The sequence below is a fragment of the Pongo abelii genome, chromosome 14 (assembly GCF_028885655.2).
Source record: "Pongo abelii isolate AG06213 chromosome 14, NHGRI_mPonAbe1-v2.0_pri, whole genome shotgun sequence".
In the NCBI taxonomy this organism is placed as follows: domain Eukaryota; kingdom Metazoa; phylum Chordata; class Mammalia; order Primates; family Hominidae; genus Pongo; species Pongo abelii.
Window position 1 is genome coordinate 86,964,225 of NC_071999.2, and position 72,089 is coordinate 87,036,313.

Consider the following 72,089-nt stretch of genomic DNA (forward strand, 5'->3'; position numbering starts at 1 on the left):
GGTTTCACCATGTTGGTCAGGCTGGTCTCAAACTCCTGACCTCAGGAGATCCACCTACCTCGGCCTTCCAAAGCACTGGGATTGCAGGGGTGAGCCACCGCACCCGGCCTCATTTTTAAATTCTTTAATCATTGCTGTATAAGTTTTTATTATAAACTAATAGTGAGAAAACTGCCAGGTGCAGTGGCTCACGCCTGTAATCCTAGCACTTTGGGAGGCCGAGGTGAGTGGATCACCTGAGGTCAGGAGTTTGAGACCAGCCTGGCCAACGTGGTGAAACTCCATCTCTACCAAAAATTAGCAGGGTGTGGTCGTGGGTGCCTACAATCCCAGCTACTCAGGAGGGTGAGGCAGGAGAATTGCTTGAACTCGGGAGGCAGAGGTTGCAGTGAGCAGAGATCATGCCACTGCATTCCAGCCTGGGCAACAGAGCAAAACTCTGTCCCCACCAAAAAAAAAATTATAAATAAAAATAAAATATTAGGGAGAAAGCTGTTCAAAAGAGGAATAGCCCACTTCTAATAGCCACATATAACATGCAAAATTGGAACACTCCAAAGGATGATCTTATGAGTTGGATGGGTGAGGGGTAAGGAAGGGTCACTGATAAACAGGACCAAAGCCTTCATAAAAGGTCCTTAGTGAAATCATAAAGCAGCTTACAGAGGTGGGTGGGTGGCATAAATAGAAGAGGTCAATAAAATAGAGCACCTAGGAGTTTAGTGTGCTCATTTGGGGGAAGCAATATATTAAATCATCATCAGCTGCAGTGTAGAGGAACAAGAAATAGTTAAGTATTAATTTCACAAATACTGGATAAAAGTATTCACATATATAGTTAGTGTAAAATATATATATTGCTCTTTCCTTCTCTCAAATGTTTAGAAGGTTCTTTGGGCATCCTGCTTGGCACCTGGGTGTTTGCCTTTCACATTTGTGTGTTGAGTGCCTCTGTGCAATGGAAGAAGTTTAAAGAGGCTACATTGATTTTTGTTAGTAAGATTCTCTTTTTTTCTCTCCAAATCCACCAATTGCTTCTAATTTCACTTACATGAAGTCTAAAGCCTCGAAATACCTAGAAAGATCTGGTCTCTGTGAGTGATCTCGCTCACCTCATTTCTTGCTGCTTTTCTTCTCACCTACTGCATTACAACAAATAGTCTCCTTGCCACTCCTGGAGAAATGGAAGGCCTTCTGCTGCCTTGGAACCTTTTCATTTACTGCTCCCTTCACCTGAAATTATTCTCCTCAGATACATCAGTCACTAAATTGTTTATTTCCTACAGGTCATTAATGTAATACTACCTTATGGGTCAAGCCTTCTCCAGCCACACTATCTAAAAACTGCTATCTTCACTTCTCTGTTACTACTCCATTCCCATATTTAATTTTCTAACACCTAGAGCAATATAATTTACTCTATGTTTTACTAACCAAAATTCCTATTTGCCCTTCTCTTGCATTAAATTTTAAGCTCCATTAGGATATACAATTTCCCTTGTTAGTGTTCACTGGTAATCTTGAGCACTGAGCAAAGTGCAGTTCATATAATTGATGCTTGATAAATAATTATTTTTTAAAATAGTGATACATGAGTGGAATGTTTATAATTACTAATATTTTAGCACATATTATATATGACTTTTTTATTCTAAGTGTATCGCAAGGTAACTCATGGAATTATCACAACGACTCTATAAGGTAGATATTATTGTCCCTATTTTATAAATAAGGAAACTTACATAGTAATAATTTCAAAAACTTTCTCAGGGTTAAAATAGCTAGTATGTAATGAAAGCTAATTTGTAATACAGAGTAGAAGTAAAGGGGAGTCATCTTAAGATTGAACTTTTTAGGCATAAGAGAAAAAAGATAAATTCTAGGGACCCATGCTGTGATCTGAGAGACTTTGAGAGGTAGGTGTAAGATATTGACATGTTTTTAGGTTTGTTTTCTTTGATATATGATATGGAAATAATGTTACTGCCTCTATAAATATTGCAGCAAAATTTACATAAATTTAAATCTATTTGACTCGTATTTATGACTTTGTTGAAAATAAGATTTAGCTTACAATTTATTTGGGTTATATGTAAATATAATCTTTATTAAATGTAAGGGGTCAGGCTGTAGTAGGTGGGCCATTGCTCAAAACATTTCAATAAGGGTGCAGAGCAGGATGTATAACTTAAGAGCTTCATTAATTCATTTGAAGCTTGGATCTGTAAAATAAAATCTATGGTCAAACTTTATAATTTTATGAAAGAAAGATATATATGTCCATATTAGTATATTATAATTTATATTGTAATTTGTATTATAAAAATTATATTAGGTCTTGTCTCACGTTATTTAACATACTTTATGCATATGGCATTTTATATTAAGCACAAGTATAAATTTACATTACTTCATAGTGTCACTGTAAAGTTAAAATCCTAGAATTGCCTTTCCAAATCTATCTTGTGCCATGAAAATACAGAATGAACTATTGACTATTCTTCTGCTGCAGAATATTCAGAAGATTTCATTTTAAATATGAAAAACACATGCATCAGTTGACATTTGTAATTAATTTTATCTTCAAATGTCAATAAACTAAATTAACAAAGAGTAGTATCATGACAAGTAAAGTTATAATCATTTATCAATATTTTTAATTCTACATTTAGGATGGAAATATTAAAGATTTTTGAACAAATTCTTTTATCTTTTCTTGTAATTTCTCTTCCCTTGAACACAACCAAGACTAAAGCTTTAAAACTTTCATTTTACTTTGATTTCTAAGATTCAAACTTCATTTCTACAGAGATAGAAATTGCAAGTTTGGCTGGTAGCTAGTAACCAGGTGTTAGCTATTCACTTTTTTGTTTCTGCCAAAAAGCTAGAAGCAATAAAATGAAATGTCTGTTTTCAGGGGAGAACTTATAAATTCAATCACAGGTAACACTATCAAATTGAAAATCTATTTTTAAAAACTCAAATATCTATGGTAATATTTTGGTAATATAACTTCCTGTTGCACACACATCAGACATTTTCAGACTTCCTATTCTGTGTTTGATGTTACATTAAAAGACATGGCTCAAATAAGGATATTTTTTAAAATTAAATATAAAAAGTCAATTTTAAAAATTGGTTTATTTGAAAGAAATTTTGTGTAGTGTATGAAAAGGTAATTGTTCTGTTAAACACTTAAAAGATTTTGTGGTTTAATATTTCAAATAGTCTTGTTTCATAATTCTCAAATATCAGTTACTCTTAGGGTATCACTATCAGAGGTCAGAAGATGATCTGTAGACACAGTGGGATGTCTTGTAACAAATCAATTGCTAAAAACAGATAATTTAAATCACAGCATGTTGAATTATGATCTCTGTCCTTACAGGTTTTGAGTTACAAGTGCAAACAACAATTGATATCTTTTAATAACTCTTCATACAATAATGCCCTATTTTTAAATAACTGTACCTATGTAAGGCTAAGTAGCAGGATGAGTTATACATAGTAATTATTTCAATACATATCTCATATTTGAATTTGGCTAATTTTTGGCTATGCAACCTAATTTATTGTTATCAATAATTATTCACAATCATTATATCAATTATTAGAGAAAAAATTAAGGTACTTTAATTTATAGGACTTGCCATTTGAACTCTACTTCCAAGTTATCATCAACTGCCAATGGTACTTGGTAATTAGAATATAGTTGCTTTCTTTCCCATCAAACCAATCCCATCAAAACTATATCTGACTATGTTAAATGGATTTCTTCATGAAGAAATAAAAATCAGAGTGATTTTCCTTTGACTCTAGTTTGGGTCTGTGTACAACACTATCAATGATATCAGTCAATAAACAATGACTAAACTGCAAAAATACCTGCTAAACAACTAAAGACTAAAACCACCTAAGGACTGAAATAGATTTCACTACAGTTGAAAATGACAGAAGCTAAGAAATTGCATACTCTTTCCAGAAAATAAAATACTAGAATGAAATCTAGAGTAAGTGTGAGCCTGGATCCATTATTAATATACCCATCGAAGGGCTTCATTGGGCTCTGGTATTTTAGCTATTTCCTTTCTCTAGCTCATATAAATAATATTGTTTTCTTCTGTGGCTTTAGTGAGAACACCAAGGTGTTACAATAGCATGCATGTGCATCTAGCATTGACTACTTCCTATTCCAGACCTAAATTTGTCACAGCCAGCTGGGCTATTTCATTGAATATCCAAAGGCAATATTGAAAGTAACATATATAAAACTGCATTAATTAACTAGTCTCACAAGTAGTTCTCCTTCTGAGTTATCTTTCTTGATGTTGCTAATATTTTATTACTGTTGCATAACGTGGAAACATCTGAATAATATCTGCCTGTCCTCTCCCAAACTCCTTATAGACACTTATAGTGACTCCTTATAGTCACAAATCCTATTCATTAGCTCATGCTTACATTATCTTAATGCAAATGACAACTTCTTTCAGAAGATATAGAATGCTGGAGAATGTAGCAAACTGAGTCATTAATCCTCAATTGTATCTGGAAATAAAATGGTTCTGGAAAACATTAACAGAAGAAAGGTAGCAGTTATTCAGGCAACCTATTTATTCCCCATTTTCATTCCCACCTTCTCCCTCAGCAGAAATACACCTACACACACATCACATGCACATAAACATCTACATACACACACATATCCACCCTCACATAGGCACATAAACTGACAATCCAAAAGAGAACTATTCTAGAGATGTTTTATACTCATAAATTTAACAAATATGAGTATCTCTCTTATTCCAGGCATTGTCCTGACACAAGGAATATGAGCTTTTGATAAAACAACAGTGATTCTACCATCATGAAGCTTATTTCCTTCATGGTATGCTAGGCAAAACAAAATTTAAAAGGCAAATAATAAATGATAGTTTTCAAGTTGTAACATGTTCTTTGGATAAAGCACACATGGGAAGAGATAGATAATGATATAGAAGGAAGATGGTTTCTTTTACAATTTTTCAGAAGTGACAATTAAGATAAAACTTGAAAGGTAAAAAGAAATAATATAAGCAAAGAGGGTGAAAGAAGCATTCCATGCAAAACTGCAAATATGCCCAAAGCTCCTACCATAGGAATGAGCTTGTCATGTTCATAAATAAATAAATAAATAAATAAATAAATAAATAAATAAATAAGCTGAAATAAAACTAGGTGATATGGTTTGGGTCTGTGTCCCCACCCAAATCTCAAATTCAATTGCAGTCCCCAGGGTTGGAGGTAGGGCCTCATGGGAGGTGACTGAATCATGGTGGAGGGTTCTCATGAATGGGTTAACACCATCTCCTTGGTACTGCTCTTGTAATAGTAAGTGAGTTATCATAAGCTCTGGTTGTTTAAAAGTGTGTGGCACCTCCCCACTCTTTCTCTCTTCCTCGCACTCTGGCACGTAATATGTACCTGCTTTCCCTTCAACTTCCATAATTGTAAGTTTCCAGAGGCTTCCCCACAAGCAGAAGCTACCATGCTTTCTGTACAGTCTGCAAAACCATGAGACAATTAAATCTATTTTCTCTATAAATTATCCATTCTCAGGTATTTCTTTTTAGCAGTGCAAGAATGGACTAATACAAAATATTGGTACTGAGAAGTGGGGCATTGCTAGAAAGATATGTGAAAATGAGGAACAGCATTAGAATTGGGCAACTGGCAGAGTGTGGAATGATTTGGAGGGGTCAAAAAAGACGGGAAGATGAGGAAAACTTTGGAATTTCCTAGAGACTTGTTGAATGATTGTGACCAAATTCTGACAGTGATTTGAAAAGTGAAGTCCAGGCTGAGGAATTCTCAGGTGGAGAAGAGAAGCATATTGGGAACTGGAACAAAAGTCACTTCTGTTATGCATTAGCAAAGAGCTTGGTTGGATTGTGGTCCTGCCCTATGGATCTGTGAAACTTTGAACTTGAGAATGATGATTTAGAGTATCTGGCTGTATTAGTGTGTTTTCATGCTGCTAATAAAGACATACTCAAGACTGAGTAATTTATATTATAAAGAAAAGAGTTTAAATTGATTCACAGTTCCACATGGCTAGGGAGGTCTCACAATCATGGCAGAAAGTGAATGAGAAGCAAAGTCACATCTCACATGGTGGCAGGTAAGAGAGCTTATGGTGGGGAGCTCCCATTTATAAAACCATCAGATCTCATGAGACTTATTCACTACCATGAGAACAGTATGGGGGAAACTGCCCCATTATTCAACTGTCTCCACCTGGCCCCACCCTTGACACATGGAGATTATTACAATTCAAGGTAAGATTTGGGTGGGGACACAGAGCCAAACCATATCATTCCACTCCTGGCCCCTCTCAAATCTCATGTCCTCACATTTCAAAATCAATCATGTCCTTCTAATTGTCTCCCAAAGTCTTAACTCATTCCAGCATTACACCAAAAGTCCAAGTCCAAAGTCTCATCTGAGACAAGGCAAGTCCCTTCCACCTATGAGTCTGTAAATGCAAAGGCAAGTTAGTTATTTCCTAGATACAGTGGGACTACAGGCATTGGGGAAATACATCCATTCCAAATGGGATAATTGGTCAGAATGAAGGGGCTGCAGGTCCCATGTGAGACTGAAATCCAGTGGGACAGCCAAAACTTAAAATTCTAAAATGATCTCTTTTGACTTCATGTCTCACATCCAGGTTATGCCGATGCAAGAGGTGGACTCTCATGGCCTTGGGCAGCACCACCTCTGTGGTTTTGCAGGGTATAGCCTCCCTCCCAGCTGCTTTCACTGGCTGGCATTGAGTGTCTGTAGCTTTTTCAGGTGCACAGTGCAAGCTGTCAGTGGATCTACCATTTTGGTGTCTGGAGGATGGTGGCCCCCTTCTCACAGCTCCACTAGGCAGTGCCCCAGTAGGGATATTTTGTGGGGGCTCCAACCTCACATTTCCCTTCTGCATTGCCCTAGAAGGGGTTCTACTTGAGGGTTCCACCCCTGAAGCAAACTTCTGCCTGGACATCCAGGCATTTCCATACATTTTCTGATATCCCAAACCTCAGTACTTGACTTCTGTGCATCTGCAGACTCAACACCATGTGTAAGCCTCCAAGGCTTTGGGCTTGCACCCTCTGAAGCCATGGCCTGAGCTACACATTATTCCCTTTTAGCCATGGTTGGGATGCAGAGCACCAAATCCTGAGATTGCACACAGCAGGGTGGGCCTGGCCCTGGCCCAGTAAACATTTTTTCCTACTAGGCCTCTAAGCCTGTGATAGGGAGCCTACCATGAAGACTTCTGACATGCCCTGGAGACATTTTCTTCATTGTCTAGGTGATTAACATTTGGCTCCTCGTTGCTTATGCAAATTTCAGCCTGTTTGAATTTCTCCTCAGAAAATGGGTTTTTCTTTTCTATTGCATTGTCAGCCTGCAAATTTTCCAAAGTTTTATGCTCTGCTTCCCTTTTAAACATAAGTTCGAATTACAAACCATATCTTTGTGAATACACAAAACTGAATGTTTTTAAGAGCACTCAAGTCACCTCTTGAATGCTTCAATGCTTAGAAATTTCTTCTGCCAGATGCCCTAAATCATCTCCCTCAAGTTCCAAGTTCCACAGACATCTAGTGCAGGGGTAAAATGCTGCCAGTCTCTTTGCTAAAGGATAGCAAGAGTTACCTTTATTCCAGTTCCTAACAAGTTCCTCATCTCCATCTGAGGCCATCTCAGGCTGGATTTCATTGTCTATATCACTCTCAGCATTTTGGTCAAAGCCATTCAACAAGTGTCTAGGAAGTTCCAAACTTTCCCACATTTTCCTGTCTTCTTCTGAGCCTCTCAAACTGTTCCAGCCTCTGCCTGTCACCCAGTTCCAAAGTCACTTACACATTTTCAGGTATCTTTACAGCAGCACCCCACTACCTGGTACCAATTTACTGTATTGGTCCATTCTCATGCTGCCAATAAAGATATCCAAACCTGGGTAATTTATAAAGAAAAGAAATTTAATTGGCTCACAGTTCTGCAGAGTTGGAGAGTCCTCAGGAAACTTACAATTATGGTGGAAGGGCAAACAAACACATTCTTCTTCTCATGGTGGCAGGAAGGGGAAGTGCCGAGCAGAGGGAAAAGCCCCTTCTAAAACCATCAGATCTCATAGGAACTCACTCACTATCACAAAAATAGCAGGAGGGTAACTGTCCCCATGATTCAATTACCTCTTACTGGGTCCCTCCACGACACATGGGGATTATGGGAACTGCAATTCAAGATGAGATTTGGATAGGGAGACACAGCCAAACCATATCAAAGTCTCTAGGAAGTTCCAAACTTTCCCACATCTTTCCATCTTCTTCTGAGCTCTCCAAACTGTTCCAACCTCTGCCTTTTAGCCAGTTCCAAAAACACTTCCACATTTTCAGGATCTTTACAGCAGTGCCCCACTACCTGGTACCAATTTACTGTATTAGTCTGTTCTCATTCTGCTATGAAGAAATAGCCAAGACTGAGTAATTTATAAAGGAAAGATATTTAATTGATTCACAGTTCAGCATGGCTGTGGAGGCCTCAGGAAACTTACAATCCTGGCTAAAGGCACCTCTTCGCAGGGTGACAGGAGAGAGAATGAGTGTCAAGTGAAGGGGGAAGCCCCTTATAAAACCATCAGATCTTGTGAGAACTCACTCGCTATAATGAGAACAGCATGGGGGGAACCACCACCACGATTCAATTATCTCCACTAGGTCCCACCCTTGACATGTGGGGATTATTACAATTCGAGGTGAGATTTGGGTGTGGACACAGATCCAAACCATACACTGGAGATTGTTTACAGGGGTGTATGTGTGTTTGTGTGTGTGTGTGAATGCCTAAGGGAAGACAGTTGGTGTATGTATCCACATTAGTTTGCTAGGGTTGCAATAACAAATACCAGGAACTGTGTCTGAACAAATATTTATTTTCTCAAAGCTCTGGAGGATAGATGTCTAAGTCAAAGTGCTATCAGGGTTGATTTTAATTCTAAGGACATCTTCCTTGGCTTGTAGATGGCTGTTTTCTTCCTATGTTTTCATATGGTCTTCCCTGTGTATGTATCTGTATCCAAGTCTCCTCTTATAACAACACCAACCATATCACATTAGGGCCTACCTATATGGCCCCACTTTACATTAGTTAACTTTTTAAGGTAATATACCTTTAATATACCTCATATATTCAAATATAGTCAAATTGAGGTGTTAGAGGTTGGGACATCAATGTATCAATTTTAGAGGGGCAAAATTTAGCCTAAACAGCATGTACTGGATATGTACACGTTATGTAGATAAGTATAAGTGTTTATGTGTGTGTGCTGTTTGTTTGTATGTGGAAGGAAATAGGTATATTTGTGTATGTGTATGTATGTATGATTAGGTACATGCATGTGTATGCTTGGGTGTGATTTGTACATGTATGCACATATGGCAACTTGGAATGGCAAAAGTTGAGATTGGAGGGACATGTAGAATTTCTGTGATATAACTCAGGAACCTATAGTTTTAAAGAGTTCTCAAATTGATTCTTATACACAATGGTTTGGGGCACACTAAGATTTAGAGAACAAGTAGAGGACAAACCTTTGATATAAGATAGGAGTTGTGGAACCTTTTCCATTACAAGGGAGAGTAGGGGAAAATGCATAAAGGATGCATAGGCTTTTGTATTTGGCGGTAGTAAGAAGGTGCCTCATCTGCTGGCTTCCATTTTCAAAGTGAATTAGGCAATGATGTTATCAGACATGAGTGAAAAAAGAGGAGGAATATAGATAGGAAAATTTTTAGAATGGAGGATAAAATAGTAAGCAGATAGTATTTGAGGGAGTATGAAAGCAAATATAACTGAAAAATATATGACAGTTGCTGTGAAATAACTGATGTCAATTTATATCATAAATTTATAAATGAAACCAATAGACATTTATGTCTTTTTCTCCAGCAAATTTCAGAAGAAGAGGCTATGAGTGTTAGAATTCAAAAAGTTTGGGGTCTTATAGGGTGAATAAAAAGAAATGAAAGATAAAGATGGTGGGGAGGATATTTACAAAAAAAGGAATAATAATAATGGGCTGGGGAATTTCTACCAGAAAAGATGACATTGAAGCCAAGCTGATTTGGGGATTAATTTTGCAGTCTCTCTCTTCACAGCTGTGGTACCTTGCTGCCACGATTTTCAGAAATGGTGTTAGCTGACATGATTATCTGGTCATGTGTCTCTAGGTTTTTCCCAGACTTCCCAAGAATTATTGGTCTTTGTAGCACTATGAACTACTCCCAGACTTCACAGTGTTTCCCTCTGGAATATGTTATGTACTGTATGGCACTGCATTTTTTTTCAGTGTAGTACACACACACACACACACACACAGACACACACATTAAGCTAATATTCATAACTGTAGATGGCAATGTGACTAAAAGAAAATACATACATATAAAGGGAAGTTGAATATAAGCTAGCAAAAAAAATAATCACATGGACTTAACATTAGGCTTATTACTATGATCTGGGCACTGTAAAAAAGCCCTATAAATTTTGAAGTAATATTTTTATCCTTATGTTTTTCAGATAAGGCCATGAATAATTAGAGTTGAATCAATTTGTCCAAGATTACATCCGTAGCAAATGGTAGCTGAAATTTAAATCTTATCTATCTACTTTAAAAATCTAGATTTTAAAAATCATTATATTCGACTATTTCCTGGTACCATTCACATATACCCTAAAACAATATAAATATAACTTCCATATTTATATAGTGCTGCTTCACAATTTCTCTATATTATGCTCTGTACACATAAATTTAATGTGTTTCACTCCCAGAAATAAATCATTCCTTTAAGAAATGTTCATAAAAAGTTAATATTTTCCTAGCTTGCTTCCTCCGAGTACAAGAATCAGATAAGCTTTTCCTTGTTCATATATTGGCTTAGAATAATTCGTTTTGGGGGATTTTGATTGAGAAATTTATTATTAAAGAGGAGATTACTCCACCATGACTGATAATATCCTATGGAATGGAAATTACATATAATTTATGATATAGGTAATTATTTTATTGTTTACATACGATACTCAGTGGGACTCGTGCATAATGTAATTCTTTCTATGCAAACAACTTGTTGAGGATCCTCATCTTGATCTGTGTACTTACTTATCCAATCTAGAATTCTCCAATTTCTTATTTTCTATGTGTTCTATACTTAATTTTCTTTGTAGTCATTTTATTATATTATAATTCACAGTACATTCTCAGAAAAATTTCTGCTTACTTTTCCTTAGGGAAAGCAAATCCAAGACATTTTCTGTTTATAATGTACACAAATCCAGTCTTAAATAATGATATTTGAAGATTTGGCAGTTTGCTTCCTTTTTATACAGCAATCAAATTACTGACCTTTTGCCAGTAATTTGTTAGCTACAGAATTATTTTCCCCTACTTATTTTTAAAAGTTGGCTCTATGTTTGTTATTTTGAAAAAATAAATAAAAATAATTGCCGCTCTGGCTGAATAAAAATGGCACAATGCTCTACCTTTCATTCTCCTCTTCCTCACCCCACTTTCCCCCACTCCTCCTTCACTTCTTTCTTCTTTACCATGTTATATGCATTCTCTGATGGCTTAAAAATTATTTGGTGTAGTGCTTCAATCAGGATCCCATCTGAGAAGCGGAATCACAGCAACATTAGGGATATATGTAACACATAGCAAATAATTGCCTTATATAACTGTGGGGTTGACTAAGCAATTCCGGTCTTCAGCTTAGGCAGTCAGGGAGGGAAGTTGAACAGGCTAGACCCCCACATATTCTGAAAGGTGACCATGGGCAACAGTCAGAAGAGAAGATTCAGGGCTGGGGCCCAGGGGTTGGGGCAATTACAATGCCAGGGGCTATTCAGAGTCTTTCCTTCAGGCAAGGCCTAAGACCTTTTGAATTGAACTTCCAACTGCTTATGTCAGTTCCCTCCTCCCCCTGCCTCCAGCATAGTCCTCCTTTTGACTAACTTGAAATCACTAATTAGGGACTACACAAACATCTGTAAAATTGCTTCACAACAGCACCTAGATTTGTGTTTGATGAATAATTGGGAGAAGGAGTGTGTGTGCTACAAAATGGCCACTACTCTTTCTTGTCCTTCATCTCTCCTTAAAGAATGTCTCTTCTAGGCCAGGCACGGGGGCTCATGCCTGTAATCCAAGCACTTTGGGAGGCCGAGGCGGGCAGATCAACAAGGTCAGGAGATCGAGACCATCTTGGCTAACGCGGTGAAACCCCACGTCTACTAAAAATACAAAAAATTAGCCGGGCATGGTGGCGGGCGCCTGTAGTCCCAGCTACTCAGGAAGCTGAGTCAGGAGAATGGCGAGAACCCGAGAGGCGGAGCTTGCAGTGAGCCGAGATCGTGCCACTGCACTCCAGCCTGGGCCACAGAGTGAGACTCCATTTCAAAAAAACAAAAACAAAAACAAACAAACAAAAAAAAACAGGAGTTCTTATAGCCTATCCTAACAGGAATCATACTAGAAAGAACATTCTGGGGACTGTAGTTCAGCCTAGGCAAGATGCCATATTAAAAAGCTATTGCAGCTCGAATATATCAACTTAGCTAAGCTGAGCTATAGAATAGTCCCCAAATTCTTTTTTTTTTAAAGAAGATATTGATTTGGAATAGTGCAATGGTTCAAAGATATATAAGTAGCTTCTATTAATATTTACTTAGGAAGTAACAAGTAAGCATTGGCAGACACTGTGAGTTCAACATAGACTGTCTCTTCTCTTCTGTCTCACGACTGCCTTGCTCCTCCCATCCTACACTGTTTTGCATGTAACTACTGCCAAAAGGCCTGGTTTTACTTAGCCAGTGAGAAGTAAGAAAAATTATTTTAGAACGTTCCTAGGAATATCGTTGCGTCGCCTGTTTCATTTAACCCTGGCTTTCCTGTTTATTCTTCTCTTAAACACAAGCATAAAAGCAGAAGTTGGAAGAGCTTGCATGTTTTCATCATGGAAAGTTAATAATCAGAGATTTCATTTCCGGCATGCTGAGGTATGGAACCTCCTTCTTATCTGAAAATAGCAAAGCATATCTACAATTAGTATAGTCAGGATTCCTATTATTGCTGATAAACACCTATTTATCTGTATCGTATACATAATTTTAGCTATAAATCTTCCCCTTGAAAATATTTAAGAGAATTATCCTCACCAATGTGCACATAAACATATGTGCAAAGTTGCTTATGGAAAAATCAATAGCTTATAATAGCAAACATGGAAACCAGGCTACATATCTTTATATATTAAAAATGGATAAATTAAGTTATATTTAAAATATAGAATCATGTAACCATAGGTGAATAAAGGTTAAGTAATGCATAGTGTGGTAATAACTTGTGAATAGGTGAGCCAGGATGCAACAACGAAATTCTCCTTAATTGATTATCTAGTTGTTTAATTCCTGTGTTGTCTATCTTTGTCTGAAGGCAAAATACTTGAGCTATTAGAAAAAAATTGAAACACTCTATTCAAATAATTGTTTTCCTGTGTTAAATTTCAAAGTCATCCACCTTTATAATTCATGGTCTTAGCATCCACAATCACCTGGTTTTATATTCATAAAAATAGAAATATTTTATAATAAATTATTAAGTAGAAAAAGATGATAAAACTGTGATTTATACAAACTTATTTTACCGTAACAACATATTCATACAATGTACATATGTATTATTTATAAATATATTCACTTTATGCATATATGAGGTACATATTGTTTATCTCTTATTCTATTTTTTAAAAATAAGTGTGTAAAGTTAAAATTCTGTTGAATTTTCTTTTGAAATTTAATATGTTAAAGTCATGTTTTATGTTTATACTTGCATAAAACTTTTGCATGAAGGAAGGTATTCAAATAATATTTTTAAAAAACTAAGAGGAATGAATAATTCTTGTAGACTGAGTTAATGTTAACAGTTTCTGAGAAAATATTTTAGAAATAAACCTCAAAAAAACTATAGTCTTAAGTTTACAAACTAATGAGAGATGATTACTAAAAGTAATCTTGAATACTTAACATGAATTTGTTTATCTTTTCGGAAGCCTACTTAAAACTCACTTTATGATAATGAGTACAATGCATACAATAAGTATGCAATTTATTGTAATTGGTATTTTAGATTTTTCAAAATGTCTGGCATTTGTTTCTAAATGAATGATATCTAACTACTGTTTTACATTCTCTAAAGAACTTGGATTAATAACTCTTTTACTAAAAGTTTCTCCATACGAACTTTGTCAGTGAAACTATCATTTTTCTCTTTCTTCATAAGAAAGCCCACTCACTCCAACCATTTATTCTATACCATTGTTTTCCCAACTTTAGTTTTCTCAGTGGATATTTTAACCCTAATTTGCTAAGGTATCTCTGAATAGCTGACATACACAACTGAACCCAGCACTTCTACAAAGTCTCTCTTCTGTATTTCTGTAATATCTTAGCATAATACTTTAGTACTTACATGTTTACAGGTCTTCTTCCCTCCATTACAATAAGAAACCAAAGAGCAAACATTGCACTCTAATCGACACTATAGGAGAAACTCCTGGTACATAGTAGGACTTTATAAATATTTCACAAATTATTTCTAAAATAAATGACATTTTAATATAAGAAAACACTTTATTTTATATGTTATTTTTCATTAGGTTGGAAAGTACAATTTCTTTCAGCAAGAAAATGTGTGGCACATACCAACATTATTTATGTTTACCCCACCTTTATTTCTGACCAGAATACCTTCAGCCACTTCTTTCCTACCAAAGTTCATTATCACGTAGGCATTCTTTCACTGGCATGCACCATAGCCAAATTACCACTTCTCAACTATATATATTATTTTGAAAAATGTCTTTCTTTTAATCATTACTGTCAATTCATAACATTGCAATGATACCTATTAAATCATAATCATGTCTCTATGTCAGAATTTCCGGAACACTTTGTGATTTTAATTAGGAGCAGTATTATACAAATCATCATAGGCAAATCAGCAACAAACAAAAGAAACACGATTGCTCTTCTGTGTCAACATCCCCATGATATCACTTCTGAGAAATATTTTCTTATACATGCTTGCTTACTTACCTTCCCAATTATCTGTTTCACTTGTAATAGAGCATTGGGCTCTCTCCTGTTCAAATACAAATTTGATTTAGTTGATGATTTTAATAAATTATATGTGTGGTTTGGTTTGATTTGGTTTTCTTATGAGGTGAGATATTTTTGCTAAAGAAGCAACAAAATTCTTCTCAGGGATATCAATATACTATGTAGTTGTTCAATTACTTTGTCATCCATTTTGCCCAGGGGCAAAATGCTTCAACTATTAGAAAAAAATTGAAATACTATGCCCAGGTAATTATTTTCTTCCCTTAAATTTCAAAGTCATCCAAGATATATTCCACATAAAACTCATGAGAATTTTCACCAGATGTTTGATGATTCCTTTGGTAAGATAATGTTGTACATAAATCACTTTTATCTGGTATACTGTGAATCTTCAAATTCTATTGTGATTTCTTTTTTATTGAAATGGTAATGGTATTCCTTTTATTTGATTATCCTATTGATTCTTTGTATAATTAAAAAAATTAATAGAATGCAAACAGAATCAACTGCAAACATGAAAAACCATGGTTTTCTACTGATATTCTAATCTTAGCTAGTTTTAGACCTTGAGCTCACCAGTTAAAGGGAATGTTGTGTCGCTTGAGCATAGATTCTGCAGTGTCACTGAAAGAATATAAAATGAGCATTCCTCAAATCCTTTTCCTAAAAATACCTTCAGTCATTTGCCAACATAAAAGTTATGAGGATTGTTGGATACAGGGTGTGATCTGACACTTATAATCTAACATGTCATCATGATCCTTCAGTTAGAGTAATTCCATAAAGAACCAGTGATCAATGAAATCTTGATTCAAGTTCGTCTCACAGTCATAGAATAGCGTAAAGGTCATAGATAAACCCTTAGGTTATTCCTCGTACTTGACAACAAAATTAGGTTGGTTACACCAAACAGCTGGCAGTACACTTACAAGTTTCCCTAATCTGTAGTGTAAGAACTTTTTTGGTAGCAAAGAACAAGTGGCAGTTCTTGAGAATTTCTCCTGTTGCTCTGTCAGCTACAACTGTAAATCAGAAGTCATGCTATATATCCTTGGTAAAATATTAGAGATGATCAACACCCTCAGATACATAAAGGAGATAGGGTTTATTGTCCCACTGTATCTGCTTTTATCTTATGTTTGTGATTCCTGAGGGGAAAAGATGGAGTATAGTAGATTATTCTGCATTATCTTAAATTTGACCAAGTGGCAGGATCAATTCCATTTGTTTTGCCAATGTGGCATCTTTATTGGAACAGATCCATACAGTCTCTGGAGAATGTTATGCAGCTTTTCATCTAGAGAATGCATTTTTTTTCAAACCCCATTAGTAAATAGGATCAAAATCAATTTGCTTTTATGAGGGAAGAATAGCTATGCTTTATCATTTTCTTGCCTAAGCTATATCAATGTTCCTCCAGGTCACTGTCAACCTTGATCATCTTGACACAAAGAGCATCTTGCTAATACCATACACGCTGTCACACAGACAGTGCTACACAAATAGAATGGTGGGATGGCCTATGAAAGGCCTAACTAAGTTTGCAGCTTTGGGATCAATTTATGTGGGATTGAGCCATTATCCCCTAGGAGGCATATATGCTTTGGTCAGATGCCAATATAGGTTACTTTGTCTCTAATATCTGGAATATCCATGTCTGGAAACAGAGGGTCAGCCCCTGTCACTCACTCTCAGTAGCCTACTTGCCAATTTTATGCTTCTTGTTCTCTCTCTCTCTATATATATAGAACATATATATATGTGTGTGTGTGTATATATATGTGTATATATACATATACATATGGAGAGAGAGAGAAAGAGAGACAGCTGTCACCAGGCTGGATTGCAGTGGCACAATCTTGGCTCACTGCAACCTCTGCCTCCTGGGTTCAAGCCATTCTTCTGCCTCAGCCTCCCAAGTAACTGGGATTACAGGCATGCCCCACCAATATTAGGACCCCTTAGAGATCCAATATTAGGTCTTCTTAGAGATTTTTCTTCTTGAGTTTGGGGCTGGAGGGTTCACACTGTCAAGGAAAACAAGAAGTGTTACAATGAACAGGAATCTGTGACTGTCATTTAGCCACTTTGACTTGTTATTCCTGTGGATCAACAGGCATGGAAAGGAGTTAGTATACTATCAGTGACAATTGACACTGATTACCATCAGAAGCTGGGGATGCTGATACAAATGAGTTAGGGAGGAGTATGCCTAAAACCTGTGACATTCACTGTGGCAAATCTTGTTGTTTTGTTGTTGTTGTTGTTGTTTTTGAGATGGAGTCTCACTCTGTTGCCCAGGCTGGAGTGCAGTGGTGGGATCTCTGCTCACTGCAACCTCCGCCTCCCAGGTTCAAGCAATTCTCCTGCCTCAGCCTCCCGAGTAGCTGGGACTACAGTCACCTGCCACCACGCTCAGCTAGTTTTTGTATTTTTAGTAGAGATGGGGTTTCACCATGTTGGCCAGGATGGTCTCAATCTCTTGACCTCATGATCCACCCCCCTCGGCCTCCCAAAGTGCTGGGATTACAGGTGTGAGCCACCGTGTCCAGCCTCAAATCTTGTTTTTTAATACTAGTAATAACTGTGAATGGGCAATTGCACCAAATTTAAACTAACCAAAACAATTAAAGGATAAAGGCCTGGTTTGCCCCTACCAGGCAAGCAACCTGGACCAACTGAAGTGCTGAATGAGGGTGAAGGAGTTCTAGAACAGATGGTTGAGGAGAAAAATGATGGAATACCTATTATGGAACATGGATGTGAGACATGATGTCAAACGAAATCATTTTGGAACTTTAAGGTTTAATATCTGCCCTATTGGATTTCAGACTTGCATGGGTACTCTAGCCCCTTTGTTTTGGGCAATTTCTCTCATTTGGAGTGGGTGTATTTGCGCAATGCCTGTACCCTTATTGTATCTTGGACATTTGAGTTAATGCTGGAATGAGTTGAAACTTTGGGGGACTGTTGGAAAGGCATAATTGTGTTTCAAAATGTAAGGACACGAAATTTGGGAGGGGTCAGAGGCAGAATAATATGGTTTGTCTGTGTCACCACCCAAATCTCATCCTGAATTATAGTTCCCATAATCACACATGTGGTGGGAGGGACCCAGTGGGCGGTAATTGATACTCTCATGATAGTAAGTAAATTCTCATGAAAGCTGATGGTTTTATAAGGGGCTTCCCCCCAGCTCAGCTCTCATTTTTCTCCCTCCTGCTGCCACGTGAAGAAGGACGTGTTTGCTTCCCCTTCTGCCATAATTGTAAGTTTCCTAAGGCCTCCTCAGCCACGCTGAACTGTGAGTCAATTAAACCTCATTCCTTTATAAATTACCCAGTCCAGTGTATGACTTTATTATTAGCTGTATGAGAACAAACTAATAAAATTGGCTACAGCAGTGGGAACTATAACTTATGGAAAGAGACTCTGAGATTAAATGTATTTGCATTTAGGGTCTCAGAAAAGTCATGTAGACTGGGTTTTCACAACAACGGAGGCCCATGTTGTAGAACTGGATATTGGAAGAGAATAAGAATAATTTGGTCTTATCAGTGTAGAATATATCACTTACTCTTAGATACCACTTCATGTTCTCTTGCACTGGGACACAGCATATTGTGTCATCCTTGCTGCCATAGAGAATGGCCTCCTGTGTGCACAACCATCACATTTTGTCTCTTGCCCATGCTGTATACCATTCAGCTGCAATGCTAGGTTTTGTCTTCGGCACAGAGTCCTAAGATGCCGTCAAATTTGCATTGCGCTCATGTGTGTGCAACCAAAAGTGTAGGTTAATATCTCATAGGGAAAAGTCTTTGATCAATGTAATACTGGAAGCAAAAGATAAATTATTTCTCCTTTCTTCATGTGGAGGAATTTCTAGAAATTAATATAGTTTCCCAGATAAGATTTCTGAGAAGCCAAGTAATAAATTATACAACATAAAAAATGGTAGCTAATTCAATATGCACCTCCAAAATTTTTCTCCTTTCTCAGTCTCATTACCTTTTTAAATCAATACCGTATTCTTGGGTTTGTACCTCTTCATCAAATATTAACGCACGACGTTTTTCTCATATTATATTTCCTAGGACACCCATGCCAAGACAAATGTAAATAAGTGGACCAGTTCTCTTACTGAGTAAATATCTATCTTACATATGTTTTTAGACAAATTTTGGATACCCTTACTCTCTGCCTCCTTTTCCTCTTTCTAAGTTACTTAATGTAACTACACCCCTAGCTATCCTATTTGTAAAAATTCCATCTATTCTTTAAGGCCCTAAAAGATTCCTGTTCTAATTGTTTTAACTACTATTTCATAAGGTTTTCCAAGATGTAATTTTTAAATATTATAAAATGTGTTAATATTCTACCTTTCTATCTATATTTTAAGTTTATTCATGCCAAAGATTGTGTCTATTTCATCTTTCTAGTACTCGTCACACCTATTACAGTCTTTTAAAAATGCAGTATAAATGTTTACTTTGATGGTAATTTATGTTTTCTTCTCTGTGTTATTTTTTTTTCCTCTCTCTACATCTCCTTTTAATAAGCAACCAGGACTCTGATGCTCTCATACCTCACAAGTGTTAATGTTTCAAGGTTTAAAGCTTTTGTACAAACTACCTTCCTACATTTTTCTTCTTAAATTCTCATTTTGTGGGACATTAGTCACAAAAAAACTGAGTTTTTTTGGAACACCTTTTAGAATAGCAGCTGAGAGGCTGGTTTTCTGCCTTAAATGTTTTTTCTTGAAAGATTATTGAGATCAGATGGTTTTGCTGCTATAACTGACTCATGCACTGCTGGGTATTTGCATCCTCAAAGGGCAGTAAGGTCTCAGAGGGGGAATGGTTACATAATGCATCCAGGAATACTGGACATTAAGCTTCAGGGATAATGTAATCCATCAAAAATTTTGTGCTTTAATTGCCTCACTGAAGCAGTACCTTCTGAATTATTATACAGGCCTCAGGGGGGGCAAAGCAGATCGAATAATGAGTAATATTAAGTTTTCCAGCAAGCATACAAAACTGCAGTTCAAAGTGAAGTTTTATTAGATTAAATAAAAAATTATAATTTAAAATTTCTTTTATCCCCTAGCTTGTGGACTAGGACTCATGGCCATCAGACTCAAAATAAGCAATGAATTGAATTGGTCATACATCCCAGATATCTGAGTGAACAGTCATTCTCCTGCCTTTTTTTTTTTTTCCTCCCTTTAGGCTATTCTCTTTAGCAGCATTAACTAAATATTTGTTTGCTCCTAGGCTCTGGGTAACATGAAGTCTTTTCAGTCATACCTTTAAACACCAAGATCTTCTTTCTCCTTAAAATGTGCATTTACTTTTACCCTTGAGTTTTCTATTATTTTCCTATCTGGCTGGGTCATGTAAGTCTATTTGTCATAGCTATAAATCAAATCTTGATTAGTTAAGACCATTTTCCAGCCTCCACATTCCCTATGAATAGGACTTTAAAAGCCAGTCAAAACTAATCATGTAGTTTTTTAAATTATTTTTCCTGTTTTAATCACTTCTCTTTATTGGTTATTTAACTTTCCCAGTCTCTTATTTTTCAGTACCAGTATAATTACTTCTTAGAGCATATAAAACCAGATGGCTAATGTGGACACAGAGAATGCTTTTAATTTACCAGCATTTACAAGATTTCATTCAAGATAATACAACAAATATTTTAGTTGATACATTTTATTTTAATTCATTGTTTTGAAATAGGTATTTTTGTTTTGTTTTGTTTTTCTCCTTTTAAGACAGAATGTATTATTAGTCTCTGGGATTTGCTCTAAGTATTTATTATTTAAGTTTTGAAATTGAAAGAATCAAAAAGTAAAGTCTTTTTTTGAGACTGAAAATTGGAAATCAATGTGATTTTAAGCTTTCATTGTTTATATGGAAACACTGTATTGCCAAAATACTGACAAGTCCATTTCTATCAGGAATTTTGATTCTTATTAAAATTATAAACTATTAGTTTGATATTTCTACTGGTTTTTTAAAATCTGTGTTCATATATGTTAAATATATTTTAAAGTTTTTGAGAACTCGGGCTATGAGGGTGATGTCAGGTCTCAGGAGGTATGCAAGTTTATGTGTCATCATTGGGAAAGACAAAAACTAGCATCATGCAAGAATTTGTGTCAGTTATCTCTTTCTGCATGACATATTACCCTAAAATTTTGCAGCTTAAAGTAAAACACATTTATAATATCATAGTTTCTGTGTATCAGGAATGTGGACAAACCTTAGCTGACTGAATATCTGTGTCTCAAGTTCTCATACAGGCTTGTGGTTAAACTTGCAGCCAGGGCTACAGTCTCTCCTGAACACTTAGCTAGGACAGGATCCACCTCCAGGACTTACTTATATGATTTTTTAGTATTGAGTTCTTGTGAACTGTTAGACTGAGGGCCTCCTTCTCTCTCTGGCTATTGGACAAAAGCCTTTTACAGTCCTTGCCACAAGGGCCTGTCTATAGGTCAGCTCAGAATATGGCAGTTGGCTTCCCCTGAAGAAAGTGTGTGTGAGAAAGAGAAAAGGCACTAAGAAGTATAGTCTTTGTGTAGCTAATCTCATTAGGAACATCCCAAACTTCTGGCACGTTTCATTCATTAGAAGTGAGTTAATAAATCCAGCCCATACTCAAGGAGAAAGGATTACAATGAGGCAAGGATCATTGAAAGTAGTCATAGAGGTGCCTACACGTAACTATTGGTCAGCTCTTGTGAATAAAATGCAACATCACAAATAATAAAATAAAATTAAAGCAAGAAAGGTGCATATTTTTAAAAATAATATGATATTACTTAACCTCCAGACACAGCACTTTCTCAACTACAAATTCTTGCTATCTTGTGAGAACAAATTCTTGCTATCTGGAGTTAGGAAAACATAAGTGAAAAGAATATAAGTGCTGGAAATATTTGACATTTACAAAACTTGTGAAGTGAAATGTGTGTATTGTGAAGTCGTGGTTCAATTTGACTATGCCATCTTTAAAGGGAGATTAAAAACCTACCTCTGACATATTTGTATATCTGGTATTCTATGATCTGTTCCCATACAGATTCAATAGCAAAATAATGGCCCTATCTGCATTGTTATTTTTAGGTTTAAAAATTGTTTATCCTTTGCTAATTAACCATTGAAATACAGCTCCTGGAGACTGTAAATAATTATAAACATTTTTAACAAATACCATCGCAAATTTCACATAAGAGATGTTCACAAACTTTGCTGAGTGATTTACCGAAGCGATGCCCAGTGGAGTTTCTTAGCATGGATCTTCTAATACTTCAATTTATCTCAATGAAACTTTTCATGTAAAAGAATTATTATAAGCTTTTTTCTCTATAATAAAATGAAGTCATATTTAGGTTTTTCTGATTTTCCTATAGTTAAATAGTTATTTATTCTGTGGAAAATTTGGGGCTACAGCCTGATTATGAATGATGATTTGAACATAAAACTAGCTAAATAAATATTTTTTCTGAACCATTAGACAGCTTCCAACTATTTAAATGAATGTTGATGCATTTAGAATCAGGAAAACAAATATTTTTTAAAATTATTATACTCATTATGTTATAAGAGCATACACTCAAATCTAGGCAATAATACCATAGCCAAATTATCTCTGCCCTAAAATGTTTGGTCTCTGTCTCTTACATGATTTTGTTAATTGGTATTTGCTCTGTGCCCAGAATCTCCAAGTTCTGTTATTTTCTGTGTAAATGAGCTGTGGTGAATTAGGTGGTTTTCGTCTTTGGTAGCCCTTTATCTGTCTGCATTCACAGAGACATGAGTAGTCTCTTAAAAGATGTTTGAATATCTTTACTAAGGCCAAAGTAAACATCGTTTTACATTTATTTATCAATATTAACTGAATAGAATTTTAACAAATATTGACAACACTGGGGATTTTTTGGTATCTGAATGCAATTATTTTGGCATAGGCATTTTTTCTTTGGTTTAAACACTATAAATTTGTTTAGAACTAGCATAAAATCATAATAGAAAATATAATGAGATTTCACTATAAAATCATCATCTATAATATGCTTGTTGTCAGGAAACGATTTTCAGTAATGTTCATATTGCTTAACCTGGGAGCATATCTTTTTTATCACATATATTTTACCCTTTCATTTGGGGAGGAAGAGATCTTGAAGACCCTGCACCTTGTCCTTAGGCTAACTTAAGGATATGGCATAAACACTAAATTATTTGCTTCCTACACTCATTGCCCAGCCATTCATCTTTTCTTCTCCCCTACTGACCTTCAGGACCATTAATGCTTCAAGATGTTATGTGAGTTATGAGTTTCTAATTTATGTTCAGTGAACTCAATATATTCTAAGAAAAGAGGAGTAATCAATGTGACTCATTCTTTGTAAAATTTCAAAACAGCATAAGAAAACCCATTCAAGAACAAACAAAATATTGCCAACGTTTTCCGAAATATCAAAAACTTGGGATGACTAAGACTTCTTTCTGTACATGTCATATTTGCTCTTTTATTGACTTACCTATCAATACCCATGGCAGCTGGAAGTCACTCAGTTTAGATTAAAAGATAAAATTGGTGGCCGGGCGCGGTGGCTCACGCCTATAATCCCAGCATTTTGGGAGGCCGAGGCGGGTGGATCTCGAGGTCAGGAGATGGAGACCATCCTGCCTAACACGGTGAAACCCCGTCTCTACTAAAAATACAAAAAAAAAAAAAAAAAAGTTAGCCGGGCGTGGTGGCGGGCGCCTGTAGTCCCAGCTACTCAGGAGGCTGAGGCAGGAGAATGGCGTGAACCTGGGAGGCGGAGCTTGCAGTGAGCCGAGATCGTGCTACTGCACTCCAGCCTGGGTGACAGAGCGAGACTCCGTCTCAAGAAAAAAAAAAAAAAAGATAAAATTGGTGAGAAAAAAAAAAAAAAAAACCCATCTACTGCACAGGCACCTTTGAAGAAGCTGGGGTTTCCGTTGTGAATGCAAACCAACAAATCCAGCCTTCAGAATTCTCTGGCAGTTTGTTTTCAGTGTTTATGAAAACACTGAAAACTCTGGATAACATGAAGTCTTTTCAGCCATACCCTTTAAACACCAAGATCTTTTTTCTCCCTTAAAATGTGCATTTACTTCTACCCTTGAATTTTCTATTATCTTCATATCTGGCTGGGTCATGTAAGTCTGTTTGTCATAGCTATAAATCAAATCTTGGTTAGTTAAGACCATTTTCCAGCCTCCACATTCCCTATGAATACGACCTTAAAAGCCAGCCTTCAGAATTCTCTGGCAGTTTGTTTTCAGTGTTTATGTATATTCTGATGACATAATTGCTGCCAGCCTTCCTCTCCACAGCACAGACAAAACTTTCAGACTTTACTTATTCCTATTCTTAGATAATCTTAAGAAATATTCTTTGGTCTTCCGTCAGGATAAAATGTCAAAAACATCTCTACATTAACTTTTAATAGGTGCTGCCTCATGAGAATACTTACATTTCAGGATAACATATCAGGAGTTGGGCGAGTGGGCTAAAGCATGTGCATTACAAGGCAAAATGGCGAGTTGAACTGGTATATACCCTTCCACTAGGAACACTCACTGGTAAACACTCACTTCGGTAAACACAGTAAACATGCGGCCCCTCCCAAGTGCTGGAGGCCACTGAACTTGCAGACAGCCTGACAGCCCACTCTTGCTCACTAAAGCTTGCCTTGGTCTCTCACTCTGCCTTATGCCCCTTGGACAAATTCTTTCCTTTCAGGAGGCAGGAATCAAGTTGCTGCAGATCTGTATGGATTTGCCACTGCAAACATACTTTGGTAGTGATATTAAGAAAATATTTTTATAAAAAATTGTCTTCTAATGATAGACATTCAAAATATAATTGGCTTGGGAGAGGTGCCACTCAATTTACATTAGAAATGTGACCACCAAATTCTTTATTTCTAAACTACATATTTTATATGTACATAGGAGTGAATGAAGCAATTTAACACTAAAGACAGGCTTTGAGGTTGCCTTCAATATATTTCTGAAAATCAATCTGCACTCTGACATTTCAAAATTCATTTTTTGCATTGCAATAAAGTTTCATCTATAATTCTTAAGAACCTGGTCTCTGGGTTTGGAGTATATCCTGGGTTTGCTATTGTCTCAAGGATTTGGCAAGCTGCCTTCTCCTTCCTGTGATTGTTGTCTACTGAGCTCCAATTTTCTGTTTCCTTTCACCCAGAGTGAAGTATTAGCCTTTGTATGAGTAAGATTCTACTCTTGCTTTACACTTTTGAGAGAGACTGTAGTGAGATCCCCTCATCTAGCAGTTGTCTCTCAAGATTCTTTCTGAAATGGTGTGGTTGAGAAGCAGTGTGCTACAGGAGTATTGCATTTTACTCCTGGTGGTGGTCATCCTAGCCTTCTCCCAAGAATGTCATTAGAAAAGGATCTCAGCTAGCCATGCAGAGGCCATGAGCAGCCTCGCCAATCCTCTCTACTTGCCTCTCTGGATCACAGAAGAATGCGGTCATTTTTATTCTATGTGACATGATATGCTTCACTAGTGATGCCTGATCACTAGTCCATGAGTCCTACATCATCCTACAGCCTTTCTCCTTGAATCCTGCAATCAGCAACACTTTTGCAGGCTTCTGATTAGCATATGAAAATCTGTTTGTGGTTATATGCTATGAATATCTACCTTTCGAAGCAGACAATCCACCTAGGGCCTTAGGATCTGAGATTTTATTATGCTATGTGAAATATTTTGTCTAGTTAAGATACATATATTAATTCTGTAATATTTTTAAATTTTAAAAATATATATGTTAAATTTTGAATATATATATATATATATATACACACACACACACACACACGTATTTCCTTAACAACAAGATGTAAGTGGTTGATAGCTGATGTTCCCAACCAAAGACTGGATGATGGGCAAATAGTGTAGTTGAAAGAACTTTAGAGTTAGACATAAGTCATTAATATAAAGTTCCTTTGGGCAAATTATTTAAACCATCTGAGTTTTAGTTTTGTTATCTATAAATCCAAAATAATTATTTTTCACAAAGTTGTTAAATAAGTTGATGCATGTAAAAAAAAGCACAGTGGAAGAACCCATTTGAGAGATAAACTTGTTTGTCCATATTTTCTTCCAAACCCTCTAGATTATTTTCATGGTAATTTCAGTGGATAGACTGCTGGGCACCACATAGGGTGCAATATTTTAATCATTATTAAGCACAAAATTCAGGTTACAACACCCAGAAGGGATGCTCAACTACTCAGCTGCCTTTTGCCTTAGTGTTTATTTTACTGATGAAGTTTTCTCTTCTTTTTTTCTCTCTTTTCCTGGATGAATTTTTTAAATTCCCTTTCTCTTTTTTTTTTTTTCCATTTTTAGTTTTCTCTTTCACTTCTCAAGAAATAACTTCTTATTCTGTATCACTCACACCAAACACTGACATTTGGGAATCCCAGACCTTATCTGTCTCTTTTCTAGTTCCTTCCACACATTCTAAAACAAGTCCAGATCTATGTACTTGTAAGTAACAGATGCTTCATTTGTTTATTTCCTCCCTCCACCCTTATATTTGATTTCTTGTTTGAGGAAAAATGACCATCTAGACAGGCCATGAAAAGTGTCTGCGCTTGCCTGTTTTGTTACTTGGTAAATAATGTTTTGGAAGATCTGTACCCTACCCTACCTTACAAAAAGCATAAAGTTCTGGTGGACAGACCTTATTTTAGTTCTTAACAACTTCATGTGTATAAAAAAAGTTTTCAAAATGTAAATGTAAATTGCTACAAGATCATCGTTAATATCTTCTGGTGACTAGTTTAAAACTATCTTTTGGGTAGGTGACAGTTTACTATATTCTGCATCTAAGAAACTTTTTCTCATAATTTGACTTCAGAAACATGTTTCCATAATTAAACTACTCCAGATCATTTGTGTTTAATTCTTCTGAGAGCTTGGATTAACAGTCTTCTATAAAAACAAAGTAAAACAAAGATAAAAACAAAAAACTTATCCTTAAGGTTTAATGGAAGATCAATCTTATTTTGATTGTTTTTTTAAACACCTGCTTTCTGTATTTTAGTAATCTTTATAAAAAATTAAGGATTAAGAAAATTAATCATTATTATTGCTCTGTAGTGAGTCACATGCACACAAATATCACATTTTAAAACACTTAATGAATTAACTTTCCTAATTTCAAACCAGAAGGCAAAAAGAATGTCTGATACTCTTGGTGCTATGTATTTGGAAGGTGCCCTTGGTGCTATTGTAAATGCTTGATAGACTTAACATTGTGTAAGTATGAAGTACACTGAGTGTTGCCTTTTTCTTAAATTCAAATGAAACCATTTTAAATAGATAATCCGCTATGTGACCAAATGAATGATATGGAGACAAATAAAACGTTGAAATAGAAGGTAGTTCATATATTTCACACAGTAATAATAGCGTTTGTAAATTTATTGCAGGCAATATTTATCCTAACCCCTGCATCAATTTTTTAGCAATGAAGTTTGTGAGTTACATGAATATTATAACATGTAATACTAGTAAATTTGATATACAGCATGAAAATGTCTCTGAACCCAATGGAGTAAGAATGTGATTCATAAAGTAGCACTCCATCAAAAGGACAATTGCCTTCCAGCAAAGGCTGGGCGAATTTCGTCACATCTATTAGAAAAGAGTTCAGGTAATCACAAGGTAATGGTTGATTTTTAAACAGTTCTCTCTGGCCTACTTTAAATTACTGGAGGAATAAGAAACTTCTGACTTGTGATATATTTAAACATTGAGCTTTATCATGCTTTTTGGAAATAGTTTTTTCGGCATTCTTTTAAAAATCTATAGTAGTTTTAAAGAGGAACATACTCTAATGAAATATGTTAATACATGTAAGGTGATTTCTGAGCTAATTTACATTAAATGAAAGTATAAATAATTTATTTGTGCCCTGAAATAAAATTGGTATGGGTAGCTTCTCTATTATATAATCAGCTTTATTATATAGTTTTAGACTCTAGTAAGCCATTGTGGACTAGTCAAAAAATACAGGTATTAATCCACATTAGTTACTCAAGAAATCATTACTGGACTGGAAAGACAAATGGATGTATGGTTTATTAAATAGATGGATCACTGGATAAATTGAGTGGTGAATAGAAAAACGAATAAACAGCTGGGCACGGTAGCTCACACCTGTAATCCCAGCACTTTGGGAGGCCAAGGCGGGTGGATCTCGAGGTCAGGAGATCGAGACCATTCTGGCTAACATGGTGAAAGCCTGTCTTTATTAAAAATACAAAAAATTAGCCAGGCATGGTGGTGGGTGCCTGTAGTTCTAGCTACTCAGGAGGCTGACGCAGGAGAATGGTGTGAACCTGGGAGGCGGAGCTTGCAGTGAGCCGAGATCGTGCCACTGCACTCCAGCCCGGGCAACAGAGAGAGACTCTGTCTCAAAAAAAAAAAAAAAAAAAAAAAAAAGAGAGAGAGAGAGGGAGAAAGAAAAACGAATAACCTAGTAACTAGTTAGGTTTTACTTTTTAAAAACTAGTAAGATAAATAGTCAATACTCAAAGTTTTGTTTAAAGTCTAGGGATCTGGAAGACTTTTTTTGAGAATATGTGAATTTTTGTTTCCTATTATTAGTGTATAAATAGTGAGAACTTGCAAAACGCTACTAAAATTTTTATTAATATCATTAAGAAGATAGCTTTATCACAAACAAAAATACCTAAGCAAGAAAAAGATTGTGATAACACACCCCTTTCTTAAAAATATTTTCTTCTGTTGGTTAATTCTAAGAATTTATCTGATTTCTAGTTCTCCAGAATTAGTACTGTGACAAGGATTTCAATACTCCTGGTTTCTTTGTGGTATAATTCCAAAACATGCCAATATAAAAGAAGTGAACCTGAGAAAAGAAAAAAGCAGAAGCCAATAAAGGAGGTGTGACCCACTAAGTTTCCCCTGTGGACAACTGGAACTCAATGCTACTGCAAACTCTGCCAACCAATATGAAGAACAGTCATCAGATTTAGATCACCAAACAGCAAAGAAGCTTGGATATCTACGCACCAACCTCATGATATAGTTATTGAGGGCTGTTCTCAGAAGGGAACATTTATCCCATAGAACTTTATTCCTCTTATTTGTGCAGCAGACACCTGTGGCCAGAGAGAATCCTTACATAGGGTTAGTTCTAAGTACTGTGATTTGGAATCTGGACAGAAATGCACGGAAATGAGTGATGTGGGGATCTTGGTGGGGCAGAGATGGTAGCTGTCACATCACACTCCTTTCTCATTTGAAAATTGAGACATGCCATTGTATACGGTGAAGATCATTTATTCATTAGACAAGTATCTACTAAATATGGGCCATGTGCCCCTCCTCTCAGTTAAGATCTGGAAATAAAGTGGAGATGGAAGGCAAACAAGTTTTTTCTTTTTTTCTCCATTTAATTTATAGTATAGTAGGCAAGATAAACAAAAACAGAATTTCAAAAGTAGTACTACTTTACAAATGTGATAAGTGCTAGGAAGAAGTAGATGGTTTTATGAAAGATTGTATGTTCTCTTTTTTTTGAGACAGGCTCTCACTCCTGTCACCCAGGCTGGTGTGCAGTGGCTCGGTCCCGGCTCACTGCAGCCTTTACCTCCTGGGCTCAGGTGATCCTCCCTCCTCAGCCCCCTGAGTAGCTGGGACTACAAGTATGCAACACCACACTCGGTTAATTTGTTGTAGTTTTTGTAGAGATGGGGTTTCGTCATGTTGCTTAGCCTAGTCTCAAACTCTTGGGCTCAAGTGATCCACCCACCTCAGTCTCCCAAATCGCTAGGATTACAGGTGTGAGCCACCATGCAGGGCCCATGTATGTTCTTAATAACTGAAAATCTGTGCTAGTGTTCTTCAGCCATCAAATAAATAAAATATTCTACAAAATAGTAAAATGTAAATCATCAATATCATACGTTGATTTTTCATGTTTTCTACTCCTTAGCAACTAACTTATTATTATCTTATTTCTTTATTTAGGAAGCACGTTTTCCTTCTCATCAAGCCACCAGCTCTTTGACAATGGCTCTCATTTGGGGACGAAGCAAAGCAGATACTGAAAATCAAAAGAATGTTGAGAAGAGAATAGTTGTCATGGAAAGAGCTCTGACCCCTAATTCAGCTGAGGCTACCAGAGAAGGAGAGTCCCTGCCTCTTTTTTATCAGGCACTTAGAAAGTCACTTATGGTGAATACTAGCAATGTAGTTTGCTTGTACATAAATTTCCTACCAAAATGTACGAATTTTATACCATTTGGCATTCTTTGTTTCAATGAATGAATCTCAAACTTTACTCTTTTATTTGTCTGATTACATGCCTATGACACCAAATCTGTGAAATCCTGTAAGGCAGAAAAAAAATGTCTTCACATATCTATACTTTAAGATACCAATACTCAACTGGCATATGGCAGGGCACAACACGTATTTGATGACTAAATGAAAAGAATATAAAATATCACCTAGCTATACACCAATAATCTGAGACATAATTATCATATCTGAGATGTGTGTGATTTTTTTTTTTGAGATGGAGTTTTGCTCTGTTGCCCAGGCTGGAGTGCAATGGCACAATCTCAGCTCACTGCAACCTCTGCCTCCCAGGTTCAAGCAATTCTCCTTTCTCAGCCTCCCAAGTAGCCGGGATTACAGGTGCATGTCACCATGCCTGGCTAATTTTTGTATTTTTAGTAGATATGGGGTTTCACCATGTAGGCCAGGCTTCAACTCCTGACCACAGGTGATCTGTCTGCCTTGGCCTCCCCAAGTGCTGGGATTACAGGATTGAGCCGCCGTATTATACATGTTGTTATATATTAACACAACATCACGTTTTAATCTTACCAAAGAAACTTAATGAAACACGGAAGCTGTTTTTATTTCCAATTCAAACATGAGTTAAGTAAAACACATAAAGTTAATTGAGTTGGCAGAGAAAAAAGATAGTAAGTGACATAATTCAGATTTGAACTTCATTCATGATGAGCCTAAATTCAGTGTTGTTTCAATGTGACTGAGCTATCAGCACCTCACTTAGACTACGTTAAGGAGTCCATTCATTTTAACCATGGCCAATGATTTACTTAGCAGAATTTTATATAAATAGTATTACAGAGTTTGTGAAAGTATAATCCCAACAATTATGCAGTTCTCAATCTTCAGTAGCATCTAACTGTACATACTCTGTGAGAAATTTCACATTATATTTACTGTACTTAAAGTACAACTGGCTCCATTTGTTTATTAATGCAGGAAAAAGTGCCTTTTTATAGATTTTTTAATAACAGATTAAAAATAAAGTGCTCTCTATTTTAGCTTTTTAAAGTTTTGATGGAAACTTTTCTCTAATTGCAATCAGTATTAAAAATTTGTTCTGAGTTATAAGAATGAATATAGAAATTCACCTATTGCGTATTGATGCCATGGCAAGAAAATTTATCCTAATCTTTCCTCTTCTCGTTGGATATTGTTAAGAGGTCCATACAAAATTATATTTAAGAGGTAATAAAATCAAAGTATAGAGAGTTTAGTTGACTTATACATATATGTGTGTGTGTGAATCGGCCTTCTTAAAATTTCTATGTCACAAATCTAAAAAGAGTCCTTTAAACCCTGCCTTATAAATAATTATATGATAACAATTGTATAAAGTTTAAGTTGAATGCTATCAGACGTCAAAGAGAAGTGGTTCTCCAGGAAAAAATAAGAAAAAAACAATTATCAAACAAGTATCTTGACTTCTGGATGTAGGCACTATAACTGAATTTTACAATCTGAGTTGATACAGACATCGGTCTTTATTGAGTTGTGATTTTCACTTCAGACAATAAAAATGTATTACCTTTTCTATAATTTTTACCCAGGGTAATCTTGCTTTAAATGTGTTTCTTAGTTGCCAAGGCAACCAGCATTCCTTACCTTGCCATTTACACTTATTTTGAACACTTATTGTAGTTTTTTGGTCCTTTTTCTTTAAACAATGGCCTAACAAATATGTGCAATATCTGCAAAAGTTATTAAAGATGATAATTTCAAAAATTATCCTGACTCAGTAGTAATTTCATCTTTATTAATGGTATTGTTCATCACAGTCACCTCGTATTTCACTTACCAAGTAAAGGTTACTAAAAGAAGAAATAAATGTATGGTTATAGTAGAATAATTGCAAACAATCATCCACCTGTCTAGATTGACTTAACATATTAGCTGAAAATAAATATGTATATCTATTAAATAAAAAGTAATACTGATTAAAGTACCTCAAGTCTGGCTGTATTTTAGAAGCCTTCTTTAAAAGGTATAAAGAAAATGAACTAGATAATTTATTAATATTTTCTCTTAACATCTAAAATTGTGTGCATGTGGGTCTCACTAGTGAATACTACCATAGGATAAAATACAGTTAAAAACAAGAGGTGAGAAATTAAATATATATTTTGTATGTGTTATAACTCTAAACATACACACACAATTTGTTAGAGATCAAATTGTTATTAGTGATTTCATTATGCTTATTTTAAAGAAAAATATAAAGTTAAGAGTGAAACTTAATTGAAAATATTTAGAGATTTTTGGTCAAAAATACATTATTGATAATAACTGTATTTCCTCAGCTATTTGTCATAGGAGAAAGAGAATTGATTAGCTTGAGTTAAATACATTGTTGAACAATAATGTATTTAATGTTTCAGTGTTTGGGGCTATAAATTTGTAGGATAACAGCTCAGAAAGAGATTTTTCTCTCTTCATATCCATCGTTGAAGCAGAGCTCAAGTAAATATACAGTCAATATAATACAAAGGTCAATGAATATAAGTACTATGGGTTTACTCTACATTAAATGTCATGGACATTATGTATGTGTGGATGGCTTTTGGAGATCAGATTGTATTCAGAGGATAGCATATAAAATAAACTTGGGAGAATAAATGAGAAAATAAGAAGAACAGATCATTTTTGTGAAAGAGAATATGAAACCAGATATAACCAGACATAAAAATTGAGTATTTCAGTACAAAGAGGAGTAGATTATATGATTAATGATGATAATCTCCTTTGTTATTGAAAATGTTTAATGCTAATATGAAAAAGTTGTTCATAGTTTGAAGTGAAATAGCCACTGAAAGATGAATCAAGATAGCCATTTTTCTTTAAGTGACTAACCATAATTTGAATAAGTATAGAAATAATTTAATTTTTAAGACTTATTACAAAAATAAGGAAAAAATTAAGTAATTTTAAGATTCAAAGAAAACATATTATAAAAAGTTTTACCATAAAAAGAGTACAAACCCAAGTGAGGCAGCATATTGGGAATTGAGATTGTTAACATATCATTAAGCGTTTTTTTTTTTTTTTTTTTTAGTATTCCATTTATTGCCAGGAACAATTATTGGCTTTCTCCCGCAGTCTCACTAGAAATACTTACAAATTTCATATTGTACTTCAAGATGTTTGTATGCCTTCATTCTTATGATATTAGAAGAAACTCATAATCAACTCTCAGATACTGGAGCCCAGAAGACAGAAATGCTCAAGAACACTTAAGTGAATGCTCCTCATTTCATTTACTGTCTCACACATCATCTAAGTAAGATCACAAATCTCTCCTACAAAGAGAAAAATAATGAATTTGTTTACTCTTTACAAAAGCAGGACAGGTCTCAGTGTGACATTGAAAATCTCCTTAGGTAAAAGATAAAGATCCAGAAAATTATGAGACTTTGAGGGGCCAAATTATTATTGGATGTCTAATATCACATGTGGCTGTTTTTATATTGATGAACCTAACATATAAATTATGTTCTACATATTATTCATAGGACTTTTTTAATACATGGTTATACATTATTGATTAAACATTCTAATGTATTTACTTAAGAAGACAAAGTTTAATTGCTTAGTTTCTTTTTTCCCGAGGTTCACTGAGGCATAACTAACAAATAAAAATTGTATATATTTAAGGTGTACAATGGAATATTTTGAGATATGTATACATTGTGAAATGATTACCACGATCAAGCTAGTTAACATATCACTTTACACAGTTACCATTTTGTATGTGTGACAATACTTAGGATCTACTTTTTCAGCAAATTTCAAGTATACAAGATACAATTTTTAACTATAGTCATCATGATGGGCATTAGGTATCCATAATTTATTCATTTTACAACTGCAAGTTTGTCCCTCTGACTGACATTTCCCCATTTACCCCAACCTCCTACCACCAGTAATCATCCATCCATCTATTCTTTGCTCCCATGAGTTCAACTTTTTAGATTCCACATGTAAGTGAGATCATGTAGTACTTGTCTTTCTGTGTCCCTTCCAATTCTTATCTGTTTTCCTGTGTAAAGTAATTTTTTTAGACGATTTTATAATCTGTTCTGTTTCAAGGCTTTCTTTTGTCCTTTGTTTTCTGCAGTTTGAATATGATATTCTTCAGTATAGATTTTTAGGGTATTTGTTTTGTTTGAGGTTTCCGAATCTGTGGTTTGGTTTCTGAATCTGTGGTTTGGTTTCTTCTGTTAGTTTCGGACTATTCTCTGCCATTATTATTTCAAATATTCCTTCTAATTTTTCTCTTTCTTCGCCTTCTGGTATTCCAATTATATGTATTATGTGTACCTTGAGAAGTTGTTCCACAGTTCTTGAATATTCTGTTCTACTTTTCTCATCTTTTCTCTATGAATTTCAGTTTGAGACGTGTCTATTGACATCTTGAAGCTTGCTGACTTTCCCATGGCTATTTCCAGTCTACCAATGAGCCCATCAGAAATATTTTTAAATTCTCTGTAGTAGTATTTTTTATTTCTAGTGTTTTTCTTTTGATAATTTTTTGGTGTTTTCATCTGTCTGCTTACTTTAGCCATCTGTCCTGCTTGCTGTTTACATTTTTACATTAGAATTCTTATCATATAATTCATAGTAATTTCTATTTCCCTGTCTGATAATTACAAAAGCTGTGTTGTATTTGAGTCAAGTTTGATGCTTGCTTTGTCTTTTCAAACTATGTTTTTGTTTGTTGGCTGGGTCTATCTATATCTATCATCTATGTATCTGTCATCTATCTATCTATCTATCTATCTATCTATCTATCTATCTGTGTATCTATCTATCTGCATCTTAACACACCTCACTTTAGGCTGCAGTCTGAATGTTTTTGTTCCCAACAATTTATATGGTGCAGTCCTAACCTTCAAGGTGGTGGTATTAGGAGGTAGGGCATTTTAGGAAGTGATTAGGTCAGTGAGGTCCGAACACTCACGAATGGGATAAGTGAAATGAGCGGAATTAGAGTTCTTATAAAATAAGCCCTAGAGAGCTCATTTGTCCTTCCACCATATTAAGGACACAGCTAGAAGGTGACAACTATGAGCCAGAAAGCCACCCTCACCAGACACCAAACCTGCTAGTGCCTTGATCTTGGACTTCCCAACCTCTCTAGAACTGTGAGAAATAAATTTCTGTTGTGTATAATCTACCTAGTTTATGGTATTTTGTTTTAGAAGCCCAGACTAAGACACCTTCTATTTTGTTGTTGTTGTTGAAAACTAGACGTAATATGAACCAAAATAAATATACCTTTAGTATGAGGTTTTATGTTCACTTGGGAAGGAGTTGGGCTATGTTGAATATTTGCTGTGGCAATAGGTGTCAGAGTTTCAAATTCTTTTAGTGTCCTTCTTTTTATTCTGTTGTCTTTGGGTTTTACTTAAAGAAAACAATCAACCACCAAAACAAAAAATCCTTCTTATATGTGTGCCTTGCAGCTCGTTCAGCTATAACCCACTATTATTACACTGGAGCCCTATATACGTGGTGGCAACGTGTGGGTGAGGGGTAGAAATCGACAACATTGTAATTAAAACTCAATGTTTTAGTAGGTCTTTGTTCTTGGCTTGACTTTCACACATTTTCTTAGCTCCCACCTCCCCCTCACCTTTTCTGAGGCAGTTGGGCTAATATAGCTAGAGTTGTAAAATTGCCCTTCTCATGGCTATTAGAGTTGTAAAATTGACCTTCTCCTGGGTAAGATAGAGCTCTGATAAAGTCTTTTTCCCTGCAGAGTGGGCCTTTGTTTTACAGAAAGATCTGAATGTTTTTGAAAATAGTTACTTTTCCCCTGAACTTCCAGAACACAGGATTTTTTCTTTTCTATTCACTATCAGAACCTATGAGTTCCTATGGGTAAATTTCACAAAATTGTGGAGGACCATCCAAAAGGAAGGCCTCTAGAACTTTGCTTATCTCATGCTAATCCACATCCGGCCTCAGAAATTCACCAAAGTTATAGTTACCATGTTGTTCCCAGACCGAGTGGGTGGGTGTCCGGCTGCTGGTTCTCACAGACCAACAACGAGATGCAGACTGACTGGGAAGGAAGGCAGCTTATTTCTGCAAACTGTTACAAGGAAGAGCTCGGAGTAACTCACCAGACCAACTCAAAATTACAAGTTATCTAGTGCTTATATACATTTAATACACCTACAAGCTGAAAGCCAAAGTGTTTCACTCTATCTATTCTTTATCTAGGGTCTGGGGTCTAAACAATTTCTGCAGAGCCTTGGAAAAAGTATTTAATTTAAAGTGGATCCTGGTACAAGGTGTACAAGAACATCTCAATTGTTTTAATTAAACTCTAAAGTCTGAGAAAGCCCAGGCGGGGTCTTAAATGGACTTGGTTTTATATTCTAGCCTTTGTACTAAGGCACTGGTTTCCCCAGTTCTTTAATGTTTAACTTATGTATTCATCAGAGTTATAGCAAGGTGTTGGTGAAAGTTTACTCCTCTGTTTGGAAATGGAGACCTGGTCTGCCACATGTTTTGGTAAAAAATGGAGGTTTTGATCAAAAGTAGACTGTATATACACGGTAGTCCCTTATGATTAAAATGAGGCTGAAAAATTCCTATGGCATAGCGGCACTGTAGCCATCATACTATGGTAGTGCAATGCATTACTCGTGTGTTTGTGCTGGCACTAGTGTAAGCAAACCTCTTGGGCTGCCAGTTGTATAAAAATATCACACATGTAATTATGTACAGTACATAAAACGGGATAATGAAAATAAACTCTTAGTTTCTGTATTTTCTGTAATATACTTCTTGTCATTATTGTAGAGTGTACTCCTACTAGTACTAAAATAATTAATTGTACAATAGCCTCAGGCAAGTACTTCAGGAGTTGCTCCAAAAGTTATTTTTGTTATTACAAGAGATGATGCACTTATCTCAGTCATTAAATGAAATATGACTGCACTTGTTTAGGCCTACCAGTTTATGGCCCCAGTGGCTTCAGCCCCAGGTAAGCAGATCTTTGATATGACTGTCTACATTCACCTGTCTCCAGATTTTGGAGTGGTGGTTTACCCTGGGAATCACAACTCTCATGAGTCAAAGAAAATTATTGATTTTCAGTTTGTGCAACATTTTTTTTTCTATGTAAAGACAGGAGTGGCTGTATGCAAGGTATTTTCACATTGGAACTGGAACTAGTAGTTGTAGACAGATGTTTAAATTCAAAAATAACTCAACGTTTTATTTTTCAATTCACTTTGTATTTTATGTGATTATGCTATCTGTGTCAGCTAAGCTTCAAATCTGCGTATAATTGGATTTGTCTGAGGAACGGATAAGGGGACTAAGGAGAAGAGTTTTCCGTTTTGCCAAAAGTAGAGAAGAGGAGAGGAAACGATGGAGAAGCAGGCCTGATGACTGAACTCTCCTATCCCATGGAGGACTGGCTGAGACCTATTGAGGAGTGGATGAATTTATTTTTCTAAGAAGAAGAAACTCTGATAATAGAGTTGGTGCTTAGACTCAGGTGACAATATGCAAAAAAGAAAAAATGAGGGAGTGAGCTCTTCGGTTATTTTAGTCATGTGGAGTCACTTTAGTACTTGGATAACAGATTTGGAAACATGAAAAAGATTGCACTCTGGTGTGTTGATTTCATACTCACAAGAAGAATCAGAAACACTGGTGGAAGCCAAGGCATTTATGTAGCATCTTCATCAGAGTTCAGCAATTAACAGGTTCAGAATAGGAAAAAGGGAAATGGCCATAGCAAAGTAATTATTGCTGGCAATGTTTTTAAGCACATGCGTAACATTCCCTGAAGACCAACAGAACATTCCCTGGAGACTAACAGAAATAAACAGCTCAATGCGGGGCTCATTTTCCGTAAAAGCAAGTGAGATGGGACACAACAAAATTTATGTTATAACTTTTACTCTGACTTAAAATACTCACAGGATGGCACAACTTGAGAAAATTTAAATTACACATTTAAAACCCTTTCTCAAATTAACCTCTACATAAAATCCAGTTTTACCTTGACGTGTGTATATTAAAGTCTGAGTCAAAAAATGAAATGCATTAGATTATCCTTAAATGAAACAGCTGTTTATGATACTGTTCTTAATTTCTTTGCTAGTTACAAAGATATGTTACTAATTATAACTGCAAACTAAAAAATTTTAATATAAAACAGCTAATATTACTTTAAAAATACTATAACACTTGTCTTCTGAAACAATTTAATTTCATATTGAGAGCTAAGTGACATTTTTATTTTCTAAGTTTCTAATCTTAAGAAAGGAAAACAATTAGAATAAACGTGGATACATAATTGATTCTGCCAGGCTAGACGGGGAAAAAAATATTTTTGTCAAAAATGTCAAAAATATTTTTCCCTGTTGTTATTAATTACAAAGCCCTAATTAAATAATACCCTGAGAACTCTAAATCAATGACAGATGACTTTGTCCTTTAGAAGGAGCAGATGGGAAGATGTCAGTATAAATTTGAATTATATTAGGTTAAAGGTATAAACATTATTATCATAAAAATGATGTGTCAAAACACATTTTAAATAATTTTTTTAATACAATTTGTCACTCTTGCCTTTTTTTAACCCTTTGACCAACATCTCCCCATTTACCTCCAATCCAAGCTTCTGGCAACCTCTGCTCTACTCTCTGCTTCCATGAGTCTGGCTTTATTAAATTCCATATATAGGTGAGACTGCGTCTGGAATTGGTGGGTTCTTGGTCTCGCTGACTTCAAGAATGAAGCCGCGGACCCTCCGGTGAGTGTTACAGTTCTTAAAGATGGTGTGTCTGGAGTTTGCTCCTTCTGATGTTCGGACGTCTCCAGAGTTTCTTCCCACCGGTGGGTTCGTGGTCTCGCTGGCCTCAGGAGTCAAGCTGCAGACCTTCACAATAAGTGTTACAGCTCACAAAGGCAGTGCAGACCCACAGAGTGAGCAGCAGCAAGATTTATTGCAAAGAGCAAAAAAACAAACCTCACACGGCATGCAAAGCTACCCTAGCCGGTTGCCGTTGCCTGCTTTTATTCCCTTATCTGGCCCCAATCACAGCCTGCTGATTGGTCCATTTTACAGAGAGCTGATTGGTCCATTTTACAGAGAGCTGATTGGTCCGTTTTGACAGAGCGCTGATCGGTGTGTTTACAAATCTTTAGCTAGACACAGAGCACTGATTGGTGTGTTTACAATCCTTTAGCTGGACAGGAAAGTTCCCCAAGTCCCCACCTGACCCAGAAGCCCAAGATGATGCGGTATTTGTCTTTGTCTGGCTTATTTCACTTAACTAATGCCCTCTATTCTTGCTATTCTGTCTCATCTGTTTGTCCTTTCTTTTCATGAAATGTTCTATAAAATATTCTAGAATATCTTCAAAATGTTTTTACTCTTAGATGATTAAGGATAAGTTCCAATTAAATTTCTTTCTCAGAGAATGCTCTCTCAATTTCCCATTGCTTTATTCTGTATTTTTACTGGAAAATTAAATACCAATTTTTGTTATTATCATATTGAAGAAAATCAGAAAAGAACAAATACTGCCTGTTTATATATCATAATACATAGAATCATTTTCAAAAGAAATCTTTTCCAGGTTGAATTTCAGTGAGGGAGTTGAAAGACTTTATGTCCCTCTGTTTCTTTACCCAGAATGTAATGTGATACTGATCACTAAACAGAAAAATTAGTATAGCAATATCTAAAACACACGTACACTCAATGCACATTAATAAGAACATAAGAAAGAGCACAGGTATTGCTGCTTTTCTGTATTTATTAAGCTTTTCAGTTTTAAAATATTTACTATTTCATTCTCATGATTTAGAGAAAATACAGTTACAGGACTTTGTTTACCTTTGATAACCTAGTTAAGAGTAAAGGTATTTAGGGAAGAAAAGCCAGTGAAGTATATATTAGATATATGCCTATACTTCAAATAACATTAAATCACTTCCTGATCCTTGGAGAGAAGTTGCAGAGATTTAAGAGATATGAATTCTATCTCCAATTGTACAGCTATTGTTATGCCTGTACTTTTACTGCAAATGATTAATAATGTGAAATTAGTCGCTGTGGGGAACTAATAGTATAATAAGTGTCCTCTTTAAATTAGCTCTGAGGAAGAAACATTAATGGATTTCTATTGCTTCAGTTGATTTTTTTTCTCAATTCTCTATACATGTTGAAAGGTTTTGAAGACCCTAGACAATACATTCAGTCTTAGAGGTAAAAAATTAAATAACTGGATAATTATACTTGGAAAAGTTAAATGAAGAGATGAACTGAATATTATAATTTTATGCATCTTTGCTATCAATGACTCACCCCTGTTTATAATTCATAACATTCTGTCATTTGCATATTTTCTCATTGTGCTTTCTTCCAGAAGTGTCATACTATTGTGGAAGTATTAATAATTTATTAAAAGGTCCAATTTAAAAATCCTTAAAGGACTAAGACTTGACTATAACAATGATGCATGTACTATAGAGAGCTGAAAGATACCATCTTTGTAAATTTGTATTATAATCTAAGGTAAACAAAATGTTAGAATACAGATCTATTAATGTATTGCACAGTCCAGGTGCTGAGTTAAGTAGGTAAGTTTGTGAATAATGCAATGTCATTTGACTTTGAATTGCAAATTTGAACATTAGTTTTACTGTGTGATTTTGAAAAACACATATTACATGGAAATAATAAATTTAATTTAACTTAATTTAAATTGCAAAAAATAGAGGTGTGCATTAATCTGGTTATCACACCTGTTCAGAATTTATTACCAGCTCTTCATTTCACGCTTGTGTTGAACGTTATTACCTCATGGGAGAAAGACAAAATATGCTCCTTACTTTGCATTTCCCTTGGAAGGTATGATATATGAGCTCACTCATGAATTAAATTACCACCCTTGGGATATGCAACTCTGTAGACTTCATATAGATTTCCATATAGTGATCCCCACTAGATTCCTCTCATTTTTAAAAAAGTAATTTTAGTGATTCAGGCACATTCAAAGGAGGGGAGAGGGGGTAAAATTTGTATTGATTGTCTACTAGAAGTTATTTCATGTATCTAGCAAAGCAATCTTAAGCCTTTTTATTTCCATTTTGCAAATAATGCTTGAAAGAGAATTTAAAACATAAGCTTCTTAAAGATTAAAATTAATTCAAACACACTTATGTTAAATCAACTTTCTGTCATATTTCTCCTGACCTTTATGCTTTTATTTTAACAAAGGCAGATAGCCTTCATAAACTAAATATCTGTAAATTAACTCAAATTTATAATTCACAATCAGGATCATTTTTATAACCTAGAAATGACTTAAGTTACTGATTGATGTTGCTATATTTTAAATGCAAATGTTATGTATTAATCTAACTGTATATACTTTGTGTCCCATCTCAAAAATTTGAGACTAGAATAAGGACACAGATCAAGCTTGAAACTAGAGAGCTTTCCATATATTGTTCTAGTGATCACAATGTCTTTTACAAAAAATTATTGTCAAGTTGTTTTCTTCAGTTCAGATTAAGTCATTAGTCTGAAGAGTTTTTCAAGAATTGTTAAGTGAGCTACACACATCTTAGAGTATATGAATTTTTTTATCCTAGAATCTCTTCAGCCAACTCAAATCAACATCAAAAATTAAAAAATAAAATCCAGTAGAAGATAAGGGACTTCCTGCCTCCCTCTATTTTGTAGTAGTTTGTATTGTTTGTTTAACATATGTGTTGATACCCCCTACAAAACATCTTTCTATGCAACCCTTTCATTAGGGAAAGCTGTCTTTCCCATGCATTGACTTCAGGCTTGCCTATGTGACTTTGACCACTGAGTTATAAACTTCAAGAGCCATCATATAGTTTGAAATATCCAATTTTCAGATACTAATTTCTTTCTTACTTTAGGTTCTGGAGTCAAGAGTTCATGACGTTTCTGCCAAACAACAAAAACACATGGAACAACAAAAATTAAACCTTTGTTGAAAAAAAACCACTAAAATTTGGTAATTTTTTATAGTGACATAACTCAAGCTGATTTATAAAATACTCAATTTATGTTATTTGACAGCATATATTTGCATTCTTTCAACTAAGTTTACTGACATAAAATAAAATTCCAATGTCTTCAATTGGAAAGCAAGATGAGATTTACACATTTACTTTAGATGATACAACTAATTAAAAGCTAAAATGCACTTGCTGATTTGATGGCAAATTTAGTTATACATGATTTTGCTCTATTTAACTTTGGATAGATTGTGATAAGAAAGAATTGACCACAAACCACATTATTCCCAGTATATCCCTGAATCCTAGAGCATTAGTAGCACTCCTTGATTTATCATTCCAATCTAATTTCACAGAGCTAGTCTATCAGCACACTCAGTTTGATGATTTTTAGCTACAACTATAGCAATTCATTTATAACATTCTCCAAACAAATTTCAACTTCACTAACAGATTGTGCTTGACTGAGGCTGTTTGTGATCTAAAATAGCTAGGATCCTAACATAAGCTTATAATGAAATGTCTGACAAGACTTTAACATGGGAGTCTCCTAATGATTTTGTAATGTTTTGACAATCTTGAAAATATGTTTTTAAAAGAGCTAGCAAATGCAAGTGTTCCCTAAGCAAAATATCCCATCTGTTCAAAAAAATGTCTTAAGATACCAAAAGTACTAACCACAGTGCAGGAATAAGCAGTCATGTGACTTAATTTCCTTAAATAAATGATCCTTTTATTAGATAAATAATAGGAATTATAGAAACCTTTAAAATCTTGAGTTTATAATTCAACTGCCCAGTAATCTTTCAAGGTAACTAAGAGAATTGTCAGAGATCCCTCAACTGTAGCAAAGTGTGTCCTGAATGCTCCTATTAGAGGACATAAAAAGGATGTTTAAAACCGTATTAGTTTAAAGTACAAAGAAAAAAGGTGAGTTTTATATTAAAGAGTACTAAATATGCTCCCTTTAGACAGCTATTATGAACATTCATCATTTATTGCTCCAGTTGAGGGAATTTTGACAATTCCTTTTACAAGTCACCTTTAAAGCTACTCTGCCAAGCTGATGAGGCCGAAATACTGATTTGAGTTGTCCACGTTAGCTCAAATGATTGCAAGTCAGCTTGAATTCTTTGTTCTATTTTGAGTTTTCCATCTGTATTACCTCAAGAAGGTTACTGTGAACACTTTCCTTTTGTGCATGATACATAGGTTTTTTTCAAGATTTAGTTATTTTGCATGCTCTATTTCATATTATAGATATATACTCCTCAACTTATTCATTTCAAATGTAATAAAACTGAGGTCCTGGGAAATAAAATAATCTATATGGTTAAAATAACTGAAAATGTGTAGAGTGAGAATTTCTAATGTCAATTTATTACAATGTCTTGTCTGCCTCCTGTCTTCCTTTCGTTCTTCCATTTGTCTCTTTTTCTATTTCTTTCTATAGGAATGTCTATTCTTTTCTTATAATTTAATTTTTAAACACTAGCAGGCCAGGCGAGGTGGCTCATACCTCTAATCCCAGCACTTTGGGAGGCTGAGGCCGGAAGATCACTTGAGGTTAGGAGCTTGAGACCAACATGGCGAAAACCCGTCTCTACCAAAAATACAAAAATTAGCCAGGCATCGTGGCACATGCCTGTTAATCCCAGCTACTCAGGAGGCTGAGGCACAAGAATCACTTGTACTCAGGAGGTGGAGGTTGGAGTGAGCTGAGATTGCACCACTGCATTCCAGCCTGGCGACAGAGTGAAACTCCATCTCAAAAAACAAAACAAACAAAACAAAATGCTAGCAAATAAAAGTGTACCTATCATTATGAAGTATAAAATAGACACATAAAAATTTATTTTGATTTAAATTTATCTCTATTTTTACCAATTTAAGAAAAATTTGAATATACTTTATTTAGATGACGTATTTATTAAATTAAAAATAAATATTTATCTCATTTTTAAGGTTTCATTTTAGCTAATATATTCAGAAGGATTAATATTTTTGTTTACTTTATATGTTCACAGACAATCACATTTGGATTTTAGGCTCTCTCTAACCATGTTAGCAATGTTACAATCAGAAACCTAACTAAATAGCAAATACCAACCACCATTGGTGGTTTTGCATTGGTAGCTTCTGATTGCTGTCAGATAACAACACTGATGTTCAAAGGTAGATTTACCATGAAGTTAATGGGTCTTAAGCTACAGGGTCCCTCGCTTATTAAGACTGCTTCTAAATTAACAATTTTTTTTTTTTTTTGAGATGAAGTCTCGCTCTGTCTCCAGGCTGAAGTATAGTGGCCTGATTTTGACTCACTGCAACCCCCACCTCCCTGGTTCAAGGGACTCTGCTGCCTTAGCCTCCTGAGTAGCTGGGATTACAGGCATGAGCTACCATGCCAAGCTAATTTTTGCATTCTTATTAGAGATGGGATTTCACCATCTTAGCTAGGCTGGTCTTGAACTCCTGAACTCAAGGGATCTGCCCACCTTGGCCTCCCAAAGTGCTGGGATTACAGGCGTGAGCCACCACACCCAGCCTAACAATCATTTTTATACCTAATTTTATGATTATACATTATTCTTATTCTTAAAAAAGTTCCTCAAATTACAATGTTTTACACTCCAAAACTTTGAATATCCCTTTAATTATTCTATGTATTAATACAAATTAAAAATCTTTAAAGCCTTTCTAATGCGTGCCCCCTTTCTCTTACAGTTATGATCAGTATTTGGTTATTTTAAAAACTGATTCAAAAAGAGGAATGTTCATGTAATTTACAGTCCAAATCAGGTCACTTTTAAGAGGTAGGATAAGCTAAGTTTATACCAGACAAACTGGAATATATAATCTCTTGAAATAAGCTAGAATGTGAAAAAATTGTATAAAAATTCAGCATTTGATTGTATCGACAAACAAAAGAGAAGTTTCAGGAGGGCCTGACAAATGGTTTCAAATATTTGAAGGTTGAATGAATTAAAGGTGCACTTGTGTTGTGTCTCTTGTAAATAATATAAAAAAAAATCAAGAATTAAATTTGAGTTCAACATAAGAAAGAACTGCCTGTTCTCCTTTCTCCTGTTTCTTTTCAGAATTAAAACTACCCAACAGCAGAAAAATCTTTCTTGTGAACCAGTATTTACTTTGTCACAGGAAATATTTTCACAGAAAGAAGATGACCCATTAAAAGATAAATAATGATGAGATAACTGCATTGGCTGGAAAAGGTCTTGTGAATTATACAATCGGAAGTAGATGACGTAGTGGTTAATAGCTTTGCCTCCACTGTCAAACACACTGGATTTGGATTTCAACATTTTACTACAAAGTCCAGAATTTCTGAAAGGACATAGAAATTCATGTCTAGACAATGCTAACACTTTATTCATATCATTATAACATTATTTCAAAATGTTAAAATTAACATTTTATTATTTAGACCTAAATAAAGTGCCAGAACACTCGCACTTATGGATGCTAAAAATGATCATTTTCTATCTAAGAAGCAAAATTTTGGAAGGTATATCCTTAAGTTTGCCTTGGGAGAACACACACACACACACACACACACACACACACACACACACACACACACACACAATTATCTGGTTTAAGAAAATAAGGAAATGTCTCATCTCACATGAAAGAAATGTAAAGTAAAGGCTCTAAAATAATTAGCTGATTTTGGATTCCTGATCAGCTTTCACAAAGTCATCTGCATCCATATCAGAAATTATAATATCCTGTTACCATCTGTCAGATGTTTGATCATGTCAGTTTATATTGAAAAACATGTACACATGAGTCGTTAAACTGTAGTATCAATAGGGCACCACAAGTACCTGGTATAGCCCCTCTCATTATGGAGAAGAAAGCATGTTATGGAAATGGAAGAAAACATTGAGATTCCAAGGCTGTTCACATTGCCTAAAGGTATTTTAAATTTGGTAATGAAATCTTCTTAGATAATACAGTATCTCTTTTGTAATTGAACATGAATGTGTTTCCACAATCCTGAATGAAACTCAGAAAACTGTTATGTTTACTATCCCTAAAACCTATCCAAATTAGTAACATTAACCTAAGTTAGTTTGAGCTTTACATTTTCATTTTATAGCATTCCATATATTTTAAGCTCAATAAATAAAACAAATCATACCAAATGTTTGAGCTAATTAAGATTATATGGAGCCTACCATCATTCCTCTTGTTTCCCTACATACTCTTGAGTCTTAGGTTGCAAGGCTAGAAAGGAAGCCTCTGATATCACATAGCAGATATCTGGAGGATGCTAAAAATATTTGGGTATAAATGACACCTTGTTAGTCATATTATTCTGAATATATAATTGAAACACAATTGTCAGATCATAGTATAAATGTCTTCAAGAAGGAAATGAGCCATTTATTTAAATAGTCATTTATATGTTTATTTACTTATATATGCATTAATATGCTTACATATGTTTGTGTGTGTGTGTAACATAACAAACATGAGAATTTTCATATCTCCAGAAATGAAGCATCATCATTGTGATTCTATTTATTTTCACAATTTTTTAAGTACAAACTATTTCAAAGCTGCATAAAGGTATAAAAACAAGTAGATCTATTTGAGAATACAAATTCAGGAAAGGTAAAACAGATACAATTTGCCATCTATGTAAAATATGCAGAATGTAAATAATCACTTTATTACTACTGTAACTTGACAGTAAACTGTAGATTATTTCTCATTTGCATCATTTGTCTTATTTCTATTATGTATAAGCATATTTTTAATTGACATACATACCTTGATGAGTATGTATATATTCAATATATGTGTACAGATGCAATTATTCTGTACAAAGGTAAAAACTACATTACTTAAATCTTTACAATATAATCAATTTTCAAGTTATTATAGTGTCTTTACAACATTGAATTGATGCAAAATTTAAATGTTTTGAAAAAGCAGTAACTGTCTATATAAGCAAGTTTCTTTGGAATTTGTGTATAATGGTCTGTATTTTCTTGATGATTTTTACTCTGTTTCAATCGCATTTGAAACAAAATAACTATAAGGCTTTTAGTATCACATTCACTATTAAAGGGGATACAATTCATTCACTATTAAAGGGGATACAATTTTATTTTTATTAATTTCTTTTTCTTCATTCTCTTTTTGCATGCTATTTCTTATTGTTGTTTTATTATACTGTAGTAATTCATTGATAGGTGGAAAAGGCATTCCCCTCTCGTCGTTATAATAATGATATTTTACAGGAGGCTAGTTGACAGAGATCAAACTAGCATTCTTCCATGTCTCCTCTCTTTATTGATCCTGTGTGTCTGTGTTCTAGTTATCAGGGCCTGATGGGACCTAATTTGATTTCTTGCTTCACTTTTTTTTTTCTTTTTTGAATTAAACTGAGAGTATGGTTTTTTTTATTAAAATAATTTAATTAGTTGATTGGTAATTATTGGGAAAGACAAGCGATTTTTAACCTATATTTTAGGGACAGTGAGTCAATTTCATTGAATTCCTTTCTTTTTTTTTTTTTCTTTTTGAGACTGAGTCTTGCTCTGTCGCCCAGCCTGGAGTGCAGTGGCACGATCTCGGCTCACTGCAAGCTCTGCCTCCTGGGTTCACGCCATTCTCCTGCCTCAGCCTCCCAAGTAGCTGGGACTACAGGCGCCCGCCACCATGCCCTGCTAATTTTTTGTATTTTTAGTAGAGACGGGTTTTCACCGTGTTAGCCAGGATGGTCTCGATCTCCTGATCTCGTGATCTGCCTGCCTTAGCCTCCCAAAGTGCTGGGATTACAGGCTTGAGCCACCGCGCCCGGGCCCATTGAATTCTTAAAGCAACAACGTACTTACAACTGAATGGGAAATATTTCGGGCACTCTCTCATGATTTGATTGGTGTTAGAAGCTGAGGGGAACTTTAACAGAGAAACAAGATGGCTTTACTCTGAAACATATTCAGTGTTACCCAAATTGTGATTATGCGAGGTGAAAATATGAAAATTCTTAAAAAATATTTTCTATTTTTATTGTTTTGTGTTTCTTTTTTGTTGGTTTTTTTCTTAGGACCAAAGTAAAAAGTTTAATGACTTGTCAGAAAGAAAGAAATATGTCACGCCTCAGAATTTTGGAACAATTAGGAATTTTAGGCATTATTTATAGAATCACTTTATTTGTAAAGTAAGAGGACTGAGTGTCCAAGAGTATCTTACATCTGACATTCATCCTACCAATGGAGCTCTTCAGAACAACTTCTGACTCTGACATTACCCGTTGTTTTTAAATATATTTTTTTCCCATGCATTCCTCAGTTGTAATGCTACTTAGTTGATTGACACAATTCTGTTTCTATCACTATTAAGGGAAATGAATATTTACAATCCACCTTGAGATGGTTATTTATTTCTTCCTCTAAAACATGACTTAACTATACTCACAGCCTCATGGTTATTAACTATAGTTCTTCTCTCTTGAGTAGCAAAGCAGACAGGATTTTAAATGAGGCAATTGTTTTCATTTTTGTTTGTAGACTAATAGAATTAATTAATCAGACTCAGTATTATTAAGTGTAATTTTAATAGTTACATTTATTTAATCCAGGAAAAAAACATTTAGTAAAAGTCTGGGTCTATATTTTTTTAAAAATTCATTTTTAATACAAGTAAACCACATGGATTTCCAAATACTGCTAAAGAACCCATAAAATGTATAATTATCCATGCTCGGTTTGCCTATAATTTTCTCATTAACCTTTCTTGTCTCAGCCCATTATAACCAGTTTAGATGTATTTACAGTGTTTCAATATACTTACTTTTGTTTCTACTTGGGAATTTTCTTTTTATTTTCTATCAGATGTTTCTGGTCTGAAAGTGATCAGCCTCCACTCTTTTCCACTCAATTTGCTTTTGAGCAGCATCTTATCTGAGTCCTTGTGAATGCATTCAATTATTATTGTTTCTAAGACACTGGTGCATACTTCGTTCTTTGCAATGCCTCTCATTGTCCCCTCTTGCTTCATTGAAGCAGTTTCCTTCACCTAGTCTCTTCCCTGATTTTGGTAGCCAGGCCTGTGATGCCAAGATATCTGTCCTAGAAAACTTCTCATTATGCTCAATCCACAAAATATCTTTTCCTGAAGGTTTAGTCATGCATCACCAGCCTTAAAATTTTAAGGATGGTCTTAACACTTAGAATATAACCAGCATATGTCTTTAAATGTTATCATATGTAATAAGTTATTATTAGCTCAGAATTAACAGATAAATACGAGTACTTCATCTTTGTATCCTAGTAATAAGCACGATGCCTGAAATGTAGTTGGTATTTAGTAATGCTTGTTGAAAGAAGGATGCCTTGAATGAGCCATGAATCATGTAGTGTTTTTTATTCATATGCAGAGATGATATTTCAGAATTATTTTCTAGTAGATATGTTTCACTTTAAGATTCTTAAGTTTTTCTTTAAACTGTACCCTTAAGCTTATGATTAAGTGATGCTTCAGAATTTACATGCATTCATATTAGCTCCCATAATATATAGACTTGTCTACCATGAATATTTAGGAACCTAGAAACATGAAATGGCAGATACTGTTATTTCATTATGATATATTTCATTTATCCAGAGGCAGTAAAATAAAAGCATGTCATTTTGTAAAGCAGGCTTATGAAACCATCTATATTATTTTGCATTTTTATTGCTCTATTCCTCTAAGAAGCTCAAGATGCTCTATTGAAAGGTTTTTTACTCTAATGATAAACTGCCCAGAATACCTTTGACACAGGTAAACATGCATAAAGTCATACCTAAGGCTGCTTTGTCTATTATAAATTTATTCTGTGTTAAGAAAAAAATGGGAGCACTTAATCACTTGAAAGTCTAAGGCAAAACTGTTGAATTCATCATAGAATGTCCCTAAAAAAGTCAATAGCAAAGAACATTTCTTACTGTTTTACACTAGCAATAATTTGTTTTTGTTTTTTGACCCTATAGATTTACTGGAAAGGGGGTAATGATGTTTAGTTCAATTTTGGTATTATAAATTTGCCCAAATTGTATTAATCTTTACATAAAGATACAATAAATATGTTGAGCTCATAAGTTGTAATATTTTATAAAGTATGTGCAAAAGTAATTTTAAAAGTAGATTTATGCAAAAGTTATTATTATATTTGTTATTTCATATACTATTGGTACTTTATGATATTATTCCTATAAACACTAGGTAAACAAAAGTAATCTTTTTAGTAGTCATTTTTATTTAAAAAAAGGTACTGTACAGAGAAAAACTTTGAGAATGCTGGGTACATGGAATTTTTATGCAGTACCATAGGAAAGCAACATGGGAATTTAAAAATCATAAAACTATTCAAAAATTCTTTTCCTCATGCACACAGACATTTTTCAAATTTTATAAAGGTGGAAAAGCTAAAGATACACCAAATGTTCAGCAATAGAAAGCCAATTAACTAAATAAAGTATAGTCACTTAATAAAATAGTATGGAAGTTATAGTAATAACAGTAATCTCAAGAATGATCAGAATACATACTGCTAAGTGAAAAAAATACAAATTTTACTTATACTATCACTAAAGTATTGTAGACATCTTATGTGCCCACTAACACAAATTGAAAGAAATTACTCTGTTGCCCAGTCTGACTAATTACAGAATCAATCTTTTCTATTAAACTCCATATCCATTTGGCTACCACTCCTTATCAGTTCAATACAGTCTGTCTAAATAGACTGCTTCTGCTATAGTTTTATACATTTTAAATTCCATAGCTTGAAATGAAGTTTCTCCATCTGCTGTTCTTGCCTACCTCTCCACTCTTAATTTCTTCCCACTTCAACAAAACACTTCAGTTATAATAAATAACTTGTGATTTCATGAAAATACAATGTATTTTAATAATTTGGGGCTATTAGGCATATTATATCTGCTCTTTGCAGTACTCCTCTTTTCTCTTGTTGAGCGAGCCAACACTGGTCATATTCTAGAATTCTACTCAAGTGTTTACCTCTTCTTGGCAGCTTTCTTGCCCCATACTTTCCAACACCCTAGTTGTTAGATATTTCATTAGGAGCTACAATGACATCTTGGGAAGTTGTTATATTATATCATTCCATATATTTCTAAGGTCCAGGATTGAAGTAGTATTTAGCAACCACCAACACATTTTGTAGCATTATTAAGTTAAACAGCAACAAATAGAAATAGTTGCATGTCTTAGTATAGTGCATTATTGCTAAGAGATTTTTTAAATGTACCGGTTATACTGTGTTTTTTTTTTTTTAGTATAATATTAATTGTATTAAGTATCTTTTTTTATTATACTTTAAGTTTTAGGGTACATGTGCACAATGTGCAGGTTTGTTACATATGTATACATGTGCCATGTTGGTGTGCTGCACCCATTAACTCCTCATTCAACATTAGGTATATCTCCTAATGCTATCCCTCCCCCCTCCCCCCACCCCACAACAGTCCCTGGTGTATGATATTCCCCTTCGTGTGTCCATGTGTTCTCATTGTTCAATGCCCACCTATTAGCGAGAACATGCAGTGTTTGGTTTTTTGTCCTTGCGATAGTTTGCTGAGAATGATGGTTTCCAGCTTCATCCATGTCCCTAGAAAGGACATGAACTCATCATTTTTCATGGCTGCATAGTATTCCATGGTGTATAGGTGCCACATTTTCTTAATCTAGTCTATCATTGATGGACATTTGGGTTGGTTCCAAGTCTTTGCTATTGTGAATAATGCCACAATAAACATACGTGTGCATGTGTCTTTATAGCGGCATGTTTTATAATCCTTTGGGCATATACCCAGTAATGGGGATGGCTGGGTCAAATGGTATTTCTAGTTCTAGATCCCTGAGGAATCTCCACACTGACTTCCACAATATTGAACTAGTTTACAGTCTCACCAACAGTGTAAAAGTGTTCCTATTTCTCCACATCCTCTCCAGCACCTGTTGTTTCCTAACTTTTTAATGATTGCCATTCTAACTAGTGTGAGATGGTATCTCATCGTGGTTTTGATTTGCATTTCTCTGATGGCCAATGATGATGAGCATTTTTTCGTGTGTCTTTTGGCTGCATAAATGTCTTCTTTTGAGAAGTGTCTGTTCATATCCTTTGCCCACTTTTTGATGGGGTTGTTTGTTTTTTTCTTGTAAATTTGTTTGAGTTCATTGTAGATTCTGGATATTAGCCCTTTGTCAGATGAGTAGATTTGCAAAAATTTTCTCCCATTCTGTCAGCTTATGTAGAAAGCTGAAACTGGATCCCTTCCTTACATCTTATACAAAAATTAATTCAAGATGGATTAAAGACTTAAATGTTAGACCTAAAACCATAAAAATCCTAGAAGAAAACCTAGGCAATACCATTCAGGACATAGGCATGGGCAAGGACTTCATGTCTAAAACACCAAAAGCAATGGCAATGAAAGCCAAAATTGACAAATGGGATCTAATTAAACTAAAGAGCTTCTGCACAGTATACTGTGTTTATAAAAAACAAAAATTTACACTTAAACTTCAGTGACATATAAATGAAATATTATTTAACTGCAAAATTCAAACTGGTCAGAATAGGTCAAAATGAAAAACAAATCTACATAGCCTGAAGGAATTATAGAGAATATTCATTTTGATAAAGTACAGTTTTTTTCATAATATACCAAAGCCATTAAATAATTAGGTGTGAACCAAATGTGTGCATGATGCATACAGACAATTATAAAATGTTGACGACAGAAATCAAAGAAGTCTTAAATTAATGGAGAGATATACTACATTTATAGACTGGAAGACTCAAAATTGTTAAGATGTAAATCCTCCCCCAAATTGATCTACAGATTAAACACAGTCATAATTTCAATCTCAGAATGGATTCTGGTAGAAATTTATAATTTAAACCTAAAATTTACATGAAAAACAAAGGATCTAGACCAACAGTTTTTAGTAAATGAAAAAGGTGGATACCTCATACTATTATTAAATAGTAACTGATTTCAAAGATTACTATATAGAGCCACAATAATAAGTATACAATTGTTTTATCCTAAAGATTGACAAATCTATCAATAAAGCAGAGTCAAAATACTTCCACATATATATGGGCAATTGATTGTTGACAGGAAGGTCAAATGGAGAACGGATGAACTCTAGAAAAACATGGTATATGAACAATTGGATATCCATATGCAATTTCTGAGAGAGAAAGAGACAGAGAGAGAGAGAGATTGACCCTTGCTTGACCCATTCTGGCCACTGTGTGTGTGTGTGTGTGTGTGTGTGTGTCTGTGTGTACAATACATATACAGTAACACAGTGTGCAGTGTAGGACTAAATTTAAACAATAAAACTTCTAAGAAAAAAACATAGTAGAAAATGTTTGTTACTTCAGGTAAGGCAAAGATTTTAGGTACAAATCCCAAAGCAGAACTGATATAAGAAAAATTTATAAGTTGCCCCTCATCAAAATTAAAAAGCAAACCCTTGGAATAGAGGAGTTAAGAAGGATAAGTCACATAATGACAGTAGTAAATGCAAACGTGAAATTGTTTTGTCTATCTCTAAATAAATAAAACTTTTCATTTATTTTATGACCTTTTTAAAATTCTACTGTTATAGTGCACAGTCAATGATATCAGATTATATTTCAATACATTTAGGAACTGGTTATGTTAAGTACAAAGGCTTAGATCATATATTCCACTATCAAAATCAGGGATAAGCAGTATTTTTCCTAATGATCCAGATAGTAATTATTTTAGGCTTTGATGGCCATAAATTTCTGCTACAATTCAACTGTCGTTGGAGCTCAGAGCAACCATACAAAACAGGTAAACAAATAGACTTATCCAGTGGATCCCTATTAAACTTTATCTATGAAAACAAGTGGCTAGTCTAGCCTCAGATTTTGTCAAATACTGATACAAAATCAACCATAGCCATGGAAAATCTTTTTTAGGTTACTGCTAAGTAACATAAAATCATAAAAATGGTTTGTCACTTTGAATATTGGAGGTTTTTGTAGATACTCTCTGTTTGTTCATGGGTTTCTGTTTGCCAGATTGATTGTTTGCTTTTGTTCTTCACGTATTGCAGTGAAAAGATGCTAAACCGCAACTTCAGTTTTACACTCTCGTTCTTCTACTTATTAAATTTGGTTTGAATCACTGCAATTTTCTGAATTTCACTTTCTCCTGCAAGTGTAAAATGTAATAATCATGAGGATAAAAGGAAATTCAAAGATCACTTTGAATCTAAAATTTATTACACGTATATAGCATTGCTTTTGCTGCTTCATTCCCTACCCATTCTTCATGGTTGCTTCACTTCCAAGTTTGACTAAACTCTACTAAAGATCCTGACCAATAGCATTACCTTGCATCCACCTTTTCTTTGAAGGAAGGACGTTCTGCATTGATACAACTGTTATCCAAATGTTAGCATTTGGATAGCATTCTAATTTGCATTCTAAGTAGCATTCTAAGTTGATTTCTCTTTTCTAAGCGTTTCCCTTTGGTTGAAGCAATTGTTTCCTCCCATGCTACCAAAGTTGTCTTGCACAAACTCATTATTCAACTGCTTTTAAAATGTGGTGATTTATTACTGCCTGTGCATAGAAACTCCTTTTTGTGGTACATAGGAGAACACTTCGCTTTTCAGCCAAGTGCTCAGTGTAAACCCTACCATTTGGTGCTCCTGGGCACTCCACATGGAGAGGTCTCATCTGGCATATAGTCGTAGGCCTTGCCTCTACCTCCATCCTCTTGACACTCTGGAGAAGCAGCCAGGCACAGCTCCTGTAAGTCCAGTTCGTTGTGTGTCTCTGTCTACGCTCTATAGGTGTCACACCAAAGAGCAACCTTCTGGCCTCAATAATGATTTTTGAAGCTGCTATTGCCATGTGGATGTCGGTAACAGATGTATATATAAATTATCTTTATTACTATTGTACCCCCCACACAAGTAAAGATTATTTTTTCTTAAAAAGAAAGTGTATCTTGGCTGTGCACTGTGGCTCACGCCTGTAATCCCAGCACTTTGGTGGACCATTAGGTGAAGAGATAGAGACTATTCTGGCCAACATGGTGAAACCCCATCTCTACCAAAAATACAAAAAATTAGCTGGGTGTGGTGGCGTGTGCATGTAGTCCCAGCTACTCAGGAGGCTAAGGCAGGAGAATCGCTTGAACCCCAGAGGTGGAGGTTGCAGTGAGCCGAGATTGTGCCACTGCACTCCAGCCTGGCAACAGAGAGCAAGACTCTGTCTCAAAAAAAAAAAAAAAAAAGTGTATTTTAAGGTTTTAAAGATAAAAAAACTTAAGCTCTTTCTCATCATACATAGAATCTTGGCACACATTAACTTAAAAATCTCATCTCCTACCACTTTCCCCTTCCCTATTTCATGTTCGTGTGTCCTATATTCTGGTTACTCCAATATACCCCTTATTCTTTAAATAAGCCATGATTATTTATGTTCACTCCGTGCTGTTCCCTATGCCCTTCAGATTTCTTCCTGTATATTATGATGCTACTTCTTGTGTAAGACTTGTTTGTACATGTCCTTGGAGTGAACATTCACATTTTCTCTTCTGTGTAACACTTTGGACTTATCTATAAATGAGGACTTTCTAATTTATGCTCAATTTTATAATCTGACATCTACCACAAATCTATTATCTTCTTAGCTCAGCCCAATGTAGTCTTCTTTTTATCGACATTTTCTAGTTCATAGCCTGGAATAGAGTAGAATAGAGTAGAATAGAGTAGAATATCAGGAATATCTGGTAAAAATGAATTAAAATTATGAAAAAGACATGATTTTGTCTCATAGAAAAACACTACTGTAGCATTTTCAGCTTTAGTGCCTTTCTCTACATTTTCTTGATTTATAAGAAATGATTGCTAATAACTTTATAATAACTTTCGGTAACTATATATATTCTATGCTTGATATCACTGGAGCTATGAATTTAAGCATATTCAAATAGTTCAAGTTATCCATTGCTCACATATTCTTTATTTTCCTTAGAAATTGTGCCTTCTTATTCCTTATATATCTTCCTTGGGTTTTCTTATATGAGTTGACAGTTTAGATAATGACAGAAGGAAAAAGAAAATTGAAAGTTACTGCCTGTTTAGTGCCATCTGCTATTATATTTCTTTTTGCTAGTTGCTCAAGGAGCAGCTTTTTAAAATTTAATTTTGGCAATACTTTTCTATACGTTTTCAGCACCCTTCCCCCTTCCTTTTTTATATGCTGCATATCTCTGATTTGGCTTCTCAAATATATTGCTACATTTTCTACTCTGAAAAAGGTTTAAGATTTTTCTAATGCCAGTCACTTGTCAACTTTGATAGGAATCTAGACCTAGATTGGACATGTTTAAGAATTAGTCTAGACATACAGGTCAGGGTAATTGAGATGCCTCTGCTTTCTGCATCCTTTCTGTCATCTTGGTTTCCAAAGATTTAAAACACAAAGGCCATTAGAGTAAGTATTACTGGGAACATAATTTTCCTTGAATCCTTTTGTCTTTCCTATCCAGTAACTTAGCTATATTATCAAAATGCCCCAAATTTCACAGCCCTAAATGAGCACAGTATCCCTGAGAGCAATGAATATCAGCCAAATAATGCCATTTTGCTACTATGGGTTCTATCTCCATTTTTGGATGAGTTAATTTACTAAAAGTAGAAAACTAAAAGCTATATATGCTAAAATATTTATTGCAAAGTATATTTTTATATTTTCTGATCTTTTCTAAGACATAAGTTACACACACCACACACACACACACACACAAAATTTGTTTCATTGTACTACATTACATTTTCCCCCATATTTGCTTGGCTAAATTTGATCTTCTATAACAGATCTCCACCTGCCCTGCGCCCCTTTCCTCCATTAAAATGATAAGTTCTAGAAGTCCAAGAGGATTCTTTGTAGAGGAAATTGACATGAGGATAAATGGGAGTAAAACCAATTCATACAGAACTTTCAAAACCAATTCAGGAATTTCAAACTTCTTTGTAAATGAAATGAAGAATGAGTAAGTATTTGTTCAGAGGAAAAGATTTAAGCAAACTTTTAAAGTTGTTGTGAATGTGTAGGAAGAACTGGAAGACAGACTAAAATTAAGGGATGTCAATCAGTTAGATTAGGGGTAGCTATATGAGATGAAATAGTATACACATTCTATCAACTGCTATAAGAATTTTAACTAGAATGATGATAGGTAAAAGAAAAAGATAAAGGGGCTAAATATGTTTAAAGTAATTTGGAAATTAATTAAATGTGAGAGGAAAAGGGCAAGAAGAGATTAAAGATGCCTCCTAGAAAGAAAAAGGAAGCTATATTTTTAGGGTCATTATGTGCCTTATACTGAAATAAAAGAGATTTTCCTAACCCATTTCAAGATCTCCTTTTATTAAAACAAAAACTTACTGTAATTCTTGATCTACACAGAAATACTTGTAAGAAAGATAATTAGAATAATATAGGTTTGAACAATGTACAGATAGTGACATAAGATGTAATTTGAAATGGTTAAAATTTTAGGTAAATTTAAAGAAAGTTGATTTAAACTTAGTGCTGCTTTTCTTAAAATAAATTATAATGATCATACAATTATGGGTTACAAAAGTAACACCACTCAAATGTGCATTTTACAATACAGATGATTTAGAAATATTTTAGTTGTCAAGCCTAAAAATACAATGGCATTTTAACAGTTTGTATAGTAATAATGTATACACACTGACACAATACACAGGTCATGAGTAAAGGTTGCTTACTTGTCACACAATCAATATATCTAGATAATCAGCACCCGGGTCAAGAAATAAAATGTTATCATACCAAAATCACTCTTCAGGACTTCTGTCAATAACTAACTTCACTCATTTCTCTAAAGGTAATAAAATCCTGTCTTCTATTGCATAGACTTGTTTTGCTTGTTTCTTTGAAATTCATACAATTGGAACCATTTGTTCTTTATTTATTTTGAATTACATTAAGTTTGTGAATGATCCATGACATTGTATGTAGCTATAAAAATGATTAAAGCTAAAATAATAGAAAAAATAATGAGTTTTAAAACTTACAAACATCAATGTGACAATTTATGGCTATATTTATATGTGTGCATTCAACAAGGGTACATGTATTTTTATTTTAAGATACACCTTAGTCTGGGCCAGAAATGGTGGCTCAAACCTGCAAATTCCAGCACTTTGGGAGGCTGAGGCAGGAAGATTGCTTGAGGCCAGGAGTCTCAGACCAGTCTGGGCAACATGGTGATACTGTTTCTTAAAAAAATTTTAAGTATTAGCTGGGCATGGTGGTGCGTGCCTCTAGTCCCAGCTCCTCTGGAGGCTGAGGTAGGAGGATCTCTTGAGCCCAGGGGTTTGAGATGGCAGTGATCTTTGATCGCGCCCCTGCATGCCAGCCTGGGTGACACGGCGAAAAAGTGAGACTCTATCTCTTACAGAAAGGGGGAAAAAAAGGAGAGAGAGAGATACACATTAGTCTGAAGTGGATTTTGTTGGGTCTACTTATCTAAGCTGGAAATACATTATGCATAATTTGCTTTCCTGCAGCTTTCTGGATTAGAGTCAGCCACAAGAGACATGCATGCATTATGATTTGGAAGGCAAAAGTACACCAGCACTTATTTTCTTGTCACATTCAGAATATTGGTGCGAGGCACCAGGCACACTGTGGCTGTTCAAGCATACTGTTGCTGATATTCTGACTCCTTGTGGAAGTGGAGTGGCATCCAGCCTTACAGAGCATCAGCCAGATCTTTTTTTTCACTTTCTCTGAATCATGGGCAGGCAGGTGCAGCTGCTGGAGCAGGGAATGGGCCTGCAGTTTATTTAGCTCCTGTCAGATTCCTAGCTCCAACTGCTCTAATTGCAGGGCTAGGTGTATGTTTAGCTCTATGGCAGGAGGGCCAGCTTCTCCTGCATATCTCAAACTTCATCAAAAGCTGGCAGCTTGGAGGTGGTGAGACACAGAGGTGATATCCAGTTCATCAAGGCGAGTTCCAGTTTGTTTTCGCAGTCTTCTAATTCATGTCTGTCTTGCCTTCCCCACTGCTTGGCCTGCTGATTTTAGGCCTGGCCTCAGATGCAGACACCACAGCCATACACACACACTGTATAACCAGTTTCCAAAACTGAGGTCAAATCCTTGTAATAAATCTGTTATTCTGCAACACTCTTAGTTAGTGGTCCTGCTTCTTTAATTACTTACTAGTCTGGGGCAATTAGTTAATTATCTCAAAACAAAAAATCTTTTAGACATAGTCACACCATTAAAATCAACTAAGTATATTAAAATATTTCAGATTACTTATTTCTGAATGGTAAAATTCTTTATAAGTTTAAAGTGCAAGGAAACATTTATACAGGTAAACCAATTAAAATTCAAATGTAAAAATGAAAACTTGTGAACATTTAAATATCATAAATATAATTGCCAGCAACAGATTACAAAAATATTAGGATCTTATCTGACAGACCTTAATGTCCTTAGTATGCAAGTTGGATTTGTAAATCAATACAAAATATGAATATCATTTGCTGTACTTATTAGGAAAAGCAAAAATAAGTTAACATTTAATAAATATAATTTCATATGTTAAACTCATTCATTCTAACAAAATTGCAAATTAAAATTTTTTGCCAATCAATTACAAAAAGATTAGGTTAGGAGACAAATGGTTTCTTTGATTGTAGACAAAGTAGTATTAAAGTATATATAGCCATGTGTTGATTAATGGCAGGAACATGTTCTGAGAAATGTGTCATTAGGTGATTTCATCATTATGCAACATCATGGAGTGTACTTACAGAAACCTAGAGGGTATAACCTACTGCACACCTGGGCTATATGGTATAGCCTATTGCTCTAGGCTATAAACCTATTGTGCTGAAGACTGTGGGCAGTTGTAGCGCAATGGTAAGTATTTGTATACTCAAAACTTACCTTAACATAGAAAAGGTACAGTAAAAATACAGTATAGGAGATAAAACATGGTATACCTGTAGAGAATACTTATTACAAATGGAGCCTGCAAAAACTGGAAGTTGTTCTAGGTGAGTCGGTGAATGGTGGGTGAATGTGAAGGCTTAGAACATTACACTGCTGTAGACTTAATAAACACTGCGTACTTACGCTTCCCTAAATTTATTTTAAAAAATTCATGTTTTCAGTAATGAATTCACTTTAGCTTACTGTAACCTTTTTACCTTGTAATTTTTAATTTTTTAAATCTTTTTGACTCTTTTGTAATAGTTTGAAACATACATTGTACAGCTCTACCAAAATATTTACTTTCTTTACACCCTTATTCTGTAAGATTTTTTTCTATTTTTAATTTTTTTCCCCTTCTTAAATTTTCTTAGTAAAAACTGAAACACAAACATACATGTTTGCCTAGGCCTACACCGAGCCAGGATCATCAATATCACTGTCTTCCATCTCCACATCTTGTCCCACTGAAAAGTCTTCAAGGGTATTAACTAACACCCATGGAGCTGTCATCGCCTGTGATAACAACGTCTTCTTCTGGAATTCCTCCTGAAGGACCTACCTGAGACTTTTTTACGGTTAACTTTTTATTTAAATAAGTAGAAGATGAACATCCTAAAATAATGATAAAATATATAGTATAGTAAATACATACATCAATAACAGTCATTTACTATTATTATTATTATTATTATTATTATTTTTTGAGACGGAGTCTCCCTCTGTCTCCCAGGCCGGAGTGCAGTGGCGCGATCTCGGCTCACTGCAAGCTCCGCCTCCCAGGTTCATGCCATTCTCCTGCCTCAGCCTCCCGAGTAGCTGGAACTACAGGCGCCCGCCACTACGCCCGGCTAATTTTTTTGTATTTTTAGTAGAGACGCGGTTTCACCGTGTTAGCCAGGATGGTCTCGATCTCCTGACCTCGTGATCCACCCATCTCGGCCTCCCAAAGTGCTGGGATTACAGGCGTGAGCCACTGCACCCAGCCTATTATTATTATTTACTATACATAATTGTAAATGTGTGATACTTTTATACAACTGGCAGCTCATAGTTTTGTTTTCACCAGCATCATCGCAAACACATGAGTAATGGCATCGTGCTGTGACATGACTATGGCTATGAAGTCACTAGGCGACAGGAATATTTCATCTCCATTATAATCTTATGGGATCCCTGTTAGATAAAGGGTCATTCATTGATCAACACGTCCTTATGCTGCCCATGACTGTAGTTGAACTTAACACCGGATATAGGAAAGAACATGAGCAATAAGTGGCCTCAATAAATTAACACATCTCTATTATGTGCAAGCCATAAGTGGGCTCAAAAATTAGCACATATATAACACATCAGTGTTACCACTGTCAAGAGTGAGAGTTGGAGTATAAAAAGCATCTCAGAATGTCCCTCTATTCCTTCTAATGACTGCATTCTCACTCTGCCTAAGATACCACTCTCCTAACTTCTAACATCATAGGTTAGTTTCCTCCTTTGGATAACTTGACATACATGTAGAAAACCTATTACTGACACAAAAGAAGAATGAAAGAAGATTCTTTACTGGGGAAAGTTGTGCGGGTTCAACAAATCACTGCTAAATTATGGAAGGAAGTTCAATTATTTTTACATTTGTTTAGGCCGAAACTGTCTCCTTCATGATTTATGGGAGACAATCCTGGCAATCCTTGTAGTACATTTAACAATGATTAAGTAGATTTAAATTTCCATTTTCTTACAAGCACTTTTGGTTGTTTCCAAGGGTATTGGAGGCCAACATCCACATGAAATGTGTCCATCTGTTTAAGCATACGTGCCAGGCAGCTAAACTTACAGAACGACCAGTAAGGCCCCCTCAGGATATGTATGTAGTTATTTTTCTTTTAAATAAGCAAATCAGACTTCTAGAATATCTTGGTAGTTAATTTTATGTGCCAACTTGACTGTGCTAAGGGATGTCCAGGTAGCCTGTAAAACATTATTTCTTGGTTTGTCTCTGAGGGAATTTCTGGAGGAAATTAGCATTTGAGTTATTAGGCTGTATCTGAAAGACCTGCCCTCACCAAGGTGGGTGGACATCATCCAAGATTAAATAGCACAAAATGGCAGAGGTAGGGCTCATTCTTTCTTTTACTTCTTGAGCTGGAAGATCCATCCTCTCCTGCCCTTGGACATAAGAGCTCCTGGTTCTTGGGCCTTTGGGCTCAGGGTTTATACTAGCGGCCTCCCATCCCCACCCCCAACCCCTGCTGGTTCTAGAATCTTCAGCCTTGAACTGGGTATTACATCATTGGCTCCTCTGATTCTCAGGCATTTTAACTCAGACAATTACCCCACCAGCTTTCTTGATTTTCCAGCTTGCAGGTGGCAGATAATGAGACTTCTCAGCCTCCATAATCATGTGAGCCAATTTTCATAATAAATCTTTTCATATATGCATATATTTATAAATATATATTACATCCCTTAAATAGATGACCTATAGACTATAGATCTCAATTTATGGTTTTATTTCTCTGGAAAACTCTGACAAATACACATATAAAGCCTGGCTCTGGTGTGATTTATTTTTTCTTCAATTTTAACATAAAATTGATTAGGAAGAATGTTACATCAAATAAAACAGTTTTATTATACAATGAAAAAGAAACACTGTACTTTTAAATATCAATTGTAAGACATGCAATTTTAAAATAGTTAAAATAGAAACAAAGGTTAATACTCTTTTCAGCTAGATGAACTAAAAGGTACCTGGTTCACTCTCCTATTTAAAATAAACAAAAAAGGGACAAAATATAAAGCAACAGTTTTTGAAACACAGGGTGTGAGGCAATGAAAGACAATGATTTTTGAGAGAAGGGAAACCAATGAGGGGATCCTTCAATCTGCCAACGCCTACTACTGTGTTTCTGGCCATGGCTCAGTGATGGTAAATTTAGGTAGTCCACATCACAGAAGAGGAGAGATGGAGCTCAGAGTCTGAGGAAGCCAAGGCAGCTAGAATTCACAGAACAAAATATTGAAGAGGAGAAAACTGTGCAGATAAAAACTTTGGAGATATAAGAGGGTTTCTCTTAATTATTTAGCTGAGTAGAGAACAGTGCATGCATTTGAAGAAACTGAGACCAGGGAAAGAACCATCTGAAGGATTAAAGTCAACACGCTTCATGTTCATATAGGGCCAGTAGAGCCTGGTCTTATCATCCAAACAGGAAATCCTCAAGATTCATGGGGCACTGGGTAGTGTATCAGAAGAACTTGATTTCAGCAGTGAGAATAATTGGCCCTAGACTGAGCACTACCACCTAACAAATCTTAAAAGAAATAACCAACAAGGTCAAATTGTTTCACATAACTATCTCATAAAAAAGCTGAAGAAAATGTACAGGAATACAGAAGTATCGAGGATCTAAAAAGGTAAGAGTCACAATGTCTGCCATCCTATACAAAATTATCAGGCATGCAAAGAAGCAGGAAAATATCATCCATAAGAAGAAAAACCATTCATTGTAAACTAACTCAGGACTGACATAGATGTTAGAATAAGACAGGATATTAAAGGTTATTGTAATTGTACTCCACAGGTTTAAAAAGTCAAGCACTGACACAACATATTTTTTAAAAAACTCAAATCATACTTACAGGGAGCAAAATTATAGTATGTGAGATAAATTGTCCTTATTTGCAGACAACATGATTATCTCTGTACAAAATTCAACAGAGTTTACAAAAAACTGCTAGAAATGAGTTTAGCAAGGATGAGAGATTAAAAAAAATCAATACATAAAAATCAGTGGTAATTCTATGCACTATTAACGTTACTTGGGAAAAATGTAGCATTTACTAAAGTATAAAACATGAAACACCTCAGGATAAATACAACAAATAATATTAAAAACCTGCATATTGAAAAATACAAAACAATTTAAGGTACATAAAGAAAACATTAATGGAGAGGTAAACCATATTAAAGATTACTGAAAACTCATTATTGTTAAGATATCAATTGTCCCCAAATATATCTGTAGATTCAATACAATCCCAATCAAAAGCTCAGTAGACATTTTTGTGTGTGTGTGTGGAAATTGACAAACTGAATCTAAAATTCGTGTGAAAATTCAAAGAAATTAAAATGCCTAAATAACTTGTAAAGGCATAATAAAGTTTACGGAGTAACACTACCTGATTTCAAGAGCTAATCGAAAGTTAAAACAATCAAGAAAATATTAAGTTATTGACATAAAGATAGAAAAATGTTGTCTGGAAAGAAAAGAACTGTGATAAAAAGAATAAGGATGTGTTATTATAGAATTTTGCAAGGGAAATATCTTCTCTAAAGAAACTAAAATACTGAAAACGAATATTAGGTTCTGTCTGGACTGCAGTAGACAAAACAGTGATGATCTTGGCCTTATGGAGCTGATAATGTAACAGAGATAGCACTGCACAGCTCAGGGAAGTTACTATGATTATACATGAAAAACAAAAAAGAGGAAACAACCCCTTTGCACACAATGGTGTATCTTTAATTAAATAAAAACTTGAATAAACAGAAACCATTTATCAACTGTCTTTGAGGATGGAAATTTTTGGAAAAGATTAAACTTCCTTTTATTCAAATGGATAGAACAAAACAATATATTGATTATCAGGTGAACCCTGGGAACTATTTATTCTTTATGTAAATTGTAGTGCTATCATGTATATTATTGCTGAGTTTAATGACTAGATGAGCAGAGGATTAAATTAAATTTCATTTATTGCTCTTATTCATGAGTGGCTCATAGGTCCTACAGCATAGAAATGGTCCATATAAGGTGAAATTAAAAAAAAAAAGATAATATTTTGCAGCTGCATAAAGTAGTATTAGTATTTTGCATGCATAAAATGGTTGTAAGTCTCTTTAAATTAATATTTCATTCTTCAGTGTTTTAGTCAGTTTAGGCTGCTGTAACAAATGTCATAGATTGGGTGGCTTAAACAACAATTTGCTTCTCATAGTACTTGGAGCTGGGGAATCAAGTTCAGTTCCTCATGAAGGCCTCTTCCTGGTTTGCAGTGGGACTACAGCTGATTTTCTGTATTATCACATTAGAAGGTGGTGGGGAGAGAAAGATCTGGGGTCTTGAATCCCATCATGGGGCCTCAATCTCATGATCTCATCTAAACGTAGTTACCTCCCAAAGGTCACACCTCTGACCACCATCACACTGGGGGGTTAGGCTTCAACATTTGAGTGTTTTTTATTTTTATAAATTTAAGGGGTACAAGTGCAGTTTTTTTGTTTGTTTTTTGGTTTTTGGTTTTTTTTGAGATGGTGTTTTGCTCTTGGCGCCCAAGCTGGAGTGTAATGATGCAACCTCGGCTCACTGCAACCTCTACCTCCCCAGTTCAAGCAATTCTCCTGCCTCAGTCTTCCAAGTAGCTGGGATTACAGGCATGCACCACCACGCCCAGCTAATTTTGTATTTTTAGTAGAGATGGGGTTTCACCATGTTGATCAGGCTGGTCTTGAACTCCTGACCTCAGCTGATCCACCCACCTTGGCCTCCCAAAGTGCTGGAATTACAGGCATGAGCCACCATGCCCAGCCCAGTTTTTGTTACATGAACATATGGTGTGTTGGTGATGTCTGGGCTTCTGTTGTTACCACCAACCAAATAATGTATATTGTACCCATGAAGCAATTTCTCATCCCTCACATCCCCCCGCCCGCCCTCCCACACTCCATGTCCATTTTAGCTGCCACCTGTAAGTGAGAACATGCAGTGTTTGACTTTCTGTCTTTGAGTTGTTTCACTGAAGATAATGGCCTCCAGTTCAACATTCAGTCCATAGTAGGTTTCTATAATTGCTAATGATAGTAGTAAATACTCAAAGCTCATTTGTGTTATGTATTGGACCTCCTGTTGTGGTACTATCCCAGCTCTGAACTGTACCTCTTTCTTTCCTCTTTATGTTGTAACTTTAATGAGTAAAACTTGTGGAAGATTCAATATCTTTTACACAGTAATTAAAATAATCCTACACATGCTACAAGCTGTTAATAAATTACATTAAGTAAGGGAAGGGGCAATTGTGTATCAAATATGAAGGAGATAGCCTTAAATATAAATTTATTGTTGATTTTAGAAAATATTTGACCATATTACTGACAAAGCACCTCAAACTTTCTTTAGAGGTAGAAACTTAGCAATAGTAAAATACAATATGCATTCTACTTACGGTAGAATTTTCCAATTCATGATAAATTATTAGCACACACTTTGCATTAAAACTAGCATGGATATGAAACCCAGACCCAGAACATCCTTCCTGGTTCGTGGATATGCCTATGATTTTTTTAATGTCACTGTTGTTGAACACAAACATTACTTTGTCTGTAGTGCCATCCTCACTTCCATTCTCTAACCGATGCTTTCCTACTCATCTTCACATATTTCATTTGTTTTGTTTCTAGACAAGGAAAATTACACTTCTCTATTTGCTTTCATTTTCTTTACAAATCATTGTTATAGCATTATTTCATGGTTGTAAATTTTTAACAGCATTTCAATGTGTTGGGGGCTACATAAAGGCAGAACACTATGTTTTGTTAACGTGTGTTTGCTGAAATGTCAAAAGTGTTTCTGGCACAAGAAGTTATACATTCAATGCTATTAGTAGATGGAAAGATTGGCTAAATGATAACTATTGTTAGATGATGTTTGCTAAAGAAACAGTTTGGTAATAAGTTTGTTTTTAATACTTGCTTAGATAAGCAGACACATTCCACGTATTTTGAGGGGAGAAACGTCTATGCTTTTTAGAATATTTAATTTTGAGAAGCATTTCGTAATTTAAAGAACTTATTTTTCTGTTTTAGAAATATCTACCAGAATCTTTAACATGTTCCATCTTCCTAACAACTTATTATGTAATTGTGCTCTGAGGGATAGAAAACATCCTTTAAAGATTAGAATCAGTTTATGTATTCAGGTATTTCAGGAGGTTCAGCAAGAAGACAGAAAGGAGTACATTTAATTAGAGAACTATAGTCATTTCTAGGAGTTGCAGGTAGATATAATTTTTATAAAGAAGAATTTCATAAAAGACAATATGAGACTTCTGTGTAAATAAAAATGATCAATGAAACCAAAATACTTTTTACAGTGTAGACCAGGATGTGTATTCAATATAATTACCTAAATATAAACAACAGAATGGAACCAATTTCCAAAACTTAGTCTGTAATTTAGTCAGCATTTATCCACTTTCCTAAGAATCATTATAATAGCCCCACTTTCATTATATAATATTTGCAAAGGGATGTCTTTTATGCAGAACATGATTGAGCTATTTAGATTAAAACTATAATTACAAATTGCTTTATCAAGTTTATAATCCTCTGATGAGAAAAATGAGTTATTTACTAACCATTCTAATGACCTCACTGCTCACATAGACATTTTTGGCAAACCTTCAGGGTAAGTTTCACCAAAATTCAGAAACACATAATATTGTAGTTAATAAGCGAACTAAGCCTGGAATATAAATATATCCATCCAAATAGCAGAATTTTACAGAGATTATGGACGGCTCTGGTTTTATGAGTAGATTCTTTTATTAAAATATTTGTTTTTACATTGAATTATATTAATATTTGAACCATACTTTAAAAATCAAAAGATGATTTAGCCATGTATTAATCAAATGCAGTGTTTTATTATTTCGCCTGTCAGTTTTTCTTCCTGATGTCAAATTTTAATTATGCTCAATGTATTAGAAACATAGGAAAAAATATAAAGGAGTAAAATAGTTATTACATTAAATAATGCCTATCCTTCCCAATTAAATGTAAGTTATTTGAAGTCAAGAATCCTTTTTTGTTTGACTTGGTATTCATAGTTTTTAGAACAATGCCTGGCACGTAGCAGGTAATTAGTAAATGCCTTGTTAAATTTCAAATGAAATACTCAAGCAAAATATATAAATCGTATTGCTGATGGAAACAAACATTTTAATTTAAAATTTTAATGAAGCTTTGTGGACTCCAAATCATTTTATTACTTGGACAAAATAATTAGCAAATAAAAGTCTATAGAAAGGAGAAATGGCAGAGTGTTCTTTAATACAAATATTGTCTTTTATATAAGAATACTTAAATGCCCAAGACTTATAAGATGGGTTTTGTTAAATGTTCATAACATGTGTGAATCCTTCATCAATATTTGGAAATAACTCTCAAGAAACATATTGATTCTATTTATATATGCATTTACATTGAGTGTACCATTCTTTCTATACTACTTTAAAGAGAACATTATTTTTTCTTAGAGTATTAATGAGCTTCTTAATACTTATTAATGAGTAAGTAAAATTGAATATCTGAAAATAATGCTTTTCCATTAAAAAGTTTGGTTCAGCAAATGAGAGTCTACTTGCTTGTTCAGTTCTGCTCAATTTTGCCTGTTGCAGAACAAACACATTTGGGTTTTAAATATATTTTCTCTAGAATACTTTTAAGCAGTCAGTGATCATCTCCTTGCAATTATCCTCTTCTGCATTTCTAACAGAGTAGTTTCAGGTTTCTTTGAAATGTTGTCTTTTTTTTTTTTCTTCTATGTAAGTTTCTGATTTGAATTGCATTTCTGGCTAAGCTGATTCTATTTCCTTGAGTTCAACTCTTCAGTAACATTTTCAGGTGTATCTAAGCTTACATTCCAAGGTCAGTAAGATTACTGTCGACAGTCTAAATTCTATGTTAAAAATTTCAGACACAATAGAGAATTGTCATGTTATATTTTTAGGCTAAAGTTGTGTTTATACAGTTTTTTATTCAGATGACCTATTATTTTGAGCAAAATATGCCTTTGAAGAAAGTAAAATAGACATTTCATGAATAAATTAATAACCTTATACCTAGAACTTTCATTAACTGATTTCTACTTGTGTTAGTATGCTCTTGCATTGCTATAAAGAAACACCCAAGGCTAGGTAATTTACAAATAAAAGAGATTAAATGGGCTCATGATTTTGTAGGCTTTAAAAGAAGCATGATGTTGGCATCTGCTTCTGGTGAGGCCTCAGGAAGCTTACAATCATGGTTGACGGTGACAGGGAGCCAGAATCTCACATGGTCAAAGGAGGGGCAAGAAAGAGTTAGGGGAGGTGCCACATTCTTCTAAACAACCAGATCTTTTGAGAACTGACTCACTATCTTGAGGACAGCAATAAGCCATTCATGAGTGATTTGCCGCCACGTCCCAACACCTCCCACCAGGCCCCACCTCCAACATAGGCAATTACATTTCAACATGAGATTTGGAGGAGACAGTTATCCAAATGATATAACTACCATTTTGATTGTGAAGCTCTTCTTTGTTTGACATTAGATGAAGAGAAAGATGAATAGAAACTGTCATTTTTTTTTTCTTTCTGGGGCAGTGGCTCCTGCCTATAATCCCATCACTTTGGGAGGCTGAGGCAGGAGGATTACTCGAGGCCAGGAGTTCAAGGCCAGCCTGGTAAAAATTGTGAGACTCTCCCTCTAAAAATAAAGAAAAAAAATAGCCAGGTATGGTGTTGTGCAAGTGTAGTTTCAGTTATTGAGAGGCTGAGGCAGGAGGATTGCTGGAGCTCAGGTGCTCAAGGTTGCAATGAGCCATGATCACACCACTACACTCCAGCCTGGGCAACAAAGCAAGACACTGTCTCCAAAAAGAAGACGTTATCATTTTTCAGGATAGGAATATACATAATAGAGAAAACTACATATTAACAACTGACTACAGTAAATGTGTTTCACTATGACATATTGAAAATTAAAGTTTAATGTAGTCTCTCCCTGAGATGGTGGGAGGAAAATCCTCAGAAATGTGGTATGATGACTTTTTAAACTTGGATTTCAAGGATAAGTGCATATACCATCTGTTTTCAAATATTTTATAAACTATACATAACTTAGCACTTGGTCACAAACTCTCTACGAAGAAATGTTTCCATTCGTTATATCAACATTCAGTGCAGTAGAGAAAAGGCCAGCATTACATACAATTGCCCACTCATGAGTGTATAACCTAATGACTAGGAGTGAGGGGAGTAATGGCCTCTGCGTGTTATAAGGATATGAATGCCGAGTGGAGAGGGAAGTTTGTTGCAGTTTGCATCTTGCATGTTTTAATGATGCTTTCAGCCCAAATTGACTCTAAAATTAGCTTTCATTAAAAAAAAAAACTAACAGGAAAAAACTGGGCCCAATATTGACAAGCCATGATTGAAAAGATTTATTAAAATCTCAGATGTCATCAGACACACATCTTGAGACATGATTCACAGATCCTAGGAGCACAATCCGCTGAGCAGTGATACGACTTCAGGGAGATATCAATTTGCTGCCAATCCTTTCTCCTTTTTTTCTTTTGTGCACTAAACTCAATACATAGTGCTGTTTTACTTGTACATAAAGATTCATGGTACATAGAGTTTTCAGGCATGTTGAAAAATATGGGAGAGAAAGAAAGAATTTTAATGGGGTGTGTATATATATTGATGGAGCTAGTTCTGAAGCCATTTGTTGATGTTGGCAAGAGGATAAAGTAAGAGCAGACTAAGTTTAATTCATTGTTTCTACTTCCTTGGGTTCTGAAAAAAGAAGATCTTGGATAAGGGCTTTAAAAATAAGCACTGCATTTAATTGCTTTTGCAAAGAAAATCTTTCATGTTGATAGCCATAAATATTAATGAGTTATAAGAATAGAAAATGAGATAATGGGAATAGAAGCCTTCATCAGAATAACAATGCATGAAAACCAATTTTAGGACTTCATATTCCAGCCCTGTTTGGGTAACTTTTACTTTGCTAACCTCGTACTGAAAGCAACTATGAAAGCTGGATAAAGAACATAAAACAACTGCTTGAATTCTTCATTATATAATCCAGGCAACCTGAACTTTAGTGGTCAAAAGAACAGAGAAAACAGAAACCTAGTATGGTGAGATTTTCAAATTAGTCTCTTGGACTCTTTCGTTGGGTAAATTCCTTTTTTTTTTTCCTTATTCACACATCAAATAGGGAAATTGCCCTTTTAACTCACTTTAAGAGGAACATGGTACCCTAGGAACACGAAACATTTGTTCTAACTAGAAGACAGAGATTGGCATTTTGGAATTCCATGAACACCAGGAGTTGTTCAGAAAGATCCTGAACTGCACTGAGGCTAACCTACTAAAATTCACAGAGGTAAAACTTAAAAAATAAAGAAATAAACAAAGGGTACTTCTATATTTTTTCCAGAAAGAAAATTTCAAACACAGATAGTTTAACCAGTTATATTTACCAACACTTTAAGAAAGAATT